Raw genomic sequence first — 72,089 nt, forward strand, 5'->3', positions numbered from 1 at the left:
TAGAATTTCATCTTTTTTATCAAATTATCATCAGTACTGAACGTTTTTTCGAATAATTTTCAGTTTTGTTATTGAATTTTAAAAAATAATCGAATTTTCGATACAAAAAATTTATTATTTTCAAAATTATTTGTCGTGTGTGTTTAGAATCGTCCTATATATATTTAATTTCTCTTAAACATTACGTCTAAAAAACCATTTTTCAAAAAAAGAAATTATTATCTATATATATATATATATATATATATATATATATATATATATATATATATATATATATATATATATATATGTATGTATATAAAATTTTCGAAACAAAAAATTTATTACTTTCAAAATTACTTTCCCAAAATTTTGTCTTATGTATTTAAAATCACCCTATATATATTCAATCTTTATTTTATTTTATAAAAAGAAATTTTTACAAAAAAAAACGAAATTAAGAAAAAAACTCAAAAAATGTATTATAACTTTATGAATCCCCCTGTATATCGCGAAATTTTTATATGTTGATTTAATTTGATTTATTTCTTTCATTTTTATATAACTTCCTGCAAATTTTGTTTTTGATTTAATCAAAAAACTTTTTAGAAACAAATTTTCGATACAAAAAATTTATTATTTTCAAAATTGTTTTCCAAAATTTTGTCGTATATATTTAAAAAACGAAATTAAGAAAAAAACTCAAAAAATGTATTATAACTTTATGAATCCCCCTGTATATCGCGAAATTTTTATATATTGATTTCATTTGATTTGTTTCTTTCGTTTTTCTATAATTTCCTGCAAATTTCATTTTTGTTTTAATCAAAAAACTTTTTTCAAACAAATTTTCGTTATAAAAAATTTATTATTTTCAAAATTACTTTTCCAAAATTTTGTCTTATTTATTTAGAATCGCCCTATAAATATTCAATCTCTATTAAAAGGGCAATATGTGTAAAAAATCATTTTCAAAAAAAGAAATTATCATTTATATAAAAAACGAAATTAAAAAATTTTTCAAAAAAATGTATACTTTACGAATCCCCCTGTATATTATATATCGATTTCATTTACTTTTTCTTTTTTGTGTTTCTATAAATTGCTGTAAATTTCGTTTTTGTTTTAATTTAAAAAATATTTTTTTTACAAAATTTCAAATTACGTAAAAAATACAATTCAAAAAAGTTGCACCATTTTTTATAATAAACAAAAACTTATATAAATCTTATATTTACATAAAACTTCGTTCACTAGTCGCCAATTTGTATAACACTCAGTATGAAAGAGATCTAACTAAAGAATCTTTAAGATTCATAAAAAAATTTTAGTGAAAATTCGAATTTCCACCGATTTCACGCCTAGGCCAATTCCTAGATAAAATTACTCCATTACAAACGATTCCTTCCGCATATTACCCCACATTCCAAATAAAAAAATTATCCAGAAAACGGCCAAATCGTCAAATAATTTAAAGCTTTTCAAATTACCTACATAAATATCCAACAACAACAAATATCATCAAACACCAGCTGCGATTTATTAAATTTGGACACATTGGACAAAATCTAAGACTATGGTCCGTAATCGTGTACCATATCCATCATCCTCTGTCTATTATCTTCCGACCTATACAAGAGGAATCAAAATTAAAACCATTTTTAACGCATCCAATTGATTTTCGAAGATAAAATCGAATTTTATCTTCGAAAAAACTTGAAGTCAAAGAAGCATTAATATATCGAAAGTTCTAAGAAATGAAAATGATTTTTAATGATCTTACATATGTTGTTGTTGATGTTGGAGTTGAAACGAATCCAAATGTTTATTGATTTCTCTATGGACGTGTTCTGGTAGAACCCCAACGCTAGAAAACAAACTTCTAAGCACGTTCAACTCTTCCGTTAACAATTCAATCCTTTTTTGTAGCCTCTCGTTTTCTTTAATCAAAATTTTGACTTTTTCTTCTGTTTCCCTCGTCCGCACTTTCGCTTTTTCCCTACTCTTCCTCACCGCTATATTATTCCTTTCTCTTCTTCGTCTATATTCGTCGCTGTTTTTATCACACGGTTTCATATTTTTTCTTGCTATGTTATGTTGATTCATCAACGCGTTTTTATTCTTCATATTTATGTTTAATTGATGGTGGATGACAGGACTGGGTGTTAACGTCGTAAAATTAGCACCGGGATTTTGGGGGTACGTTCCGGGGATGTAATTATTCGATATTATATTACAGCCCGGTTGTCTTCTATATTCCTGCGGATCAATCGGTTCTTCTTTGATACTAGGCACGTCACTTCCGGCGGAACTATTCGAATCACTGTTAGAGTTTTGATTTGCCGAATAAGTCGCGCCACTATGGACCGGTTGGGGCATGTAAGCTAAAGTCGTACGGGGGTAGTTCGTATTATGTACCCCCATAACTTGTCTAGTTTGTAAATTTTGAATGTGTTTTCCTTGATTGGAAAGTATTTCGGTGAATAAACCATCACTAAATTGGGAATCGTCTATTAAATTTTGTAAATCTAACGATATTTCGGGGGTGTTTAAATCACTTAATTCGTTATGTTGTTGGTATTGTTGTAATTGGTGTTGTTTTAAAATAGCTTGAGTTTGTTTCGAACTACCGTTATTATTATTAAGGGTAGTTAAATTATTATTATTATTGTTCATTATGACTGTTTTTTTAGCATCTTGATTTATGGGGTTGTTTTGTTGATTGTCGTACATTTGAGGTGAATCCATGGTATGTAACTTTCACTCAAATCCACTTTCACCGAAACTTTTGTTGTTTATTTTCACTTTTTCTTCAACATAATCTTCAATTTTATTTGTTTGAAATTGGGTTAACGCGCGACTGTTTCGAACAATTACCCGGGAAGAACTGTCACCGTATCGCAGCTCACTTGGGTACCACACGGACGTGCGCTTGCCCAAGTTTACTTTTAGTATACTGAGTAAACTGAGAGCTGATCGTCGATGGTGAACGTATAATAAACTTTGTGTAGATGGACGGATTCGAGAAACGTGCGCCGACGTACTTTTCGAAAGTGAAATGCGCCGATTTAATTTTGTGGTATATAACAAAACCCCGATTCGACGTAATATTTTGATCGCGTATACGCGATTCTATAAGAAAAAAAAAAAAATTAAACAAACGACAATAAATTTCTAATCGACTACTTTAAACGTTAAAAATTTGTTTGAAAATACAAAATTTCTACTTCACCTGATAACCTTCATAATTACTTTGTGAATATAACCAAAAATTTATCGAATTCTACGATTCGATTTGAACGAATCTCCAAACTACAAAAGAACTGTTTTCTGCAATAATTTGAGGGTTTATTAACTGGAAAATGCCTCTACTCTATTAAATAACGTTAAAAGTCAGAATTCTTAGAAACATAACTATCTGCAAACCAAAAACTGTCCGCAGGGACTTCCGTTTACCTAATTCATAAGTCTCCAATTGGTCGTTGTACGGCTATACACTCCAAAACGCGTTGCATGACCTTTATCTACCTACTTAGAGCTCAAAATTAATTGAAGGTTCAATATTGTACAATGCATAAAGATGCACAATCACTTGCCAATTCAAATCGAATCTACAACATCTTTTCCCGCAATAATTTGAGGGTATATTAAAATGAAAGTGCCTTCTACTCTTTAAAATAACGTTGAAAGCCAAAATTCCTAGAAACATAACTATCTGCAAACCAAAAACTATCCGCAGAGACTTACGTTCACCTAAATCGTAAGTCTCCAATTTCGGAAAGGTCGTTGTACGGCTATACACATAAAAACGCGTAGCAAGACCTTCATCTACCTACTACAAGATCAGAATTAGTTGAAGGCTCAATATTTTACAATGCAAAAAGATGCACAATAACTTCCCAATTCAAATCGAATCTACAACATCTTTTCCCGCAATAATTTGAGGGTATATTAACTGGAAAGTGCCTTCTACTCTGTAAACTAACGTTAAAAGTCAGAATTCTCAGAAACATAACTATCTGCAAACCAAAAACTATCCGCAGGGACTTTCGTTTACCTAAATCGTAAGTCTCCAATTTCGGAAAGGTCGTTGTACGGCTATACACATAAAAACGCGTAGCACGACCTTCATCTACCTACTTTAAGCTCAAAATTAGTTGAAGGCTCAATATTTTACAATGCATAAAGATGCACAATCACTTGCCAATTCAAATCGAATCTAAAACATCTTTTCCCGCAATAATTTGAGGGTATATTAACTGGAAAGTGCCTTCTACTCTGTAAACTAACGTTAAAAGTCAGAATTCTTAGAAACATAACTATCTGCAAACCAAAAACTATCCGCAGGGACTTCCGTTTACCTAAATCGTAAGTCTCCAATTTCGGAAAGGTCGTTGCACGGCTATACACTTAAAAACGCGTTGCACGACCTTTACCCACGTACTCCAAGCTCGAAATTAGTTAAAGGCTCAATATTGTACAATGCAAAAACAAGCACAATCACTTGCCAATTCAAATCGAATCTAAAACATCTTTTCCCGCAATAATTTGAGAGTATATTAACTGGAAATCAAAACAAATCTGCAAACCAAAAACTAACCATATATCTTGTTTAAGTGCTTTAGGAAATTGTTTAAGGGAAGCAATTTTAAGAGAAAATGATGAGGTACAAAGCAATCCATATTGGTTAAATGCTTATACGCACCATAAACTTATAGAAAGAAATGTTGAAATATTTTTTTTGGGTGCGCTTCAACCGCTAAGGGTTATTAGCACTTAAACGCGTTGAAATCATTTTTAAAAGATATCTAGCGATTTAAAACATTCACACTATATATATATATATATATATATATATATATATATATATATATATATATATATATATATATATATATATATATATATATATATATATATTAGATTTAAAAATAGATCGAAAATGAATGAAAAATCATTATTTTTTTAAAAATAATAATAAAATAGATATTACGTATTTCAAAATGTCGATTACAAAATATTGAGCAATAATTACTATTATTTTATTTAATACACTCGATTGACGTTTAATTTTCTTTATACCAAAAATATTGTTTATCATTTTGACGGTTTATAACAAATATGTTTTCAAAATTTTGTTTTGCCCAATAAGAATTATCACATTTTCTATAAATAAAAAAGTTATGATCATCTTCATTTCTTTTAATAAATATTATTTTCTAAATATCTATTTTTTATTATATGCGATATAAGAGGGAAAGCTCTCCCTGTACAATATTCCTAGACCTGTCAAAAGCATTTGACACCGTAAACCATCGTTTATTACTGGAAACATTTAAGGATGCAGGGTTGAAAAACAGTCAGAATGTTACTACAAGGTATGTAAGTTTGATCCGCGTAGTTTCTTCATGTGTTTGTTGAGATTGACCATTTTCTAGCACCTTCTACGACTGGTCTTTGTAATATGGTGTATAAAACTCGAAGACCGAATTTGTTGACCAGTTTCTAATGGATGATGCTGCACACGGTCAATTAGTTGATCCTGGATACAAATCGTGAAGCCTTCGATCTCTCAAAGAAGATTTCCCTTAGTAAACTTTATATTCCAGCTTCTTCAAATTATATTCTGGCGATGTGAGGTTGAGGGATCAATATCAAGCTTCTTCCCACTTCTTTTCGTCCACTTCAGGTTTTCAAAAGGTGTGGCGTAGATCTTGATTGCTTGGACTTCATTAATAACATCTTGTATTATGACCTGTTGAAATCCTAGATTTTTGTAGTTTTCTTCGTTGGGAAGTTGCACATTTCCATTTGGTTGATTCATCGCAAACGGAGTCAAGGAAATAAATCAACTACGAATGGGTATTTCGTCAGTACTGAAGGAGTTTGGACCGATTTTCAGATGGAAATTTGATCGCCATCCATTCATCGTTGTTAAAAGGAAATTTCCAATAGTTGGGTGGACTTGGTGATGTCTTCTTCGCCAACTGCTTCATCTGTAAGTGGTTCACATCTGACTTATTGCAGATTTTCAATATCGTTTTATCAATTAATGTTTATTTTGTCGATGGGTGAGGGGCGGAAGGTTGAGTCGTGGATCACGTTTTAATTTATCTTCAGGGTTTTTTATAGTCCTTGTGGTGGTTGTAGTCGAAGTATATTCAATTCTTCAACTCCACTTCTAATAATACCATTTTTTCGATTATTATCGCAAATTGTCAAAAAAAGGTTATTGCAATAAAAATTAACGTAAAATTGCAAAAAAGCAAAAATGGTTTCGATTCAGCAAACAAGAATCAAGAAAGAAAGTGCTTATAAACCGAAATTGAAATAACCGCGTGCCAAAATATCCTGACAAGTAAAAAAATTATCATAAAAGCTGCGTTGCCAAAACTGATATAGAAATTAGTAAAAAAACTTTTAATTTTTTTGAATTAACAATTTTAATTCAATTATTTAGTTCTACAAGTTCGATTCGAAATAAATGATGTCTTCTAAACAGCTTAGAACAAAAATAAATCAAATGTAGCTTCAACATAAATGATTAGAAAATTTGTGAAATCTATGTCAAAACGAAAAGATTACCTCTTAGAAAATAAAGTAAAAATAAAAGAAATCATTTCAGACTTTAGATCTATGGAAATAGAAAGAGCTGGCAATGTAGAAGATTAGGGCAATCGGGAGGATCTATTCGAAAGAGCTGACAATGTTGAAGATTGATATTAGGGCAATAGGGAGGATCTAATTGAAAAACTAGCAATTTAGAAGATTACGGTGATAGGGAGGATCTATTCGAAAGAGTTGGCAATGTACAAGATTAGGGCAATAGGAAGATCTATTCGAAAGAGCTGGCAATGTAGAAGATTAGGGCAATCGGAAGGATCTATTCGAAAGAGCTGGCAATGTAGAAGATTAGGGCAATCGGGAGGATCTATTCGAAAGAGCTGGCAATGTAGAAGATTAGGGCAATAGGGAGGATCTATTCGAAAGAGCTGACAATGCTGAAGATTGATATTAGGGCAATAGGGAGGATCTAATTGAAAAAGCTGGCAATGTAGAAGATTACGGTGATAGGGAGCATCTATTCGAAAGAGTTGGCAATGTAGAAGATTAGGGCAATCGGGAGGTTATATTCGAAAGAGCTGGCAATGTAGAAGATTGACATTAGGGCGGTAGGGAGGATCTATCTTTGAGAGAAGTAGTTGTTTCAAGTTTATATCGAATTTTCACGTATTTTGAAACGCACTTTATATATTTATCAGTAATCCACTTTAGTATATATCCTCTGAATATAATTTTTAGGAAGTTTTTTTTGTTTTATTTACTTTATAAACAGTATTCAAACAATAAGTTATCTAATCAGGCGCCGGCTACGGTGACGTTGTTTGTATTTCTTAAAAATAATTTTTCAATTATTTTGAATTAAAAAAATTGTTTATTATTAATCTTTCTACCTGTCAGATGATTCATTGAATCAATACAATTATATTAGAACCATCAAAATACGATTTTTATCTGTTTAAGACAAATTAATTATATATCTAGAATTATGATTTATCCGTAGTATCGGCAACGGCGCTTTAAGTGCACTACTGGCCACCCGTAGATTGAAAATGACGTCATCGTTACCTGAAACCAAACATTGTGATTCTGCCGAATCACACGTGCAGGAATGCACACATAAACGTAAAAAATCCTATAAAGTAGGTCAGGTTTTTAATACCTGTAATAATCCCCCAGCACCATCTATCGACTAGAAACTAAAACTTTTATACTAAAACAATATTTTCGAATACCTCAATAGGAATTCTAAAAATATATAACTTATTTAAAAATAAAAATATTTTTATAGATCAAATCTAATCAAGAACCATATCGATTTCGAGAATTTTTATTTTTTTTAATAGCGCCATCTTTAGAATACGATTCGTAGTAAAAATTTTTGAATCTGTAATTGTATTGAAAACTGCGTTTAATGTTGTTATTGATTGTTAGATGGCACTAGTGAATAAAAAAATCTAATGTAAATCAAATATAAAAAAAATTGCTGGTAATTTCTGATATAAAAATATTAAAATATAATTATAAAATGCAGATATGTTATAGTATGAATTAAAAATGATTTTTTGTCAAAAATTAACAAAAATTTCTGTATATACGTTCGACTATGAGGATTTTAATATTTAGAAAATTCTTATCTAATTTTTTACCAACAATTTTCAATCAAATTAGAATCGAAAACGATGATTAACTACTAAAAAAGAAGAATTAGTTAGTAATGATTTTAAATTCTAATAAATTAGAATCGATTTTTTAAGAACTCAATTCCAGGTTTCTAGAAAATCCTCATAAGTTAACGTTATTCCTAATAGATGTCTCGTCACTTCATTTTTACATACGAGCAATCTATGTAACCGTATGGTAGTAAATAACTGATAATCCCATCTCTATATTTACGATAATAAGAAATTTATATATTTGTAATTACAAAAATAAATCAATTTATATTAAAATCTTCAAATTAACTTCTTGATTTCCCTTTTAATTATTTTCTCAACTTCTTAAAAAAAAGATATTGAAGTTTAACCTTCGTCATTGGTTCGTTAACTAGGAGGAAGTTGTTTACTTCGCGTTGTAGTGGACGCCATTTTGATCACCAAATCCTTTTGTTAATAATTTCTATTCAAACCTCGTATGGTGGATAAATATTTGATTATACCTAATAAAGAGAATAAAATACTGAACTTTAGACTTTTCGTTATTGGCACAGGAAAAGAAATATTTCATTACAGCTAAAAATAACTTGGTATCCAGATAACGACACCTCTACGTTCTCTCTAGATATACGACTCCAATCGAGAATTGTGTTGATGATAATATAATATTCCAACTTATAAATAACGTTTCGGACGTGTTTGAAGCAGTTTAGAAGCTGATACATAAAATTATCGGGAATACTACAAACAATAATAAAAAAAAATCATCAACTCTTAGAGATGTTGAAACAAATGTTTGGTTATCTTGTAAGTAGAAAGTTGTTTACATTTTTAAATGATAAATTAATTCAACACGTGGTTTGGTTTATCTATTTAGATGCTTGTATAATACATAGTGGCGAGGTAAGATCGTGATTTTTGTTTGTGATATAATTTTGTTTGAAACACTACAATTTTTTTTATTACGGTAGAAATTGATTTTTAACAAGATTTTTTTCAAAATATAACTTTTGTTCACGAAATTTTAATGGAAATATTCAAAAATTTCAAACTACAATTTAATGACAATTAAATAAAAATTATAATTTAATACAGAAATTCCAGGTGTTAGTATTAATGATTATTTACTTGGTAATTTACGATATAAATAATTATTAATATTAAACAATTTTTTTTTCGTTAATCAAAGATTATAAAGATTAAAAACAGGATGTTAATTTTACCATTGACTTTTATCAAAAGAAATTTTTTATATCGATGTGATAGTATGTTATATGAAAACATTATACAGGGTAATACGTAAATTCGATTATTAAAAATTATATAACATGCTTTCAAATATGTATTATCTATACTATTTCTTGAGATATGCTTGCAAAGACTGCTTCTTCGTTATTAACAGTTAAATATTAAGTAGCAGATCAAAATAATAAAATTTAAACCCTGCAATTTCAAATCAATTCCCTGAAGGTGAATACGTAGGTTTAGCTTGGAAATATATTCGAATTAGTACACTTTGGTATTTAATTTGCCACAATCCCACTTTTTATAGATTATATACAATTGGTATTACTTTAAATCAACAAAGGTATACTGCAAAAGTGTTTTAAGGAAAATATAACCCAAAAAAGTAGTCACCATATTTTTTTGTCTTTTAAAGCATTTTAAATATTTCATTTGTTTAAATTTAGGGACAATCTGTATAGATTTTTCATTAGTTTTTCATATAGTGAATTAGTGGTTTCAAATTGTATATCAAATTTCAAAAAAATCGTTATCATTATAGTTTATTTCCGATAAGATTTATTTTTAATTAATTGATTAAGATATTGAAAAGTTTATTATTTATTATTATTTTCGTGCAATAGTTAAAAAAAAATCACTTTTAAATAGTTTAATAACATATGAATAGAAACTAGCATGTCTATAACCCCAAACGGGCATTATATTACATTTTATAGTCCAGGAAAGGTTTTACGTTCATTTAGAGTTTTTTTTAGATCGTATTTATAAAACATTTCGAAAATTAGTATGATTTTTGCAATAATTGGATCGACGCACTTTTGAAATGAATTAAAAGAAAGATTTTATTATTGGGGGGTTATATTTAGGTTCGGCTGAAGAAAGGAAAGACGTACACTACGATAAATGAATTTTGCTATCTCGAAAATGCTAAACCAATTAAATTTTCCACAGAAAATAATTTTATATTTAATTTCTCTTTAATAAATATAAGAGGTCTGTTTAATTTCTGCTTTTCCTTTAAACCATTGATATTTAAAAACTATTATTTATTATCACGTGACGAGATTGTTGTTTGTGGAAACTTTTTATTGTTAAACAAATGATTCAACCCTCGTATTTGCATGGATATATAGTCCAGGAAATGAATAACAAATATTTCCTATGACTAATTGGGACTTTACGGTTTGTTTTTTTTTGTTACAGATTTGCATGATTCCCGTCATACTAATATGGTTTTTCTTGAAGGAAAACAGATATAAATACTTCTACATACTCCGGAAAACATGGCGGAGGGATTTAAGGTGAATAATATTATTTTTTGATTGGTCTATAAAAACCTGGGGACAATCAGTATAACAATTTCGTATATTTATAGTGTTCAAAAAATTTTTTGGATTTGAAATTATTTTTTTCCAAAAATTTGGGGGTGGTTTCGTGATAATACTTTATACATACAATGTTGCTGATGTTAACAATTTTTTAATGTTTCTTTTAAACAAATTACAATTCTACGTATTGTATGATACAAAACGGTCTCTAATTGACCTTCATTGAATCTTTCTTGATAATTTTGATCTTCGTATAATATTATACGAGGTGTGATCGAAAAATATGGTGAATAAATTTTTATAGCGTCTAATTTTTATCAATTATTATAGAGGTATTTTGATGGTTCTTAAAGCTTTCGCAAGAATAGGTATTAGTGAAATAAAAAAAGAAACGGTACCAAAAATATTTACCAGAATAGCTAATAAAACACCCGATAAAGTAGCGATTTATTTTGAAAATGAAACATGGACTTTTCGTCAGGTGAGTTGTTTCATAATCGTCTTCAACAAAGTGTCGTAGGCTTTCTTAATATCGATAAACGTAAAAATTTTCTATAATTGTGCTGTCATCTGTCAAAAATTTTGGATTTGTCGAATCTTTGTCATAATATTTTTATTGATACGATTGATTTTTTAGTTAGATGATTATAGTAATCGAATAGCGAATTATTTTTTATCGATTGGTTACAAAAAAGGCGATACCGTTGCCCTTTTATTAGAAAATAGGCCTGAATATGCGGCCATATGGATGGGATTGGCAAAATTGGGTGTGATAACAGCCTTAATCAACACGAATTTGGTATCGAAACCTTTGTATCATTGTATATCGGTGGCTAAAGTGAAAGCTTTGATATTTGGTTCGGATTTTAGCAATGGTAAGATTCGTTTTCAATTTTTTCACCAAAAGTTTTTAAAAAAATCAATTAGTATAAAGTGTGTACCAAAAAATGGGGTTAGATCTGGGAAAAATAGTGGTGAAACACTATTAATATACAGGGAGTAGTGAAAAAAGTTGGTAATAGTTCGAGAATACATTGTGAAATTATTAAATGAAATTATCCTATCAAAATTTTATGACGAAAACGGCCACAATTCAATAAAAAAAGTTCGTAGGAGCTAGATCTGGGAAAAATAGTGGTGAAATATTATTAATATACAGGGAGTAGTAAAAAAGGTTGGTAATAGTTCGAGAATACATTGTGAAATTATTAAATGAAATTATCCTATGAAATGATCAAAATTTTATGACGAAAACGGCCACAATTCAATAAAAAAAGTTCGTAGGAGCTAGATCTGGGAAAAATAGTGGTGAAATATTATTAATATACAGGGAGTAGTAAAAAAAGTTGGTAATAGTTCGAGAATACATTGTGAAATTATTAAATGAAATTATCCTATGAAATGATCAAAATTTTATGACGAAAACGGCCACAATTCAATAAAAAAAGTTCGTAGGAGCTAGATCTGGGAAAAATAGTGGTGAAATATTATTAATATACAGGGAGTAGTAAAAAAAGTTGGTAATAGTTCGAGAATACATTGTGAAATTATTAAATGAAATTATCCTATGAAATGATCAAAATTTTATGACGAAAACGGCCACAATTCAATAAAAAAAGTTCGTAGGAGCTAGATCTGGGAAAAATAGTGGTGAAATATTATTAATATACAGGGAGTAGTAAAAAAAGTTGGTAATAGTTCGAGAATACATTGTGAAATTATTAAATGAAATTATCCTATGAAATGATCAAAATTTTATGACGAAAACGGCCACAATTCAATAAAAAAAGTTCGTAGGAGCTAGATCTGGGAAAAATAGTGGTGAAATATTATTAATATACAGGGAGTAGTAAAAAAAGTTGGTAATAGTTCGAGAATACATTGTGAAATTATTAAATGAAATTATCCTATGAAATGATCAAAATTTTATGACGAAAACGGCCACAATTCAATAAAAAAAGTTCGTAGGAGCTAGATCTGGGAAAAATAGTGGTGAAATATTATTAATATACAGGGAGAAGTAAAAAAAGTTGGTAATAGTTCGAGAATACATTGTGAAATTATTAAATGAAATTATCCTATGAAATGATCAAAATTTTATGACGAAAACGGCCACAATTCAATAAAAAAAGTTCGTAGGAGCTAGATCTGGGAAAAATAGTGGTGAAATATTATTAATATACAGGGAGTAGTAAAAAAAGTTGGTAATAGTTCGAGAATACATTGTGAAATTATTAAATGAAATTATCCTATGAAATGATCAAAATTTTATGACGAAAACGGCCACAATTCAATAAAAAAAGTTCGTAGGAGCTAGATCTGGGAAAAATAGTGGTGAAATATTATTAATATACAGGGAGTAGTAAAAAAAGTTGGTAATAGTTCGAGAATACATTGTGAAATTATTAAATGAAATTATCCTATGAAATGATCAAAATTTTATGACGAAAACGGCCACAATTCAATAAAAAAAGTTCGTAGGAGCTAGATCTGGGAAAAATAGTGGTGAAATATTATTAATATACAGGGAGTAGTAAAAAAAGTTGGTAATAGTTCGAGAATACATTGTGAAATTATTAAATGAAATTATCCTATGAAATGATCAAAATTTTATGACGAAAACGGCCACAATTCAATAAAAAAAGTTCGTAGGAGCTAGATCTGGGAAAAATAGTGGTGAAATATTATTAATATACAGGGAGTAGTAAAAAAAGTTGGTAATAGTTCGAGAATACATTGTGAAATTATTAAATGAAATTATCCTATGAAATGATCAAAATTTTATGACGAAAACGGCCACAATTCAATAAAAAAAGTTCGTAGGAGCTAGATCTGGGAAAAATAGTGGTGAAAGACTATTAATATATAGGGTACAGTGAAAAAAGTTGGTAATAATTCGAGAATACATTGTGAAATTATAAAATGAAAAATCCGAAAGCTATATGGAGTTAGATCGGGGAAAAATAGTGGTTTCTATACCGGCTATAATACAGATACATATTGTCACTTAATAATAACAACAATAACAATAATTTTCACAAGCAAAACTATTTTTTTTTCGTTTTTCAGTTGTTTACGATATTTATCCGAATTCCCAGGATGAGATACAGTTGTTCCAATTAAATACATCGAAAAATGATGATGTCCAAATTCGTGACGACAAAATTCTAGATCTGCAACACTGCATATCGGATCAATCGACTTCTTCGCCCGAAATAGAAATTAATCTAACGAATCCTAAGGATAAACTACTTTACATTTATACTTCCGGTACAACGGGACTTCCGAAAGCCGCCAAAATTACAAATGCCAGGTAAATAGATACTGCAATGTTGCCAAAGTTAATTTCTTTCGAAATATATAATCGTATATAGAAATTGCGATGTCGCCAAGCGTAATTTTTCCTTATCTCGCAGAAAAATTGTTGAATTATTACACATAAACTTATAAAAATTGCAATGATGCTAAATGTATATGTTTTTCAAAAAAATTTATAGACTGCAATGTTGTCAATTTGTACTTTTCTCTTGTTAAACAGAGTTATATGAAAATCGCGATGTTGCTAAATGGATTTTGTCCCCAAAGTTAAGAAATCGCATATTTTATACAGGGGATTTACCAAAAGTTGTATTTGTTTTTTTAGATTCAATTTCGCCGTAACTGGTATACATTATTTTGTGTCCTTCGAGGACAATGACGTTTTTTATAATCCTTTACCTTTGTATCACGCGACAGGTGGTATGTTAACGATTGGTCAATGTTTACTTTTTGGTGTGACTGTCGCATTGAGAAAAAAATTTTCCGCTTCCCATTTTTGGACAGATTGCGTCCTGTATAATTGTACGGTGAGTATTTTGAAGACAATCGATTGGTGGTGTAAAGTATACGGGGGTAGAAAGTAATATATTAACCTTTTTCATATTTTTCTGGACCTTTTTTGAATATTATGACTTTAGTGACGTTCTGTATTTTTGTTTAAAAATTACGTAATTTTTTTTTATTTCGGAGACAATTTTTCGAAAGTTTGGTAACTTTTTCAATATTTCAATTGACATTAAGGAAATTATTGAAAATTGGATTAATTTTTTAAACTTTTTGGAAAATTTGAAGAAAATATGGTTAAAGTCTAGAAGTTTCTAAAGCACTACAAGCTCGTAAGAGTTCTGGAACTAAAACTCAAGAAATTCTTGAAAAAATCATGAAATTTTGATACTATCTGGAACGTTTTTTTGAAAATCTGCTCAATTTCTTAATATTTATGAAATTTCTGTATCTTTTTTGTTATTTTCGAGACATTCTAGAATGTAAATGCTTCTGAAAATATATTTTTCCAAAATTTGCTGAAACTCTGGATGTTTTTGAAAAAATTTGAAGATACTTTATTGCTATTTTCCTAGCTTTTTAGGGGATTTTGGAAAATTTTGGTATTTTTGCGATAGTTTTATGAAATTCTGGATGTATTTGGAGAAATTTTGAAAATTTCTATAGTTTTTGTTAACATTGTTGTTGTTGTTGTTAACATTCTGAAAGGTTTTGAATATTTATAGGAAATTTCTTTCACTTCTCGTGACGTTCTAGATGATTCTTGAGAATTTTTTATGAAATTTTTGATGTTTTTCAGAAAAGTTGAACTTATTCTAGAAATTTTTGCAAGGTTTTGAATATATAGAGAGCCTTTTCGTAACGTTTTAAGTAATTCTGATAAGCTGTAGGTAATATTCTAAAAATTTTATGACATCTTTGATCTCTGGAAATATTGTTGGCAACGTTCTGGATATTCATACAAAATTGGAACATTTCTCGTAAAATTTTGGGACTTTTTAGGTGATTTTGAACAGTTTTCGACATATTTTGGGAAAATTTGAAAAGTTTGGGACTTTCGAGATGATTGAGCAGTTTACGAAATATGTTAAGAAAATTTGAACATTTCTCGTAAAATGTTGCGACTTTCTTGGTGATTTGATTTTGAGCAGTTTTAGAAATATTTTGGGAAAATTTGAAAAGTTTGGTATAAAATTCTAGATATTTATGGAACATTTTTTCTAACTACAACTATAAAGTTGTTGGTGTTTCTGGAAAATTTCAATTTTCGTCAAGCTCTAGATGATTCTTGAGCAATTTTTTTAAAGTTTCATAAAATTTTGGATGCTTTTGGAAAATTATGAACAAATTTTGGAGAAGCAACGTTATTTATAGAACTTTAAACAATTTTTGTAACATTCTAAGTGAATTTCGTAAATTTGAGAAACTTTCTGGAATTTTTACAACGCTTTGAATGTTAATAGAAAATTTCTTCTACTTTTCGTGACGTTCTAGATGATTTCGAGCAGATTTTCGAAATATTTTTGAAAAATTTGCACAATTTCTTGATAGTCCGAGAAAATTTTTCGTGTTTCTAGACCAATACAACGCTAACGATCTAGAACTCCGAACGTCTTAATTGAGAGTCTATTTAGGCATTACAGTTTTCTATTACTCTCCGGCAGATGGCGCGTCAAATTGCCTGTTTTTAGACGTTGCCAACGTTGTTCGAATTCGAACTTAATTTTCGGACAAAAGACTAAAATTAACGAAAATTATTGAATATTGTTGTAGATAGCCAATTATATAGGGGAAACTTGTAGATATATATTAGCCGCGAATAAGGGGGAAAACGACGTCAAACACGGAATAAAAAAAATGTTCGGAAACGGTTTAAAGAAAGACGTTTGGATAGATTTCGTTAAAACTTTCAAAATTCCTCAAATCATCGAATTTTACGGTTCCACCGAAGGCAACACCAATTTAAGTAAGTCAAATCTGTTAACCGAAAAAATTTTCCTTCGACATTTTCCTTTCAGTTAATTTAGATAACACACCGGGAGCGGTGGGATTTTTACCGTTTTATTTAGCGCCAATATTTTCCATACTTTTGATAAAATACGACGAAGAAACCAAACAACCGATTCGAAACGAAAACGGACATTGTATAAAATGTGAACCGGGCCAACCCGGCGTTTTGATTGGGAGAATTCACGAAAAAATAAGCACGCACAACTTCGACGGTTACGTCGACGCCAAAGAAACCGTCAAAAAAATATTAAAAGATGTTTTTAGAAAAGGAGATTCGTATTTTAATTCCGGTGATCTAATGGTGCAAGACGAATTCGGTTATTTTTATTTTAAAGACCGAACCGGAGATACATATAGGTGAGAATCGATTTTTATCGTTGTAAGTGCCAGTCCGATCCTGTTCTTTCTTTATATCGCCCTCCTTAACCTTCCGAGTGACATTTTCTAGAAATTTCGAGTTGAATACTTGGTTTAAAATAATTAGCAATATAATAAACGAAAAATTAATTGATACGGTACTGGTCGATTTCTATCTCGAAACGAGACTCAACGATATCGAAATAGTTCGGTCTTGTTTTATGTTATAATAAGACAGGGTCGAACTGGCGTTTCCTGTGTTACATAGATTTACAAAAAACGAACTAATTCACCCCTGCTTTATATTTATTTCGGAGAAGCGATTTCCTGGAGAATCTAGAAATATCTGGAACGTTGTTTAAAATTGTTGGCAACGTTCTGGATATTCATATAAAATTTGAACATTTTTCGTAAAGTTTTTGGACTTTCTAGATGATTTTGGAAAGTTTTCGCAACATTTTTGGAAAATTTGATCATTTCTCGTAAAATTTTGTGACTTTCTAGATGATTTTGGCAAGTTTTCGAAATATTTTGAGAACATTTGAATATTTCTCGTAAAATTTTGGGACTTTCTTGGTGATTTTGAGCAGTTTTCGAAATATTTTGGGAGAATTTGAAAATTTTGGGATTCTCTAGATTATTTTAGACAGTTTACGACATATTTTTGGAAAATTTGATCATTTCTCGTAAAATTTTGTGACTTTCTAGATGATTTTGGCAAGTTTTCGAAATATTTTGAGAACATTTGAATATTTCTCGTAAAATTTTGGGACTTTCTTGGTGATTTTGAGCAGTTTTCGAAATATTTTGGGAGAATTTGAAAATTTTGGGATTCTCTAGATTATTTTAGACAGTTTACGACATATTTTTGGAAAATTTGATCATTTCTCGTAAAATTTTGTGACTTTCTAGATGATTTTGGCAAGTTTTCGAAATATTTTGAGAACATTTGAATATTTCTCGTAAAATTTTGGGACTTTCTTGGTGATTTTGAGCAGTTTTAGAAATATTTTGGGAAAATTTGAATATTTCTCGTAAAATTTTGGGTCTTTCTAGATCATTTTGGGCAGTTTACGAAATATTTTGGAGAAATTGAACATTTCTCGTAAAATTTTGGGACTTTCTACGTGATTTTGAGCAGTTTTCGAAATATTTTGGGAAAATTTGAAAATTTTGGGATTCTCTAGATTATTTTAGACAGTTTACGACATATTTTTGGAAAATTTGAACATTTCTCGTAAAATTTTTAGATGATTTTGAGCAGTTTTCGGTCCTGTCTTATGTTATAATATGACAGGTTCGAACTGGCGATTCTTGTGTTGATCAATTTTACGAAATTCGGCTCCGTGATTATTTCGAATGGTGATATTGTGACTTTTTGAAAAAAATTGTCTACAGCCGAAACGTTGTATCTACAGTAATTGTTCCAACAGCTGCTTCGATTATTTCCTGAATGCCAACTGGTAGCCAAGGTGCATAAAAACGATCCTTGATGAAGCCACGAAAGTAGAAATCACACGGGGTCAAATCTGGTTAATGTAGAGGTCATGTGATCGAATATTCTCGTCCAACAGTCTCTTCACTCATATATAGTATAACATAGTCTTTGCCAACTTGTTTATGACCGCTATTGTTGTAGGATTATGGCAAATCAAACACCAAAGTGTGCTTTTTTTAAATATATATTCAGAGGTTTCTAATAACGACGTATTCATCGTCAGGGACTAAAATTATTGTCAAAGTATAATGTAAAAATATGTTCAAAAGTATAACGATATTTGAAAGAAATTACTTAAAATATTTAATAGGGGGTTGGGGGGTTCCGAAATATTTTCTTTTAAAAATAATTAAATTTCTACGATTCCAAAGAAACAATATTCAAATTGACACGTGACACAAATATAGAGTTTATTGATTCTTGTTGCTATTCAAATTTTTTTTAGTTAGAAATAGAAACTAGAATCAACAAAATGTCATATTTATGTCACGTGTCAATTTAAATATTAATTTTGAATAGCGTGAATTTAATAATTTAAAAAAATAAATTTCAGAGCCTCTCAGTCCCCCATTAATTAATTTTAGTTATTTTTTTAAATATCAATATACTTCTCAACTCTGAAGCAATTACCGCAAACCCACGCAACGGTTTACCCTTTTCGTTAATTTCAAGGCCTTAATCCGCCGATACCACGTAAAGATTCACCTTTTTCGTTGATTCTAAGGCCTCAATTTGTCTATTACACGCAAATATTCACCTTTTTCGTTAATTTCAAGGCTTTAATCCGCCTTTTTCACGCAAAAATTCACCTTTTCCGTTAATTTCAATGCCTTAAACTGCAGATACCACGCAAAGATTCACCTTTTTCGTTGATTCCAAGGCCTCAATTTGTCTATTACACGCAAATATTCACCTTTTTCGTTAATTTCAAGGCTTTAATCCGCCTTTTTCACGCAAAAATTCACCTTTTCCGTTAATTTCAATGCCTTAAACTGCAGATACCACGCAAAGATTCACCTTTTTCGTTGATTCCAAGGCCTCAATCCGCCTTTTCCATGCAACGATTCACCCTTTATCGTCGATTCTAAGACTGCAATCAGCCTGATCATTAGAATTTAACGGAGGGAATGACAGCTGAAGCAAGAAATATATAAAAGGGGTTGAAATAGAAATAGAAGATAATTTACTTACAATCGGGAGCAACGTGGACGACACTAACCTTATCACTGAACGTCTTTGCTCAAGCGAGAACCTGAACGTGGTGATTTTTCAATTAGTTTGGTGTTTGATTTGCCACAATCCGACGTTTAACTAACAAATACGTATATATCTGTTCACATTGTATCCATTTCAGATGGAAAGGAGAAAACGTGGCAACAACGGAAGTTGAATTAGTAATTTCCGATATAATCGGACCAAAAGACGTCGTAGTATATGGTGTAGAGGTAATTTTCGAAAAATATTTTTTTCTAAAATCGATCATTTTAAAAAATAATGTATATTTAGGTACCAAAGAACGAAGGTAAAGCCGGTATGATAGGAATCGCCGATAAAAATCGAACAGTAGATAAAAAAACTTTAGCCGAGGGTTTGAAATCTCAATTACCTGCTTACGCGGTACCTCTATTTTTGAGGATAATGGATTCGGTACCTTTAACGGGTACTTTCAAAATGAAAAAAACCGATTTACAACGAGAAGGTTTCGATATAAACGTTATAAAAGATCCTTTATACGTTTACGATAATAAAAAAGTCGATTACGTACCCATACAAAAATTTTATCTTGACATCATAAACGGTACTGTCAAATTGTGATTTTTTTTGCCACACTGTATATTTAAATAAAATAAATTGTTATGCCAAAAGTTGTTATTAAATATATATATTTTAAAAAAATCAGTTTTTATTGACACATTTTAATAAATTGAACGACAGCTTCAGTGCAAGTACAAAAGTCGAATGTAATCAGCTTATAAATAATAAATTTCTTTTGAAAACAAAATTTTGTACGTAATCCGATGACCTATTGCCCCTTTACATTTGAATTAAATTGAATTTAAGTACGTTCAAAATATAAAAAAAAATTTACCCAACCGGAAGTTGTTTCCATGTGATTTTGTTATACAAGGGGATTAAGAAAAGTAATGTATCGATCGAGCGAAAAGGACGAAAAAGAAGAAGTACTACACTCATTTTTGGACAACTTTGAAGGATTTATGATTACTCAGATTTCATGAAAAAAAAAACTATATTTCCCATTATATATACAGTGTATTTTTAAACTCCACATATAAAATTCAATATGAAACAATATTTAAAAATAAATATCTGGAGCTTGAAAATTGTGTTTACACAAGACAAAAAGACAGAATCATTGATTTTAAAGAAGCCTTTGACAACATCAACTAATCCAAAGAGTCAGCGGCATTTTAAGGCTTGGAAATGTCGAGAAAACTAAGAAACTCGAAGTCTATGGAAGATTCATGAGCTCAAGTTAAATTGGGAAACCAATGAAGTGTTGATGGTCTATCAGCTTTTACTGATAACATGGCAATGATAACAAGAATCAAAATTAAACTGGCGGAGCTGTTTGAAGAAGTAGAAAGCTAAAAATGTGTGAATACAAGTTCGATTCAAGACCTATTATGTAAATTTGAGTTTATGAAAAACTACAAAATTATTTTTGGTCTTTCACGGCGATGAAATATGGAAATATTCAGAAAATTCGAAAAAAAAATCATCAGGAAATATATGGAGGAGAAAGATTATTGAAGAGACAAAATAATTGACATCCTGCGAAATCAAAACATTATTAATTTTGTCAAAGTTCGAATAATCTAATCGTTTGACAGTTGACAGAAGAAACGTTAATTTGACGAGTAGATCATAGATAATAAAACAAGTGAGATATGATAGACAACACGGCGCACACGACAGATGACAGGCATGATCATAGATATCACAGATCAGTTGACGGATGGAAGAAACGACAGTTGACAGATTGAGGAAACGATTGGAAATGATTGGTGGATCATAGATAACACGACACGTGCGATAATTTGTCAGATAGGAAGAACGAAAATTGACGGACGAATATGATCATAGACATCACAGGAAGAAATGACAGGTGCGATCATAGACAACACGAGAGATGGCAGATATGATTATAGATTTGAAAGATAGTAGAAACGACAAATAACACAACACACGAGACAAATGCAAGACATAATCATAAATATCACAGATCGTTTGACAGATGGAGGAAGCGACAATTGACGGATGGATCATAGACATCACAAAACAGTTGACAGATCGAGGAAATGACAGTTGATTGGTGGATCATAGGTAACACGACACGCGCGTTAATTTAACAGATAAGAAGAACGACAATTGAAGGACGAATATGATCATAGACATCACAGATTAGTTGACAGATGGATAAAATGACAGGTGCGATCATAGACAACACGAGAGATGAGATGATTATAGATTTGACAGATAGCAGAAACGACAAATAACAGATAGTGGGTGGTATAAAATATTGTATGTAAATATTAACATTTTACCATGTTTATATATATTTTTTAATATTCTATTCGCCATGAGTGTGAATTTTGTAAAATTAATGCAAATATATCAATTATTTTTGACAAATTTCAAACAAAAATTTATTTTTTTTTAATACATTTCCATATTTTTGAGAAATTTTTAAAATTGTTCTTTTCCAAATGGCATTTTTCAATTAGTTCCTAACCCCTAATTGAAATCGACATATAAATAATTTGAAAAACTCATTTTGAGATTATATTTCATCAAATTTTTTATTTGTGTATTTTTGATAATCCTCATAATAATAATACAAACTTCAAATTTTCCTTTTTTTGAAATTTCTGTCACATTTTAAAGTAGTTTTTTAATTTTTTCCCACCTCTAATGAAATTTTTTCCATTTACAAAGCTTTTTCTTAAAAAAATCTAATAAAATAAATTACTTTTTACGAATTTTTTCACGTAAAATGAATACGTCCCTGAAGTCTGAGTTACCAAGAGATATTAAATTTATAACACGTTTTAAATACCGACGAGAATTTTATTATCAACGTATTCAACGCTTCAACGATAACCTTTAACTTTAACAACAAAAAAAAATATTTTTATCTGCGTGTATATTAAATTCCTCCTCTTACACCTATATTTCATTATTTACTACGTAGTAACTTTCAAACTATAGTTGAAATTATATTTTTCCTGGTCTATAATAAATTATCAACTGAACTGTAAGTCGTAGTAGCCGGTTGAACTCGAAGCGCTTTCTTTTCATGGCCAACATTCGAACGCTAAAAATTGTTCACTGATTTCTTCGATTTACGTCCAATATAAGTGATTGGTGTCAAATATGCAAGTAAGCATCCTTTAAATATCAATTTTACATTTTTTCTTGTATAATTATATATAATTGCATGTGATGTGAACGAAACTTCATTATATAAAAAAATACAAATGCTGTAAAACGATTTGTGTTGTGTTAAATCTAGAACGTACCAATCATTATTTTGTGTATTAAAGTGCGTTCGTTTATACATGTACTAAAGTCCTTTCATTCATAAATTGATGAAATTCGATCATTTTACCAAGTCAAATGCGTTAAAGTCCATTCATACTTGTTTTAAAGTCTAAAAATACATATAGTAACAAAATTTGATCATTTTCAATACTAAAGTCCGTTCGTACGTTCTTTAAAATCTGTTTAAATATGTACTAAAGTCCTTTCATTCATAAATTGATGAAATTCGATCATTTTATCAAATCAAGTACGTTAAAGTCCATTAATACTTGTGTTAAAGTCTAATAATACATATAGTAACAAAATTTTATTATTTTAAGTATTAAAGTCCGTTCATACGTGCCTTAAAATCTGTTTATACATGTACTAAAGTCCAACAAGCGCCATCTATCACATAAAACTTCAAGTTTGTAATGAAAATGTTAACGATGTTTCTTTTTCCATAGTTTTGGTTATTAGTATTTATTTTTGTAATAACATGGTATATAACAAAAAAAAGAAAATGGATTTATATTATTTATAAAACGTGGAAACGTGATATTAAGTAAGTAAAAATTATTTTTTTTTATTTAAAATAAAAAAAATTGTACTTCTACAACTTCGTCTAATATAAAAAGTCTGTATTATCATGAAAATAATTTGTTAATATTAAATGCATGTTTGTAATAATTAATTGATAGTAGATTTATATACAGAGCACGTCTAAATCATGAAAAAATTCATTATTTCAAATAAAATTAATGAAATAAGTCGATTTTTATCCTAGTTTAAAAAAACATGTTGACCTATTTCAATTTTTTCTATAATTACAAAATAATGAATTTTTCTCATAATTTAACGACACCCTGTAGAACTAAATATTGAATAATATACTAACCATCATTTTATAAAGCTATACGCCCCCTATAAAAAAATCTACCCCAAATTAACGATCATTTAATTTGCAGTTTCACCACCACAAAATTTTCTTTATTAAAAAAATACAGGACCGTCTGAAGTCAATTTTGAGTTAAAAAAATCCTAAATTCGAATCATCACCATTTATCAGTTGTTTAATTACGACACAATCATAATTATATTTACGAGGGGCTTCTAAAAAGTTCGGTAAACACACTTTCTAAAACTACCAACAAAAATCTATTTGTATGATTTTATATAGCGATCAACATTATTTTGACGTCTAACTTTTTCTTTAAACATAACAGACATTTAAAATTTATGTGGTATTTGTCTATAAAAAATTTATGACACTAAAACTTCTAGGTAAAATATTTAAAGCCTTACCTGGGTGCTGAAACTACCTCGTTGCTTAAACTCGATATTTATTCACAAAAGGACACCCCGTATAGCTTCATACCATGATGGGTGGGAACTAGATGATACTAATTTTGATAAAAAAATTTCGAACATACAGGGTGAATCGTTATTTTAAATAGGAATTTCGAATTTATTTATAAAAAATATTTTCAGGTTAATTATTATTGGTTTAAAAACTTTTTTTTGTATAATTCCTTTCGAGAGGAAACAGCAAACGGTGATTAAATTATTCAAGAAAACAGTCGAGAAAAATCCAGATAAAATCGCTTTTCATTTCGAAGATGAAGCTTGGACTTTCAAACAGGTTTAATATAATAATTATTTTTAATACTACAGTCTTTGATCGAGTTTTTTCAGGTAGATAACTTTTCTAATAAAGTAGGAAATTATTTTTTATCTATTGGTTTTAAAAAAGGCGAAACTGTAGCACTTTTACTTGAAAACAGACCAGAATTCGTTGCAATTTGGTTAGGACTAGGGAAAATAGGGATCGTTACAGCCCTTATCAATACCAATTTACGAACGAAATCTTTGGAAAATTGTATTTCAATCGTAGGAGCTGAAGCGTTAATTTTCGGATCGGATTTCGTAAAAGGTGATTTGAATCAATCGAAAAAAAGATTTTTTTTCACACATTCGAACCTAATTTACCATTTTCTTCATACTTAAACACTCTTATAGCTGTCACTGATATCCATCCTAATTTGGAAGGCATTCGATTATTTCAATTCGATACTATCGATTCTCCAAATCAAGTTCAGAACGCAATCGATTTGAAAAACGTTCTAACTGACTTTTCGAACGATTTGGATGACAGATTCTTGCAAGGACAAAGTGTCAAGGATATTCTTTTATACGTTTATACGTCAGGAACGACAGGCTTACCGAAAGCGGCTAAAATTACACATAGCAGGTAATATAATATTATAATCTTTTCATACGTTCGAACTTGGATTATAGTCTGTTCATACGTTTGTTTATACACATACTAAAGTCCTTTTATACATATAATGATAAAATACTACCATTTTACCAAGTTAAGTACGTTAAAGTCCATTCATACTTGTGTTAAAGTCTAATACATATAGTAACAAAATTTGATCATTTTGAATATTAAAGTCCGTTCGTACGTGCTTTAAAATCTGTTTAAACATGTACTAAAGTCCTTTCATTCATAAATTGATGAAATTCGATCATTTTACCAAGTCAAGTGCGTTAAAGTCCATTTATACTTGTGTTAAAGTCTAATAATACTTATAGTAACAAAATTTGATCATTTTCAATATTAAAGTCCTTTCGTACGTTCTTTAAAATCTGTTTAAACATGTACTAAAGTCCTTTTATACATAAATTCATGAAATTCGATCATTTTACCAAGTCAAGTGCGTTAAAGTCCATTCATACTTGTGTTAAAGTCTAATACATATAGTAACAAAATTTGATCATTTTGAATATTAAAGTCCGTTCGTACGTGCTTTAAAATCTGTTTAAACATGTACTAAAGTCCTTTCATTCATAAATTGATGAAATTCGATCATTTTACCAAGTCAAGTGCGTTAAAGTCCATTTATACTTGTGTTAAAGTCTAATAATACTTATAGTAACAAAATTTGATCATTTTCAATATTAAAGTCCTTTCGTACGTTCTTTAAAATCTGTTTAAACATGTACTAAAGTCCTTTTATACATAAATTCATGAAATTCGATCATTTTACCAAGTCAAGTGCGTTAAAGTCCATTCATACTTGTGTTAAAGTCTAATACATATAGTAACAAAATTTGATCATTTTGAATATTAAAGTCCGTTCGTACGTGCTTTAAAATCTGTTTAAACATGTACTAAAGTCCTTTCATTCATAAATTGATGAAATTCGATCATTTTACCAAGTCAAGTGCGTTAAAGTCCATTTATACTTGTGTTAAAGTCTAATACTTATAGTAACAAAATTTGATCATTTTCAATATTAAAGTCCTTTCGTACGTTCTTTAAAATCTGTTTAAACATGTACTAAAGTCCTTTTATACATAAATTGATGAAATTCGATCATTTTACCAAGTCAAGTGCGTTAAAGTCCATTCATACTTGTGTTAAAGTCTAATACATATAGTAACAAAATTTGATCATTTTGAATATTAAAGTCCGTTCGTACGTGCTTTAAAATCTGTTTAAACATGTACTAAAGTCCTTTCATTCATAAATTGATGAAATTCGATCATTTTACCAAGTCAAGTGCGTTAAAGTCCATTTATACTTGTGTTAAAGTCTAATAATACTTATAGTAACAAAATTTGATCATTTTCAATATTAAAGTCCTTTCGTACGTTCTTTAAAATCTGTTTAAACATGTACTAAAGTCCTTTTATACATAAATTGATGAAATTCGATCATTTTACCAAGTCAAGTGCGTTAAAGTCCATTTATACTTGTGTTAAAGTCTAATAATACTTATAGTAACAAAATTTGATCATTTTCAATATTAAAGTCCTTTCGTACGTTCTTTAAAATCTGTTTAAACATGTACTAAAGTCCTTTTATACATAAATTGATGAAATTCGATCATTTTACCAAGTCAAGTGCGTTAAAGTCCATTCATACTTGTGTTAAAGTCTTATACATATAGTAACAAAATTTGATCATTTTGAATATTAAAGTCCGTTCGTACGTGCTTTAAAATCTGTTTAAACATGTACTAAAGTCCTTTCATTCATAAATTGATGAAATTCGATCATTTTACCAAGTCAAGTGCGTTAAAGTCCATTTATACTTGTGTTAAAGTCTAATAATACTTATAGTAACAAAATTTGATCATTTTGAATATTAAAGTCCGTTCGTACGTGCTTTAAAATCTGTTTAAACATGTACTAAAGTCCTTTCATTCATAAATTGATGAAATTCGATCATTTTACCAAGTCAAGTGCGTTAAAGTCCATTTATACTTGTGTTAAAGTCTAATAATACTTATAGTAACAAAATTTGATCATTTTCAATATTAAAGTCCTTTCGTACGTTCTTTAAAATCTGTTTAAACATGTACTAAAGTCCTTTTATACATAAATTCATGAAATTCGATCATTTTACCAAGTCAAGTGCGTTAAAGTCCATTTATACTTGTGTTAAAGTCTAATAATACTTATAGTAACAAAATTTAATCATTTGCAATATTAAAGGCCGATCGTACGTGCTTTAAAATCTGTTTAAACATGTACTAAAGTCCTTTTATACATAAATTGATGAAATTCGATCATTTTATGCATCATAGTCCATTCATCTATGAGTTGAACTTATTTATATTTATAATAATAAAATTCGAGTATAATATTTAATAAATTCCGTTTATATGTGTAATAAAGTCCATTTATACGTTTCATTAAAGTCCATTCATACATATAGCAACAAAATTTAATCATCTTATGTAATAAAGTCCTTTCATACTTGTGTTATAGTCCGTTCATACGTATAATATAGAAATTACGTACAAAATCTATAATTTAATATTTTTAGATTTATTTTTATGGCTTGTTCAATTTATAACGTGATGGAATTGACAGAAAACGACATTTTTTACAATCCTCTTCCGTTGTATCACTCGTCTGGGGGCGTAATGTCCTTGGGCTTGTGTTTAATCTTCGGTTTAACAATGGTAGTACGTAAAAAATTTTCCGCATCGAATTTTTGGAAGGACTGCATCAAATACAATTGTACGGTACGAATATTTTAAAATTTTTTTCAAGTTATAAAAAAAACTCATTTCGAAATTTTTTCTATTCAGGCTAGTAATTATATAGGAGAAACTTGCAGATACATTTTGGAAGCGCACAAAGGACAAAAAATACTCGATCATAAAGTGAAAAAAATGTACGGGAACGGTCTGAAAAAGGACATCTGGGAAAAATTTTTAAAAGCTTTCAATAATCCTCGCATGTACGAAGGATACGGATCCACCGAAGGCAACGTTAACATGAGTCAGTCGATTAATTTAATATACGAGGAATATTTAATAATACGTTAAAATCTTTTAGTAAATCTCGAAGGTAAAATCGGAGCCGTAGGATTCATCCCTATTATCCTGAATCCGATATCGCCTATAATATTAATAAAATACGACGAAGAAACTTATGAACCAATCAGAGATCGAAATGGATTTTGTATTAAATGTAAAGACAACGAACCGGGGCTTCTGATTGGTCGTATCAACAAACAACTTTCTACTTGTCGTTTCGAGGGTTACGCAAATCAAAAAGAAACGAACAAAAAAATTTTAACCAACGTTTTTAAAAACGGCGATAAATATTTCAATTCCGGAGATCTATTTACTAAAGACGAATGTAATTATCTCTATTTTAAAGACAGAGTTGGTGATACTTACAGGTAAGTCGTCATCCTGGTTGTCCTGACATTGATAATCGTATGAATTGGTGAAATTATCGATTTTTAGTTCCTGAAGACGGTAACGTGGTTGTAGAAACGCGTATCAGTCTGTGTAATTGGTATAAGTGATTAAAATAAGCAGTGCGTTCGATAAAAATGTAATAATAGTCCGGGAAAGTTAAGAAATCGTCATAAATATCGATTATTTCCCTAAATTTTCTATACTCCAGTCAAATTAGTTTGAAAAAAGATCATTTTCGTATATACTGTAAAAAATGATGTTTATAACTTTTGGTAGAATTGTTTTTTCTTATTTAACGAGAAAATTAATGCTTAGGTGTATAGTAGAAGTTGTAGGTGATGAAAAAACTACAGGCTATTCATTAAGTTCCGTACTACGTCTTTTCGATTAGTTTCCCTGGTTTTTTCGAACACTTCCGCTATACAAATGCTTCTTTCTAACATGAATAACCATGTATTTATCATTTAAGTTGTCTTCTTCTTTCTGGGTCCTTCATAATTGCATTCTTAACAAATCTACTGTCTTGTTCCAGAATTTTTCGCCTCTTTTTCACCCCTATTAGTTCAAAACTACGAAACAATTAGTTAAAAACAAGATCATCGCCTGTTGCCTCAAACTTTAATTCATCTAATGATGCTTTGATCCTTAAAAAATGTTGATTATCATCATAGCAAGTCAGCGGTAATGCGAAACAGTTAGAGGACGTTTTATCACCTTCGGCTTCTTCCTGGATCTCATTTAGCAGAATGACTTGGAGCTATACGTATCAGGATTCGTTTCGCATGTTTATGAGGATTTTTAAATCTCCTATATGGCCAATAAATATGATAATATTATCTGTAGTAAGTATCCATAGGTTTTTTGATTCATTTAAGACTTCGTTGATTATTCGCTCAGGTTCTTTGTATCTGTTATCATTTTTTCATGCTTCCCTCGTATCAACAGCATTTATAAATAAACCTGATTGGCTCTGACGTAATTTGTGTATCAATTTTCGTCTGTTAAAATGCCTTGTTGCGTTTGTTTGTATTTGAATAAGTAAATTCAAAATGACTTAGGATGAAAAGTTGATGGATTTTTCATTTTATTTTCAAGATGGAAAGGAGAAAATGTAGCTACGACAGAAGTAGAATGCATAGTTTCAGAAATCTTGGGTCCTAAAGATATAGTTGTCTATGGGGTCGAGGTAAGAAAATCCATATTTGGTATTCAATATTCCCACATTTTTGCAACTTCCTGTATATTTTTTATTAAATTTTGCACGAATCTTCTCCTTAACTTACCTTTTTTCCACTCTATACAAAAAAATTCCAAATATCTTCATTTTTTTTTGAGATACCCGACCATGAAGGCAAAGCTGGTATGATCGGCATAGTGGATAATGATAATTCCGTGAATAGCAAAGTTTTAGCAGAAGGTTTGAAATCGCATTTACCAGGTTACGCCATACCGCTGTTTCTTAGAAAATTGTCTGCCATGCCCTTAACGACCACTTTCAAAATTCAAAAAAACCAATTACAAAAAGAGGGTTTTGATATTAATGTCGTACAAGATGCGATATACATGTATGATAGTAAAGCCGTTGATTACGTGCCTATTGAAGAAGTCTACGACGATCTTATTAATGGGAAAATGAAGCTGTGAAAATATTATTTTTTTCGTATACTGTACATTGTAATATAAATATTAATAAACCTTTTTTATTTTTCAATTTTTTAAACCCATCAAAACTACCCTCTAAACTTATTTTGAAACGTTCGGATTCGATATAAGGACTGAGATCGACTATACTAAATTATACTAAAGTCGATTGTGTCCTACTTTTGAATGAATTTTAGTCATTTCGTGATGTAGATTTGATTATTTTATGAGATTTTCTTCATTGTAAGTAAGATTTCTGTGTACAAGGTGAGTGATAACAAAAATAACAATATTAAACAATTTTTCCTCCAAATTATCGAGCTGACTGTAGAGCTGGTCCTCCTCTGCCTTTCATTTACCAGGGAAATTACATTGGCAGACAAAAAAACGTGTTTACTGAAATGTAAAGTTAAATAAGATCCTATAGCAAAATGAATTCATCTAAATTAGAAAAAAACAATTTTTGTTCCAAATTATCGAGCTGACTGTAGAGCTGGTCCTCCTCTGCCTTTTAATTACCAGGGAAATTACACTGGCAAATAAAAAAAAACTTGTTTACTTAAATATGAAGCTGAATAACATCCTGTAGCGAAATGAACTCAACTAAATTAGAAAAAACGATTTTTGTTCCAAATTATCGAGCTGACTGTAGAGCTGGTCCTCCTCTGCCTTTTAATTACCAGGGAAATTACACTGGCAAATAAAAAAAAACTTGTTTACTTAAATATAAAGTTGGATAACATCCTGTAGCGAAATGAACTCAACTAAATTAGAAAAAACGATTTTTGTTCCAAATTATCGAGCTGACTGTAGAGCTGGTCCTCCTCTGCCTTTTAATTACCAGGGAAATTACACTGGCAAATAAAAAAAAACTTGTTTACTTAAATATGAAGCTGAATAACATCCTGTAGCGAAATGAACTCATCTAAATTAGAAAAAACGATTTTTGTTCCAAATTATCGAGCTGACTGTAGAGCTGGTCCTCCTCTGCCTTTTAATTACCAGGGAAATTACACTGGCAGACAAAAAAAACTTGTTTACTTAAATATGAAGCTGAATAACATCCTGTAGCGAAATGAACTCAACTAAATTAGAAAAAACGATTTTTGTTCCAAATTATCGAGCTGACTGTAGAGCTGGTCCTCCTCTGCCTTTTAATTACCAGAGAAATTACACTGGCAAATAAAAAAAACTTGTTTACTTAAATATGAAGCTGAATAACATCGTGTAGCGAAATGAACTCATCTAAATTAGAAAAAACGATTTTTGTTCCAAATTATCGAGCTGACTGTAGAGCTGGTCCTCCTCTGCCTTTTATTTACCAGGGAAATTACACTGGCAGACAAAAAAAACTTGTTTACTTAAATATAAAGTTGGATAACATCCTGTAGCGAAATGAACTCAACTAAATTAGAAAAAACGATTTTTGTTCCAAATTATCGAGCTGACTGTAGAGCTGGTCCTCCTCTGCCTTTTATTTACCAGGGAAATTACACTGGCAGACAAAAAAAACTTGTTTACTTAAATATAAAGTTGGATAACATCCTGTAGCGAAATGAACTCAACTAAATTGGAAAAAACGATTTTTGTTCCAAATTATCGAGCTGACTGTAGAGCTGGTCCTCCTCTGCCTTTTAATTACCAGGGAAATTACACTGGCAGACAAAAAAAACTTGTTTACTTAAATATGAAGCTGAATAACATCCTGTAGCAAAATGAACTGATCTAAATTAGAAAAAAACAATTTTTGTTCCAAATTATCGATCTGTCTGTAGAGCTGATTCTCCTCTGCCTTTTAATTACCAGGGAAATTACACTGGCAAACAAAAAAAAAACTTGTTTACTTAAATATGAAGCTGAATAACATCCTGTAGCGAAATGAACTCATCTAAATTAGAAAAAAACGATTTTTGTTCCAAATTATCGAGCTGACTGTAGAGCTGGTCCTCCTCTGCCTTTTAATTACCAGGGAAATTACACTGGCAAATAAAAAAAAACTTGTTTACTTAAATAGGAAGCTGAATAACATCCTGTAGCGAAATGAACTCAACTAAATTAGAAAAAACGATTTTTGTTCCAAATTATCGAGCTGACTGTAGAGCTGGTCCTCCTCTGCCTTTTAATTACCAGGGAAATTACACTGGCAAATAAAAAAAAACTTGTTTACTTAAATATGAAGCTGAATAACATCCTGTAACGAAATGAACTCAACTAAATTAGAAAAAACGATTTTTGTTCCAAATTATCGAGCTGACTGTAGAGCTGGTCCTCCTCTGCCTTTTATTTACCAGGGAAATTACACTGGCAGACAAAAAAAACTTGTTTACTTAAATATAAAGTTGGATAACATCCTGTAGCGAAATGAACTCAACTAAATTAGAAAAAACGATTTTTGTTCCAAATTATCGAGCTGACTGTAGAGCTGGTCCTCCTCTGCCTTTTAATTACCAGGGAAATTACACTGGCAAACAAAAAAAAACTTGTTTACTTAAATATGAAGCTAAATAACATCCTGTTGCGAAATGAAGTCATCTAAATTAGAAAAAACGATTTTTGTTCCAAACTATCGAGCTGACTGTAGAGCTGGTCCTCCTCTGCCTTTTAATTACCAGGGAAATTACACTGGCAAACAAAAAAAACTTGTTTACTTAAATATGAAGCTGAATAACATCCTGTTGCGAAATGAAGTCATCTAAATTAGAAAAAACGATTTTTGTTCCAAATTATCGAGCTGACTGTAGAGCTGGTCCTCCTCTGCCTTTTAATTACCAGGGAAATTACACTGGCAAACAAAAAAAAACTTGTTTACTTAAATATGAAGCTGAATAACATCCTGTAGCGAAATGAACTCATCTAAATTAGAAAAAATGATTTTTGTTCCAAATTATCGAGCTGACTGTAGAGCTGGTCCTCCTCTGCCTTTTAATTACCAGGGAAATTACACTGGCAAACAAAAAAAAACTTGTTTACTTAAATATAAAGTTGGATAACATCCTGTAGCGAAATGAACTCAACTAAATTAGAAAAAACGATTTTTGTTCCAAATTATCGAGCTGACTGTAGAGCTGGTCCTCCTCTGCCTTTTAATTACCAGGGAAATTACACTGGCAAACAAAAAAAAACTTGTTTACTCAAATATGAAGCTAAATAACATCCTGTTGCGAAATGAAGTCATCTAAATTAGAAAAAACGATTTTTGTTCCAAATTATCGAGCTGACTGTAGAGCTGGTCCTCCTCTGCCTTTTAATTACCAGGGAAATTACACTGGCAAACAAAAAAAACTTGTTTACTTAAATATGAAGCTGAATAACATCCTGTTGCGAAATGAAGTCATCTAAATTAGAAAAAACGATTTTTGTTCCAAATTATCGAGCTGACTGTAGAGCTGGTCCTCCTCTGCCTTTTAATTACCAGGGAAATTACACTGGCAAACAAAAAAAAACTTGTTTACTTAAATATGAAGCTGAATAACATCCTGTAGCGAAATGAAGTCATCTAAATTAGAAAAAACGATTTTTGTTCCAAATTATCGAGCTGACTGTAGAGCTGGTCCTCCTCTGCCTTTTAATTACCAGGGAAATTACACTGGCAAACAAAAAAAAACTTGTTTACTTAAATATAAAGTTGGATAACATCCTGTAGCGAAATGAACTCATCTAAATTAGAAAAAACGATTTTTGTTCCAAATTATCGAGCTGACTGTAGAGCTGGTCCTCCTCTGCCTTTTAATTACCAGGGAAATTACACTGGCAAACAAAAAAAAACTTGTTTACTTAAATATAAAGTTGGATAACATCCTGTAGCGAAATGAACTCAACTAAATTAGAAAAAACGATTTTTGTTCCAAATTATCGAGCTGACTGTAGAGCTGGTCCTCCTCTGCCTTTTATTTACCAGGGAAATTACACTGGCAGACAAAAAAAACTTGTTTACTTAAATATAAAGTTGGATAACATCCTGTAGCGAAATGAACTCAACTAAATTAGAAAAAACGATTTTTGTTCCAAATTATCGAGCTGACTGTAGAGCTGGTCCTCCTCTGCTTTTTATTTACCAGGGAAATTACACTGGCAGACAAAAAAACTTGTTTACTTAAATATAAAGTTGGATAACATCCTGTAGCGAAATGAACTCAACTAAATTAGAAAAAACGATTTTTGTTCCAAATTATCGAGCTGACTGTAGAGCTGGTCCTCCTCTGCCTTTTAATTACCAGGGAAATTACACTGGCAAATAAAAAAAAACTTGTTTACTTAAATATGAAGCTGAATAACATCCTGTAGCGAAATGAACTCATCTAAATTAGAAAAAACGATTTTTGTTCCAAATTATCGAGCTGACTGTAGAGCTGGTCCTCCTCTGCTTTTTATTTACCAGGGAAATTACACTGGCAGACAAAAAAACTTGTTTACTTAAATATAAAGTTGGATAACATCCTGTAGCGAAATGAACTCAACTAAATTAGAAAAAACGATTTTTGTTCCAAATTATCGAGCTGACTGTAGAGCTGGTCCTCCTCTGCCTTTTAATTACCAGGGAAATTACACTGGCAGACAAAAAAAACTTGTTTACTTAAATATGAAGCTAAATAACATCCTGTTGCGAAATGAAGTCATCTAAATTAGAAAAAACGATTTTTGTTCCAAATTATCGAGCTGACTGTAGAGCTGGTCCTCCTCTGCCTTTTAATTACCAGGGAAATTACACTGGCAAACAAAAAAAACTTGTTTACTTAAATATGAAGCTGAATAACATCCTGTTGCGAAATGAAGTCATCTAAATTAGAAAAAACGATTTTTGTTCCAAATTATCGAGCTGACTGTAGAGCTGGTCCTCCTCTGCCTTTTAATTACCAGGGAAATTACACTGGCAAACAAAAAAAAACTTGTTTACTTAAATATGAAGCTGAATAACATCCTGTAGCGAAATGAAGTCATCTAAATTAGAAAAAACGATTTTTGTTCCAAATTATCGAGCTGACTGTAGAGCTGGTCCTCCTCTGCCTTTTAATTACCAGGGAAATTACACTGGCAAACAAAAAAAAACTTGTTTACTTAAATATAAAGTTGGATAACATCCTGTAGCGAAATGAACTCATCTAAATTAGAAAAAACGATTTTTGTTCCAAATTATCGAGCTGACTGTAGAGCTGGTCCTCCTCTGCCTTTTAATTACCAGGGAAATTACACTGGCAAATAAAAAAAAACTTGTTTACTTAAATATGAAGCTGAATAACATCCTGTAGCGAAATGAACTCATCTAAATTAGAAAAAACGATTTTTGTTCCAAATTATCGAGCTGACTGTAGAGCTGGTCCTCCTCTGCTTTTTATTTACCAGGGAAATTACACTGGCAGACAAAAAAACTTGTTTACTTAAATATAAAGTTGGATAACATCCTGTAGCGAAATGAACTCAACTAAATTAGAAAAAACGATTTTTGTTCCAAATTATCGAGCTGACTGTAGAGCTGGTCCTCCTCTGCCTTTTAATTACCAGGGAAATTACACTGGCAGACAAAAAAACTTGTTTACTTAAATATGAAGCTGAATAACATCCTGTAGCAAAATGAACTGATCTAAATTAGAAAAAACGATTTTTGTTCCAAATTATCGAGCTGACTGTAGAGCTGGTCCTCCTCTGCCTTTTAATTACCAGGGAAATTACACTGGCAAATAAAAAAAAACTTGTTTACTTAAATATGAAGCTGAATAACATCCTGTAGCGAAATGAACTCATCTAAATTAGAAAAAACGATTTTTGTTCCAAATTATCGAGCTGACTGTAGAGCTGGTCCTCCTCTGCTTTTTATTTACCAGGGAAATTACACTGGCAGACAAAAAAACTTGTTTACTTAAATATAAAGTTGGATAACATCCTGTAGCGAAATGAACTCAACTAAATTAGAAAAAACGATTTTTGTTCCAAATTATCGAGCTGACTGTAGAGCTGGTCCTCCTCTGCCTTTTAATTACCAGGGAAATTACACTGGCAAATAAAAAAAAACTTGTTTACTTAAATATGAAGCTGAATAACATCCTGTAGCGAAATGAACTCATCTAAATTAGAAAAAACGATTTTTGTTCCAAATTATCGAGCTGACTGTAGAGCTGGTCCTCCTCTGCCTTTTATTTACCAGGGAAATTACACTGGCAGACAAAAAAAACTTGTTTACTTAAATATAAAGTTGGATAACATCCTGTAGCGAAATGAACTCAACTAAATTAGAAAAAACGATTTTTGTTCCAAATTATCGAGCTGACTGTAGAGCTGGTCCTCCTCTGCCTTTTATTTACCAGGGAAATTACACTGGCAGACAAAAAAAACTTGTTTACTTAAATATAAAGTTGGATAACATCCTGTAGCGAAATGAACTCAACTAAATTAGAAAAAACTATTTTTGTTCCAAATTATCGAGCTGACTGTAGAGCTGGTCCTCCTCTGCCTTTTATTTACCAGGGAAATTACACTGGCAGACAAAAAAAACTTGTTTACTTAAATATAAAGTTGGATAACATCCTGTAGCGAAATGAACTCAACTAAATTAGAAAAAACGATTTTTGTTCCAAATTATCGAGCTGACTGTAGAGCTGGTCCTCCTCTGCCTTTTAATTACCAGGGAAATTACACTGGCAAACAAAAAAAAACTTGTTTACTTAAATATGAAGCTAAATAACATCCTGTTGCGAAATGAAGTCATCTAAATTAGAAAAAACGATTTTTGTTCCAAATTATCGAGCTGACTGTAGAGCTGGTCCTCCTCTGCCTTTTAATTACCAGGGAAATTACACTGGCAAATAAAAAAAAACTTGTTTACTTAAATATGAAGCTGAATAACATCCTGTAGCGAAATGAACTCAACTAAATTAGAAAAAACGATTTTTGTTCCAAATTATCGAGCTGACTGTAGAGCTGGTCCTCCTCTGCCTTTTATTTACCAGGGAAATTACACTGGCAGACAAAAAAAACTTGTTTACTTAAATATAAAGTTGGATAACATCCTGTAGCGAAATGAACTCAACTAAATTAGAAAAAACGATTTTTGTTCCAAATTATCGAGCTGACTGTAGAGCTGGTCCTCCTCTGCCTTTTAATTACCAGGGAAATTACACTGGCAAACAAAAAAAAACTTGTTTACTTAAATATGAAGCTAAATAACATCCTGTTGCGAAATGAAGTCATCTAAATTAGAAAAAACGATTTTTGTTCCAAATTATCGAGCTGACTGTAGAGCTGGTCCTCCTCTGCCTTTTATTTACCAGGGAAATTACACTGGCAGACAAAAAAAACTTGTTTACTTAAATATAAAGTTGGATAACATCCTGTTGCGAAATGAACTCAACTAAATTAGAAAAAACGATTTTTGTTCCAAATTATCGAGCTGACTGTAGAGCTGGTCCTCCTCTGCCTTTTAATTACCAGGGAAATTACACTGGCAAACAAAAAAAAACTTGTTTACTTAAATATGAAGCTAAATAACATCCTGTTGCGAAATGAAGTCATCTAAATTAGAAAAAACGATTTTTGTTCCAAATTATCGAGCTGACTGTAGAGCTGGTCCTCCTCTGCCTTTTATTTACCAGGGAAATTACACTGGCAGACAAAAAAAACTTGTTTACTTAAATATAAAGTTGGATAACATCCTGTTGCGAAATGAACTCAACTAAATTAGAAAAAACGATTTTTGTTCCAAATTATCGAGCTGACTGTAGAGCTGGTCCTCCTCTGCCTTTTAATTACCAGGGAAATTACACTGGCAAACAAAAAAAAACTTGTTTACTTAAATATGAAGCTAAATAACATCCTGTTGCGAAATGAAGTCATCTAAATTAGAAAAAACGATTTTTGTTCCAAATTATCGAGCTGACTGTAGAGCTGGTCCTCCTCTGCCTTTTATTTACCAGGGAAATTACACTGGCAGACAAAAAAAACTTGTTTACTTAAATATAAAGTTGGATAACATCCTGTAGCGAAATGAACTCAACTAAATTAGAAAAAACGATTTTTGTTCCAAATTATCGAGCTGACTGTAGAGCTGGTCCTCCTCTGCCTTTTAATTACCAGGGAAATTACACTGGCAAACAAAAAAAAACTTGTTTACTTAAATATGAAGCTAAATAACATCCTGTTGCGAAATGAAGTCATCTAAATTAGAAAAAACGATTTTTGTTCCAAATTATCGAGCTGACTGTAGAGCTGGTCCTCCTCTGCCTTTTAATTACCAGGGAAATTACACTGGCAGACACCATAAGTGTCTCTACGTGTATAATAAAAACTAAAGAATAATTTTCAAAATATTTTAATTTAGAAAAAAAATTCTACAAAAGTGTATATTAGAGCAAAAATAAACTGAAACTAATTATACCCTAAACTAACGAAAAATATTATTTTTTTTTCAAATTATGTTGACTTCATTCGACAGTAAAATTCTTCTTGAAATATGCGGCCACGAAGCTATCACGAAAGATTCAATTTCGCATTCATTTTCTCCCCTTAAAATTCTGAAATAACCGTTTTCACCCCAATTCGTACCCCAACTATTAGCCACTTTCTGAAATTAAATATCAAAATTAAAATTTTCGTTTGTCTATGGAATTTTTTATAGAAGACTTACCCAGTATTTAATTGTTCCTCTATACGTATTCTCTTCACCCCAACCGACAATCCTCACAGAATGATAACCTTGCTTGTGATTTAAAGCCAAATCAGTATGCTTGTAAATCCCCCCGGTATAAACAAATAAATCATGGTAGACCTTGATGGTAGCTACGAACAAACACGCATAAATAAATTAATTACACCGGCCTTAAAATTTGTCATTTCGAATCGATCTTGGCACAAATATGTGAAAAAATATCAAATGTTATAAATCATCAATTTGTTTTTAACTTACGTAAATTGAAAAAATCTAAAAAAATTACGGTATAACCTAAAAAATTATAGAGTTTATTTGGAATCATGAAAGTCAATTTTTTCTTTATCGTTCCTGACTGACATAATGTTTAAAATATTATTATTAAATACAAATAAGCGCATTGTTAAAAAATCGAGCTTTCACTTGTGGTCAAGTCCAACAAAAGAAACGCGAGAAAACGATGTGTATGGTTCAACAATTAGAAGAAGAACAGCCAGTTACTGACCCCAAATTAACTCCATACCATCTAAGATTTGTCAGAAACAAAAAGCAGTTGGTGATTGCATGGTAACCAGAGGACTAGTCTACTGAAGACCTAGAACAAGACCCGCGTAGCGTTTGTTGAAAGAAAACGTGTCTTAGAAGAAGTATATTGATGGTTTGAGCGAGCATTCAAAGAAGCCAAGTGCCTGTCGGCGAAAGACGAAGAGGATCTTCGAATATTGAAGAGGAAGATCTTGAGATAGATACTAGAACTTATTAAACCCAATGGAGAATACCAAATGAATCAGGATATGAATAAAGGGTCATATGGTGACAGTGATGAATATCCAAAGGTTTAAATGGAAATATACGAAGAGATCTGAAAGATAACAGAGTGGAAACTCGTTTTAGGACAAACAAGAAGTTGATTTGAAGTCAATAACAAGTAATGCAGGATATTGCACTGTGGTGAGTGGCTAGAGACAAATGAAGAAGATGTAACAACTCAAAGCAAAAGATCAGCATTCAATCTAAAGCTTTTCAAAATTTTTTATTTTTTGGAAAAAAATCTAGTCTCCAGATCTCCAGACTTTACGTTTTTGATTTTTTTGTAAAACAAATGATTCATCAAAATTTATTTCTGATTTCGTCGTGATTGGTTATTTGCAGGGAAAACTTTAGTTTTTGCGTGAATTTTTCATAAAAATTGCAGGAAAAACTAATGGTTTCAGTAATCTTCGTGAATTGTTCATGAAAATATCAGTGGAAACTTTGATTTTGTTGTGTTTGCGAATTTTTCATGAAAATTCCATGAAAAGTGCAAGAAAAACTTCGATTTCGTCGTGATTGGTTATTTGGAGGGAAAACTTTAGTTTTTGCGTGAATTTTTCATAAAATTTCTGGAAAAACTTTGATTTTGTCATGATTTGTAGGTTATTCATGAAAAGTGCAAGAAAAATTCACGATTTCGATAGGGTTTGGAAATTGTCCATGAAAATTTGCATGAAAAGTGCAAGAAAAACTTCGATTTCGTCGTGATTGGTTATTTGCAGGGAAAACTTTAGTTTTTGCGTGAATTTTTCATAAAAATTGCAGGAAAAACTAATAGTTTCAGTAATCTTCGTGAATTGTTCATGAAAATATCAGTGGAAACTTTGATTTTGTTGTGTTTGCGAATTTTTCATGAAAATTCCATGAAAAGTGCAAGAAAAACTTCGATTTCGTCGTGATTGGTTATTTGGAGGGAAAACTTTAGTTTTTGCGTGAATTTTTCATAAAATTTCTGGAAAAACTTTGATTTTGTCATGATTTGTAGGTTATTCATGAAAAGTGCAAGAAAAATTCACGATTTCGATAGGGTTTGGAAATTGTCCATGAAAATTTGCATGAAAAGTGCAAGAAAAACTTCGATTTCGTCGTGATTGGTTATTTGCAGGGAAAACTTTAGTTTTTGTGTGAATTTTTCATAAAAATTGCAGGAAAAACTAATGGTTTCAGTAATCTTCGTGAATTGTTCATGAAAATATCAGTGGAAACTTTGATTTTGTTGTGTTTGCGAATTTTTCATGAAAATTCCATGAAAAGTGCAAGAAAACTTCGATTTCGTCGTGATTGGTTATTTGGAGGGAAAACTTTAGTTTTTGCGTGAATTTTTCATAAAATTTCTGGAAAAACTTTGATTTCTTGAAGATTTGAGAGTTATCCTTGGAGAGTGCAGGAAAAACTTTGATTTCTTCATGATTTGTAAGTTGTTCATGAAAAGTGCAAGAAAAACTTACGATTTCGATAGGTTTTGTGAATTGTTCATGAAAATTGCATGAAAAACTTCGATTTCGTCTTGATTGGTTATTTGCAGAAAAAACTTTAGTTTTTGCGTGACTTTTTCGTTAAAATTGCATGAAAAACTTCGATTTCGTCTTGATTGGTTATTTGCAGAAAAAACTTTAGTTTTTGCGTGACTTTTTCGTGAAAATTGCATGAAAAACTTCGATTTCGTCTTGATTGGTTATTTGCAGAAAAAACTTTAGTTTTTGCGTGAATTTTTTATAAAAATTGCAGGAAAAACTAATGATTTCGGTAATCTTCGTGAATTGTTCATGAAAATATCAGTGAAAACTTTGATTTTGTTGTGTTTGCGAATTTTTCATGAAAATTGCATGAAAATCTCCGATTTCGTCTTGATTGTTTATTTGCAGGAAAAACTGTAGTTTTTGCGTGAATTTTTTATAAAAATTGCAGGAAAAACTAATGATTTCGGTAATCTTCGTGAATTGTTCATGAAAATATCAGTGAAAACTTTGATTTTGTTGTGTTTGCGAATTTTTCATGAAAATTGCATGAAAATCTCCGATTTCGTATTGATTGTTTATTTGCAGGAAAAACTGTAGTTTTTGCGTGAATTTTTTATAAAAATTGCAGGAAAAACTAATGATTTCGGTAATCTTTGTGATTTGTTCATGAAAACATCAGTAAAAACTTTGATTTCGTTGTGTTTGCGAGTTTTTCATGAATATTGCATAAAAACTGTGATTTTTCTGTGTTTTGTGAATTTTTCATAGGAAATTCAAGGAAAACTAATAATTTAGTTGTTCTTTGTAAATGATTATCATAAAAAATGCAGTAAAAACATCTAATTTCGTCGTGATTGGTTAATTGCAGGAAAAACCTTAGTTATTGATTTTTTTGTAAAACAAACGGTTCATCAAAACTTTATTCCGAATGAAAAGTGGAAAAAAATGACTGGAGAACACGCACTAACACATTTTGAACTAAAAAATTGAAAATTGGTGGAGTTTTTTTACTTATAAAAACTATAAGAAAAATTCACCTTGTACAGGTCCGGATTTGGTGATTTCGTACATGATATCCGTTTCATTTCCAAGCCTATAAGCCGGACCAACGGTATATCTTCCTCTTCTATCAGAATAAACTGGAGGTCTACAACCCGCAGCTTCCAAAGTCCCTCTTCTCTTAATGGTACATCTCTCATTTCTGGCTACATATGGAAAACAATCTTCATCCACAAGACTAAATAGAAGATGAGTTAGACCAGTTGGATACTTGCTAAATCGATGTAGAATCGATGTGAAAGCTTCTACTTACCCATAAGCTTTAGTGAAAGACCACGCTCTATCCAAATGACCTCCGCTACAACTCTGTTGACCTTGAGTATCGCAAGATATCAAATTTTGAGCGCTGAGCTGAACCGCTTCCTTACCTTTCGAAACAATCCCATACCTTTTTAATACATATATAAATATCATAACGAAAATTTATTAAAATGTTTTGTTTTACCTATCGGAAGCTACTGCAGCAGTTGAAATAGCCCACGAGGATCCGCACCATCCTTGGTCTTGTATTCCAGTGATCAAACCAGGCCAGACCAGATTCGAATCGAATTCTCTAGGTAGAGAATTCGGATCGTAGATTCTCTGAACTGGGTTCATGGTCATAACGAAACGTTGTGGTGGAAGCGTCCCTAATCTGTCGATTGATATATTCCATATTAGATTTTTTCCAATAAAACACAACGATGAAACTGTTAATTACATTTTTTTTGGTCCTACCTGTATTGAACGCCTTCGTCTAAAGTGTGACCCCAAAATTGGGAATAATTCGTAGCGGTCCATCCGAAGTTTTCCGGATCTCTGTTGATCGTTTCAATTATATTAGAATCTATGATACAGACGTTTTGTTCGCACATCAAATCACCGCGTTCGCAAACACTGCAATTATGTAAAAAAAAAAGAAAATGGAAAAAACTTCGATTAATGGAATGCAGTTAATAAATCTCACCATTTATTACAATTATCTTGAACAGTATCGTTTTGACGAAGGGCTCTATCTTTGTATTTGCAACTGGTTAACGGAGGCGGTGCTGGTTCGGGGAACGGTATACCTCTACAATGAGACCAATAGTCCGGGCAACAATCGTTTACTCTTGTGGAATTGCAGAATTCATCGCAGTAACATAAAGTTCCTGAAACAAATTTCTATTAAATGGCTTATTGTCTTCATTTATTTGTTGATCTGTACGTTGTCTTGATGAAAATTGTAGAAACTGTAGATGCTATTTCATGGAAATGAGAAGAAGAAATTACGGTTTTAATGTGCTTTGTGAGTTTTTTCAGGAAAACAGCTGAAAAAACATATAATTTCGTTGTGACTTTTTCATGAAAATTGCATAAAAACTGTGGAAATGGCTGAAAACAAATATAATTTCGTTGTGCTATGTGACTTTTTCATGGAAATTGCATGATGAAAAACTGATTTTTTGGTGCTTTGTGAATTTTCCCATGGAAATTGCATGAAAACTGAGATTTTTTTGGTGCTTTGTGGATTTTTTCATGGAAATTATAGGAAAAAATCTAATTTCATTGTGAATTTTAACGTATTTTGTGAGTTTTCAAGAAAATTGCATAAAAAACTTATGATTTTGTTGTGTTTTTTGAATGATCTTCATGGAAATTGCATGAAAAACTGCAATTTATTGGTGCTTTATGAACTTTTTCATGGAAATTATAGGAAAAACTTCGATTTCATTGTGAATGTCTCATGAATATTGCAGGATTCACTTAGGATTTCATTGTGCTTTGAGAGTTTTTTCAGGAAAATAGCTGAAAATACATAAAATATCGTTGTGATTTGGGATTGTTCCAAGGAAACTGCAGGAGAATTAATTATTTTGTTGTGCTTTGTGACTTTTTCGTGAAAATTGCATGAAAACTTGTGTTTTTTTTATGGTTTGTGAACTTTTCCATGGAAATTTTTTATAAAAATCGCAGTAAAAACTTTATGTTTTATGAGTTATCCTAATGTTTTGAGAGTTATCCTTGGAAAGTGCAGTGTGTTTTGTGATTTTGTGAATTTTTTCATTAAAATTGCAAAGAAAAGTCTTGATTTTTTATTGCTCTGTGATATTCTCATAGAAATTGCAAGGAAGGCTCATGATTTAGTTGTGCTAATTTCATCATGATTACTTAATAGTAGAAAAAACCTTAATTTTTGCGTGAATTTTTTATTAAAATTGCAGGAAAAACTTTGATTTCGTCATGATTTGTAAGTTGTTCATGAAAAGTGCAAAAAAACTTCTGATTTCGAAAGGCTTTGTGAATTGTTCATGAAAATTGCATGAAAAACTTCGATTTCGTCGTGATTCGTTATTTGCAGGAAAAACTTTAGTTTTTGCGAGAATTTTTTATTAAAATTGCAGGAATAACTTTGATTTCGTCATGATTTGTAAGTTGTTCATGAAATGTGCAAGAAAAACTTCTGATTTCGATAGGCTTTGTGAATTGTTCATGGAAATTGCATGAAAATTACATGAAAAACTTCTATTTCGTCGTGATTCGTAATTTGCAGGAGAAACTTTAGTTTTTGCGTGAATTTTTTATAAAAATTGCAGGAAAAACTTTGATTTCGTCAGGATTTGTAAGTTGTTCATGAAAAGTGCAGGGAAAAGTTCGATTTCGTCGAGGTTTATAAATTTCTCATGCAGTAATTTGTAGGAAAAGCTTTTATACCATTCTGAAAAAAAATTTATTAAAAATGCAGACGAAAATGTTGACTTCGTCGTTATTTGAAAATTGTTCATGGTAATGGCAGAAAACCCCACATTCCTTTCATCACGCAGTGATTTCTTTCAAAATTCATTTTCTCCATATGCAATTTTCTTCAGTGTAAATTTTCCATGAAAATTGCAGGGAAATTTGATGATTTCGTGAATTTTCTCATAGAAATTTCGAAAAAACTCAATATTTCGATAATGTTTATGATTGTTTCGTGAATATTGCACGGAAAACTGACAATTTCATTAGATTGCGTGAATTTTCCATGAAAATTGTACGAAAAACTTTGATCCGATTGTACTTTGCACCGTAAGTCAATTCAAAATCGAGTTTGACATTATAAAAATTCGTTTTATGTGAATTTTCCATAAAACTGACAGTGAAAAATTGTGATTTTCATTTACCTATGATCGGTACCGAGCACGAATCTCTTCTACTTGAGCAGCATCCAATATTTTCGCAGTACGGTCCGCGAAGATCAGCGAAATCGTCATCTCTTAGAGAATTTCCAAGTATAAGTATCGGCATGCTGGTTAAAACGCAGCCCAGTAACAACTTCGAAATCATCTGAAACGAAACGGCATAATTTTCAAAAAAAAAAAAAATGACAAACTGGTTTTCGAAAAGCCCAAATGCGACAATGGTACCAGAAGACGAGATTTACATTGAATAAAAGTATCGAAGAAATTGAATACGTAAATTTTCGAAACGTCGCTTGCATCCTTAATTTTAATTTCTTTATAATATTTGCGCATAAGTTAGGGATGATGTCATCCAATATTAGCATCATTAATATTCTGTGAGATCTTTTACTTTATATGTACTTGAATTAAACATAAATGAAATCATTTTTAAAATCGTATTTTATCATCATCGTCGTTCTTTTTGTAATTAAATTAACACCATGATTTTATGCGACCCTGACTATGATAAGAAACTTTGGTACAAAACAAAAAATTATTATTCGTTCCAAAATCGATTTTCCTTAAATTAAAAAATATGGAAAAATTGTGATTTTCGTAAATTTTTTCATAGAAATTTCGAGGAAAACTGATGCCGCCGTGCTGTGTCAGTATTTCATGAAAATTTGAAACACTCAAATTTCATATTACCTTGTTTTCATCATGAAAATTACAAAGAAAACTTATGATTGCGTTGTGCTTGGTAATTTTTCTTTGAAAACTTGTATTTCGTTGTGATTTGTGTGCTTTTGCTTAAAAATTACAAGAAAAACTTTGTTTTCGTTGTGATTTTTGTGTTTTTCATGAAAATTGCACGATTTAGTTTTGATTTGTGTGTTTTTCATGAAAATTGCAAGAAAAGCTACGTTTTCGTTGTGATTTGTGTGTTTTTCATGAAAATTGCAAGAAAAACTTCGTTTTCGTAATGTTATTATTTGTGTATTTTTCATGAAAATTATAAGAAAAACTTCGTTTTCGTTGTTATTATTTATGTTTTTTTCATGAAAATTGCATGATTTTGTTGTGATTTGTGTGTTTTTCATGAAAATTGCAAGAAAAACTTTGTTTTCGTTATGTTATTATTTGTGTGTTTTTCATGAAAATTATAAGAAAAACTTCGTTTTCGTTGTTATTATTTATGTTTTTTTCATGAAAATTGCATGATTTTGTTGTGATTTGTGTGTTTTTCATGAAAATGACTAGAAAAACTTGGATTTTGTTGTGCTTTGTGCGTTTTTCATGAAAATTACAAGAAAAACTTCGTTTTCGTTGTGATTTGTGTGTTTTTCATGAAAATTACAAGAAAAACTTTGTTTTCGTTGTGATTTGTGTGTTTTTCATGAAAATTGCACGATTTAGTTTTGATTTGTGTGTTTTTCATGAAAATTGCAAGAAAAGCTACGTTTTCGTTGTGATTTGTGTGTTTTTCATGAAAATTGCAAGAAAAACTTCGTTTTCGTAATGTTATTATTTGTGTATTTTTCATGAAAATTATAAGAAAAACTTCGTTTTCGTTGTTATTATTTATGTTTTTTTCATGAAAATTGCATGATTTTGTTGTGATTTGTGTGTTTTTCATGAAAATTGCAAGAAAAACTTTGTTTTCGTTATGTTATTATTTGTGTGTTTTTCATGAAAATTATAAGAAAAACTTCGTTTTCGTTGTTATTATTTATGTTTTTTTCATGAAAATTGCATGATTTTGTTGTGATTTGTGTGTTTTTCATGAAAATGACTAGAAAAACTTGGATTTTGTTGTGCTTTGTGCGTTTTTCATGAAAATTACAAGAAAAACTTCGTTTTCGTTGTGATTTGTGTGTTTTTCATGAAAATTACAAGAAAAACTTCGTTTTCGTTGTGATTTGTGTGTTTTTTTTCATGAAAATTACAAGAAATATTTCGTTTTTGTTGTGCTTTGTATGGGTTTTCATGAAAATTACGAAAAAACTTCGTTTTCGTTGTGATTTGTGTGTTTTTCATGAAAATTGCAAGAAAAACTTCGTTTTCGTTATGTTATTATTTGTGTGTTTTTTATGAAAATTATAAGAAAAACTTCGTTTTCGTTGTGATTTGTGTGTTTTTCATGAAAATTGCAAGAAAAACTTCGTTTTCGTTGTGATTTGTGTGTTTTTTTTCATGAAAATTACAAGAAATATTTCGTTTTTGTTGTGCTTTGTATGGGTTTTCATGAAAATTACGAAAAAACTTCGTTTTCGTTGTGATTTGTGTGTTTTTAATGAAAATTGCAAGAAAAACTTCGTTTTCGTAATGTTATTATTTGTGTGTTTTTCATGAAAATTATAAGAAAAACTTCGTTTTCGTTATCTTATTATTTATGTTTTTTTCATGAAAATTGCATGATTTTGTTGTGATTTGTGTGTTTTTTTTTCCTGAAAATTACAAGAAAAATTTCGTTTTCGTTGTGATTTGTGTGCTTTTCATGAAAATTACGAAAAAAACTTCGTTTTCGTTGTGATTTGTGTGTTTTTTTTTCATGAAAATTACGAAAAAATTTCGTTTTCGTTGTGATTTGTGTGTTTTTTTTCATGAAAATTACGAAAAAATTTCGTTTTCGTTGTGATTTGTGTGCTTTTCATGAAAATTACGAAAAAAACTTCGTTTTCGTTGTGATTTGTGTGTTTTTCATGAAAATTGCAAGAAAAACTTCGTTTTCGTAATGTTATTATTTGTGTATTTTTCATGAAAATTGCATGATTTTGTTGTGATTTGTGTGTTTTTTTTTCCTGAAAATTACAAGAAAAATTTCGTTTTCGTTGTGATTTGTGTGCTTTTCATGAAAATTACGAAAAAAACTTCGTTTTCGTTGTGATTTGTGTGTTTTTTTTTCATGAAAATTACGAAAAAATTTCGTTTTCGTTGTGATTTGTGTGTTTTTTTTCATGAAAATTACGAAAAAATTTCGTTTTCGTTGTGATTTGTGTGCTTTTCATGAAAATTACGAAAAAAACTTCGTTTTCGTTGTGATTTGTGTGTTTTTCATGAAAATTGCAAGAAAAACTTCGTTTTCGTTATGTTATTATTTGTGTTTTTTTCATGAAAATTGCACGATTTTGTTGTGATTTGTGTGTTTTTCATGAAATTTACTAGAAAAACTTGGATTTTGTTGTGCTTTGTGTGTTTTTCATGAAAATTATAAGAAAAACTTAGATTTCGTTGTTTTGTGAATTTTTCCCTACAATTTGATAGGAAAATCGTGATTTAGTATGATTTATGGATTTGTCATTAAAATTTCAGAAGAAATTGATGATTTCGTTGTGATTCGTGAATTTTTTCATGAAAATTGGATGTAAAACTCATGCTTTCCTTGTGATTATGAATTTTTCCATGAAAAAAGGGAAAAACTCATAATTTCGCTGCACTTTGTAAATTTTTCTATGAAATTTGTATGGTAAATGATAATGCTGTTCTGATTTATGAGCTTTTTCATGAAAAATACAAGAAACATTCATGATTTAGTTCTGCTTTGTTAGTTTTTTCATGAACATTAAAGAGAAAATTTATTATTTCATTATGATTCGTAAATTTTTTCGCTATATTTTGTGAGTTTTCCTTAAAAACTACAGGAGAAACTCCGATTTCCTCGTGTTTTGTGAATTTTTTCATGAAATATACAGGTAAAAACATGATTTGCGAGTTTTTCCATGAAAATCATGAGAAAAACTCATGTGTTGTTAGTTTTTTAATAAAAATTGTAGAGAAAACTTCGATTTTGTCAAGATTTGTACATTTTTTATAAAAATTAAAAAAATAATCGTTTCAAAATTGATTTTCCCCATATATTATTTTGTTTACTGCAAATTTTTCATGAAAATAGCAGAGAGGAATTGTGATTTTCTGTCCTACACACAATTTTTCATTCAAATTTCATAATATAGATCGAAAGTTATTATACAGTATGTGCAGTAAATTACGTACATTAATTTTATCAAATTCTAGTCGAACAAACACAAAAACGAGAAAAAAAACAATTACTTATTATAAATGAACTAAACCGTCGTTTGGGACAACCTGTTTATTAATTACAACAATAACCTCGGCTGTTTGTTGAAATATAAATAAATTATATTAATTTCCATGTAATCGGCACAAAGATCGAAGAAAACGTATCGAAATACTATAAATATTCAAAGTTTTTTTATTTTTTTCAAAAATATTTGTCGTGTTATTTAGACGAATACCATGACATAATCCCATTTCGCATTTAAAGGCCATTAATAGATAAAATAAGAATAAAACATGCTAATGAATAAACGATCATTTACATAACTTAGTTAAAAGCATCAACTTATTTGTTTTTTTATGTGATAAAATTTTTTTAGAAGGATCTTGTATTTGTATATATTATATTTTTTATATTTCCAATAATTTTCAGTAAAATATGCTATGAAAATTCAATTCCCATTTGACTAAAAATCAATGTAAATGGCTATAAAGCAAGAGAAAATTATTGAAAATGTAGAAAGTAGTTTTTGTAGCTGAAAAATGATCTGAATTATGAAAACTTGTATAAAATTGTTGTTAAACGATGCAAAACGGCTGAAAGATTTACTTGAATCACTTAAAAACAGAAAAAAATTATCAAATCGTTGAAAACTAATAGATAATGGCTGAAAAACGTAATAAAATGATTAAAATTATCATAAAATAGTCGAAAATTGCTGAAACTGTGAAAAAAAATATCTAAAAATGATTTTTGTATGTCAAAAACATAATAAAATGATTCCATCTGAAGGAAACTATAGAAAATGGCTGAAAATATGAGAAATGATTACAAAAAATGATTGAAAATGTATAAAAAGAGTCATTTTTGTAGCTGAAAAATTATAAGAATTATCAAAACATAATGAAAAATAGAATAAAATTGTTGATAAACGATGCAAAACGGCCGAAAGAATCACTTAAATCACTTAAAAACAGAAAAAAAGGATCAAAATCGTTGAAAACTAAAAGATAATGGCTGAAAATATGGAAGCAAATCACTTTGGTGGCTGAAAAACAGAAAAAAATATTTAAAAAATTAAAATTATCATAAAATAAAAAAATTATCATGAAATAGTCGAAAATAGCTTAAATTGTGAAAAAAAAGTTTATAAAAATTATTTTTGTAGCTTAAAAACATTATAAAATGATTCCATCTGAAGGAAACAATAGAAAATGGCTGAAAATATGAGAAAGGATTATAAAAAATTGCAAAAACGACATTTGGAAAATGAAAAACTAAAGAAAATCAATTAAACTCTAAAAAAACCAAAGGAAAAGGGCTGAATGACTATAAAATTATTTAAATCATAAAAAACACTATAAAATGGGTAAAAGGAGATAAAGATTCACAAAAATACCTTTTATAGAATAAAAAAAAAACAAAAGGAACTCACTCAAAATGTGAAAAAACCAAAGGAAAAGAACTAAATGTCACTAAAAGTAATTTTTTTGTCACCAACTTATGGGAAAATGATTTAAAGTATAAAAAACACTAAAAAATGGCTAAAATGAGATAAAGATTCACAAAAATACCTTTTATGGAATAAAAAACAAAGGGAAATGACTCAAAATGTAAAAAAAAAACAAAGGAAATCACTTAAAATGTGAAAAAAACCAAAAGAAAAGGGTTAAATGTCACTAGAAATAATTTTTTCGGTCGCAAAATTATGGGAAAATTATTTAAAGTATAAAAAACACTAGAAAATGGCTAAAATGAGATAAAGATTTACAAAAATACCTTTTATGGAATAAAAAACAAAGGGAAATGACTCAAAATGTAAAAAAAAACAAAGGAAATCACTTAAAATGTGAAAAAACCAAAAGAAAAGGGTTAAATGTCACTAGAAATAATTTTTTCGGTCGCAAAATTATGGGAAAATTATTTAAAGTATAAAAAACACTAGAAAATGGCTAAAATGAGATAAAGATTTACAAAAATACCTTTTATGGAATAAAAAACAAAGGGAAATGACTCAAAATGTAAAAAAAAACAAAGGAAATCACTTAAAATGTGAAAAAAAACCAAAAGAAAAGGGTTAAATGTCACTAGAAATAATTTTTTCGGTCGCAAAATTATGGAAAAATTATTTAAAGTATAAAAAACACTAGAAAATGGCTAAAATGAGATAAAGATTTACAAAAATACCTTTTATGGAATAAAAAACAAAGGGAAATGACTCAAAATGTAAAAAAAAAACAAAGGAAATCACTTAAAATGTGAAAAAACCAAAAGAAAAGGGTTAAATGTCACTAGAAATAATTTTTTCGGTCGCAAAATTATGGGAAAATTATTTAAAGTATAAAAAACACTAGAAAATGGCTAAAATGAGATAAAGATTTACAAAAATACCTTTTATGGAATAAAAAACAAAGGGAAATGACTCAAAATGTAAAAAAAAACAAAGGAAATCACTTAAAATGTGAAAAAACCAAAAGAAAAGGGTTAAATGTCACTAGAAATAATTTTTTCGGTCGCAAAATTATGGGAAAATTATTTAAAGTATAAAAAACACTAGAAAATGGCTAAAATGAGATAAAGATTTACAAAAATACCTTTTATGGAATAAAAAACAAAGGGAAATGACTCAAAATGTAAAAAAAAAACAAAGGAAATCACTTAAAATGTGAAAAAAACCAAAAGAAAAGGGTTAAATGTCACTAGAAATAATTTTTTCGGTCGCAAAATTATGGAAAAATTATTTAAAGTATAAAAAACACTAGAAAATGGCTAAAATGAGATAAAGATTTACAAAAATACCTTTTATGGAATAAAAAACAAAGGGAAATGACTCAAAATGTAAAAAAAAAAACAAAGGAAATCACTTAAAATGTGAAAAAACCAAAAGAAAAGGGTTAAATGTCACTAGAAATAATTTTTTCGGTCGCAAAATTATGGGAAAATTATTTGAAGTATAAAAAACACTAGAAAATGGCTAAAATGAGATAAAGATTTACAAAAATACCTTTTATGGGATAGAAAACAATCACTCAAAATGTGAAAAAACCAAAGAAAAAGGGCTAAATGTCACTAAAAATAACTTATGTGATCCAAAAAATATTGAAAAATGATTTAAAGTATAAAAAACACTAGAAAATGTCTGAAAAAATCACAAAAATATCTTTTATGGGATATAAAACTAAAGGAAATCACTTTAAAATGAAGAAAAAGCAGATTGACTAAAATTTTATAAAACATCATTAAAAATAACTAACTCAAAAAATGATCAAAAATCGTAAAAAAATAAGTAAAAGTAAAAAAAGTATAAAATGTGTACAAATCTAATACACCCTTACAAAAATCGAAAAATAGTTTTGGCGAAATAAAATGTAATAATTTCTAACGAGGTAACAGCCTTATATATAACATCAACAAATGCTGGTTCAATATTTTTAAAAATATCTAAAAATTTCTTTCAATCACTAATTTCCTCAAACCATAAAATTGTAGTCTGTCCAAGTTAAGTTTCATCTCCATTAATGTCTACTAAAAATATATAAAGTCGAGATTTTAATTTAAAACATTTCATTTGAAAGACACGCTAACCATTTGCTTTGTTTGCATATAATCCATAATTAAAAATTTAAATAAAAAATCTATTAGAAATTTAAATGAAGTTCTTTCAATTGTACATTCACGATATCAACTGACCTTGTGACAAATTTGTATTTCCATTTTATACGTTCTCAAAATACGAAAAACATACAGGGAATTGATTCTTGGTTTGACCTGATCAAATGCTCTGGTCCCATAGATGGATAATCTCAGTAGACTGTTTTTCTTTGCTGGTTTGCAATGATGGGGTTTTCTTTGGATTACCAGCTGACCATAAGCCAAGACACTTAATTGTCATTATCGTCCTTATTTCTGTTCTACAGGAAAATAAGGATTTTAAATCTAGAAATTCTTAATAGCTCCAAACATTTTATGAATCGTAGTCTTTCTTTCTTTCATCCCTTTACTGTATTGCTGCTCGAAGACTTTCTTGAAAATGGTTTCATCTTTAAATCGATTGAACGAATCGCATGTTGCCTCAATGGACATCTGAAGACGCTGGACTTAGCAGATAATGCAGATTCTGTTGCATAGAGGACTAAACCTCTATCCACATTCTCTCCAAGTGTAAAACACCAAGAAACTCCAGAGCTGGGAGTGTACGGAATAGAAAACGAAGATCTTTTGCATCTAAAGTCATCCCACATTCTAAATTGGGCTTCTCAACATCGCAGCAAGAAAAGGGGATCCAATAGATCCTTTGGGACGTCCTATATATACGTACAAACATGGAAAAATACCATTTTGTTATTTTTGACACAGAATTTTCATTTTTCCGTTAAAATTTCGTTGTATTAGGACTCTTTTTGAGGCGTTGTAGCCTTACCAAACATCTAAAGACGTTGGACTTAGCAGATAATGCAGATTCTGTTGCATAGAGGACTAAACCTCTATCCACATTCTCTTCAAGTGTGAAACACCAAGAAACTCCAGAACTGGGAGAGTATGGAACAGAAAACGAAGATCTTTTGCATCTAAAGTCATCCCACATTCTAAATTGGGCTTCTCAACATCGCAGCAAGAAAAGGGGATCCAATAGATCCTTTGGGACGTCCTATATATACGTACAAACATGGAAAAATACCATTTTGTTATTTTTGACACAGAATTTTCATTTTTCCGTTAAAATTTCGTTGTATTAGGACTCTTTTTGAGGCGTTGTAGCCTTACCAAACATCTAAAGACGTTGGACTTAGCAGATAATGCAGATTCTGTTGCATAGAGGACTAAACCTCTATCCACATTCTCTTCAAGTGTGAAACACCAAGAAACTCCAGAACTGGGAGAGTATGGAATAGAAAACGAAGAACTTTTGTATCTAAAGTCATCCCATATTCTAAATTGGGTTCCTCAACATCGCAGCAAGGAAAGGGGATCCAATAGATCCTTTGGGACGTCCTATATATACATAAATACATGACAGAAAGGTTTTTTTTCGGAAATCTATATTATAGAGCATAAAAAATCGAAATCTACAATTTTTTTGCTTAAGAAATTTTACGAGGGAGCATTAAAAATTGATTTCGATTTATCTGTTATCGATTTTTTTTTTAACTACGGGATGTTTAATAAATTTTCAGTGAACGTTTTTGGTCTTAATATATCTTTTTATGTCCCACCCGTATCAAATTATTGTAAATGTCGGTAAATCGCATGAAATTTTAATTGGGAAAAAGTCACTTTTTAAGACTTTGCGCTTTAAATATATTTTTAAATCATTTTTGTCTAAATTCAAATACGTATTAAATATGAAGACAACGAATTAAAATTTTCCAAATTCCTTCAAAAATTATTGATAAAACCTTCATGAATAGCAATTGTTTTTTCAAAAAATTACCAAATATACCCGGAAAACGAATTTTGTTAATAAAAATATGTGTCTGAGGGTAATTTAAAAAAATTAAAAAAATTTCTATAAACGAATATAAATTTTTTAATTAATAATTAATTATTGCTTTAAAAATTATTTTTAAAAAAAATTTTTTTTTCAATAATAATTGAAAACAAAACAATATCTTGATAAGATTTGATTGAATATTGAAATTACCTTTCCGTTTTTCGAATCACCACTCGTATCACCGACCACTGCGTTGTGCTTTGAAACACAGTTTGATGGCAAACTAACTAAGACGTGATGCCCACTCTTCACTATGCCACTAGCCCAACTTATATCTCTTTATCTTTTTATTGAAAACCGATGATCAAGGTCGCACACAGTTTATTTTTCAGGGATTAAAGGGTTCAATTTCATAATATTTTCACCGAATTTGAAAGTTATTTTAAAAGAAAATATTTGGTAAATCTCTAATAACGTTTAATCGAATTATATACAGAATACAACTGGTTAAATTTAAGTTTAAGTTTAAACGTTGGTATTCGTAAAAGTATTTAGAAATATTAAGCGCCGGTTACACTGTCAGTTTTGCCGTCAGTACGAAAATGCAAACTAAATATTGTCCTGTAGACACCAGAACTGTTGTAGTTGCTTTTTACATATGAAAGGATTTTGAATTATGAAGGTTTTACAACAATTTTCCAAAATTAACCTAAAAATTTCAGGATTTATCAATATAACTATATTCACAAAGGTATTGAACCAAAATCCGATCCACTATGAAAAATTTAAACGTTACATTACGATTCTGGCATTCGTAAAACTATTTAGGAATATTAAGGGCCGGTTACACTGTCAGTTTTACCGTCAGTACGAAAATACAAACTAAATATTGTCCTGCAGACACCAGAACTGTTGTAGCTGCTTTTTACATATGAAAGGATTTTGAATTATGAAGGTTTTACAACAATTTTCCAAAATTAACCTAAAAATTTTAGGATTTATCAATATAACTATATTCACAAAGGTATTGAACCAAAATCCGATCCACTATGAAAAATTTAAACGTTACATTACGATTCTGGCATTCGTAAAACTATTTAGGAATATTAAGGGCCGGTTACACTGTCAGTTTTGCCGTCAGTACGAAAATGCAAACTAAATATTTTCCTGTAGACACCAGAACTGTTGTAGTTGCTTTTTACATATGAAAGGATTTTGAATTATGAAGGTTTTACAACAATTTTCCAAAATTAACCTAAAAATTTTAGGATTTATCAATATAACTATATTCACAAAGGTATTGAACCAAAATCCGATCCACTATGAAAAATTTAAACGTTACATTACGATTCTGGCATTCGTAAAACTATTTAGGAATATTAAGGGCCGGTTACACTGTCAGTTTTGCCGTCAGTACGAAAATACAAACTAAATATTGTCCTGCAGACACCAGAACTGTTGTAGCTGCTTTTTACATATAAAAGAATTTTGAGTTACGAGGGTTTTACAACAATTTTCCAAAATTAACCTAAAAATTTTAGGATTTATCAATATAACTATATTCACAAAGGTATTGAACCAAAATCCGATCCACTATGAAAAATTTAAACGTTACATTACGATTCTGGCATTCGTAAAACTATTTAGGAATATTAAGGGCCGGTTACACTGTCAGTTTTGCCGTCAGTACGAAAATGCAAACTAAATATTTTCCTGTAGACACCAGAACTGTTGTAGTTGCTTTTTACATATGAAAGGATTTTGAATTATGAAGGTTTTACAACAATTTTCCAAAATTAACCTAAAAATTTTAGGATTTATCAATATAACTATATTCACAAAGGTATTGAACCAAAATCCGATCCACTATGAAAAATTTAAACGTTACATTACGATTCTGGCATTCGTAAAACTATTTAGGAATATTAAGGGCCGGTTACACTGTCAGTTTTGCCGTCAGTACGAAAATACAAACTAAATATTGTCCTGCAGACACCAGAACTGTTGTAGCTGCTTTTTACATATAAAAGAATTTTGAGTTACGAGGGTTTTACAACAATTTTCCAAAATTAACCTAAAAATTTTAGGATTTATCAATATAACTATATTCACAAAGGTATTGAACCAAAATCCGATCCACTATGAAAAATTTAAACGTTACATTACGATTCTGGCATTCGTAAAACTATTTAGGAATATTAAGGGCCGGTTACACTGTCAGTTTTGCCGTCAGTACGAAAATGCAAACTAAATATTTTCCTGTAGACACCAGAACTGTTGTAGTTGCTTTTTACATATGAAAGGATTTTGAATTATGAAGGTTTTACAACAATTTTCCAAAATTAACCTAAAAATTTTAGGATTTATCAATATAACTATATTCACAAAGGTATTGAACCAAAATCCGATCCACTATGAAAAATTTAAACGTTACATTACGATTCTGGCATTCGTAAAACTATTTAGGAATATTAAGGGCCGGTTACACTGTCAGTTTTACCGTCAGTACGAAAATACAAACTAAATATTGTCCTGCAGACACCAGAACTGTTGTAGCTGCTTTTTACATATAAAAGAATTTTGAGTTACGAGGGTTTTACAACAACTTTCCAAACTCAATTTAAAAATTTCGAGATTTATCAATATAATTATCTTCAAAAAGGTATTAAACCAAAATATGACCCGCTAAGAGAAAAATCATCCCTTGTGGATTATCATTGGACCAAATACGATCCATTGGGATGACAATGTGCCTCGTAATATAAGAAATATCCGTGAGATGTCGATAGTGACAAATAAATGAACTTGGAGGGGGTTGAAACAGATTTTCTTCAGATCAATTTTGCTGCAATTGGATATTTCACAATAACTTAATAATTTATTCATCAAAATATGTTATGTTCCATCAAGGTTATTCTTTTGTGATTGTTCATTCTTCTCGTTGTTCTATTTTCGTTTTTTCCATTTCCTTTTCTTGATTTATGTTTCTAGCTTCCCTTCTTTATTTGTATTCATTCTACTTTCATTTTCTTTGTTTTTTTTTCACTATTATTTTTTTGAACTTCATCATTTTCATACTTTTATGCTGGTTCTGAATTTTTCATGATTTTATTCCATATTTCATATAATTAGTGATTTACAGAATTCGTTATTTAAATTTTGATTATTAATACTTGATAGTAAAATTTCTTATAAAACCATTTTATTGATTCCAGGTATTTGTTTCCCTTTTCTCTCAGATCACACAGTTTCATCCCCATTCTTTGTTTAGTTTCCAACTGTTACTAAAAGTGAAAACAGAAGATCGCTGCTAAGATGAGATCCAACTTCCTAAAAAAATTAAAGGTTAGTGATATTTTTATCTATAAACAGTTTTTTTTGGACAAACCTCGTATGTGACTGCCAAATTTTAATATCTGATGGTTGCAATTGAGGTTTTTGACTATACAAAACTTTTTGTAAAGTAAAACTTCAAAATTACGTGGATAAAGGCCGTTTCATGGAACGTGAGTCCATCATTTGATACCCAAGACAAAATAACAATAAAAAAAAATGAACTAACGAGGGAGGACTAGGTCCAAAGAAGACAAAGACCGTTCCAGCTGCAGGGAAGGTCATGGCGTCGTTTTTTTGGGAAAATATTCATAGGATATCTTGAAAAATTATCATTGGCGAATATGATGCACGAAATCAAGCAAAAACGGTCAAGAAGAAAGTGACAATGCAAAATTGATGAATTGTAGTTTGACCGCACCGTATTCGCCAGATTTAGCCCTGTCGGATCATTTTCTGTTCCCAGATTTAAAAATATGGATCGATGGTTAGATATTATCCAACAAAGAACACATTTAATGGGTTATTTTCCAAAATTTTCGTGTTTTTTTTTTGTTGGTTCATGTACTTTTGGGATCATCCCCGTATACAAAGTAATTCGAAAATAATTTTATTAGTTTCGTCGATACTATTTGTGGATATATTTCATAAAGATATTTTTTGTCAGTTGTCCTAAATTGTCTAAAGCAAATATGTACAAAATTATCATAAAATAAATAGAAAAAAATGCTAATAAAGACCATTTTGGGAGGTTTCTTCATCAAATCGTTGTTATAAAGTTAAATCGTTACATCAGAGGAAGGTTCCATTCGAAATTGGATTCCATACATGTCAAATCCTTTTGACAATACGATCATTGAAAAAATAATCGAGATAACGGATATTTAAGTAAACATATAATAAATATAATCTTTTTTTAATACAAATATTGACATCACGGTACATTTGGACGAAAAAATCATATTTACATTCGATATTTTCAGTAAGTAAACAAAAAATTATGGCCTAAATATTTCTATTTACTCATATAAATTATTCAATTCGTTTCCTTATTTTTCGAATTCACCGTATATAAATCAAAACATTTATTACCTCACTATTTATTTATCTGTATTTTTAGTTTACCTCGTATGAATCGTAAAATATATCTCGTCACTTATTTTATTTTAATAAAACGAAAACTAAACTGAAAAATAATTATTTCTAATTAAATCTGTATTAAAATTAAATTTGGCAACATCGTTATAATAATTTTTCTTATAACAATTCTTCAAAACAACTTAACCTATAAACAATCAGTGGAATAATTTAGAACGTTATCATTTTGTCAAATGTCACTTGTCACAATTCGTATAAAAGAATTTACTGTTTTTTTTTTATTCAACTCGTATATATAAGAAAATATACTTTTTATTTATATATTTTGATTAATTTTAAACAAAAACTTTCTTAAATATTCATTTCTGAAACGTTTTTTATGTAGTAAGATCTTGTTAACAGATCATATGCATTTAACCTCAATGCAATAAATAGAGATTTACCTTTCCGTTTCCGCATCCCCCCGCTCCCTTAAAATAAGCGGTTTTATGAATACCGCCCATAGTAAATACATAAAACAACAAAACTAGATTTGAAAATGAGTGAACATATAGGTCAGTATTTACTGATACAGTGGCGGGGTATTTCTGTTATTTTTACTTAAACATTTATTTGTACAATGTTGAATACGAGGATGGTACCAAAAGTACCTGGTTTCGAGTTTGAAGACGCATATCAACAGTAAAATATTAGGTAACACAGTTTAGACGAGACCGTACGATCTGCGAACACCAGCAACGCAGTGGTTGACCGATTGGGTCCAAAAATGTTGAAAAAAATCCACAAAGCGATACTGGATGATGAATCGAGCTAGCAGACATTTCACAAAATGCGATACATCGCATATTAACTGAAAATTTGGACATAAGAAAGCTATGCGCAAAATGGGAGCTGCGTTTGCTCACAATTGAATAAAAACAGCATCTGGTACATGTTTGGCCGAATTTTTGGGCCGTTTTATAACCATGGGTACATCATTTCATACCCGAAACAAAAAAACAATGGACTGAAGAGAGAGGACCAGGTCCAAAGAAGGCAAAGACCATTCCAACTGCAGGTAAGGTCATGACGTCGGTTTTATGAGATAATTTTCATTGACTATTTTGAAAAAGGAACAACTATCAAAGATTGAGCGAAGAAATCAAGCAAAAACGGCCCCATTTGGCTAATAAGAAAATGACAATGCACCAGCTCACACATCCGTAAAAGTTATTTTTGGGACCATCCTCGTATATTTGAATCGTTATCACGTTAAAATATGATCTTATTTTGTTTATGGAAGACAAATAAAGATAAATAATATATTTTTTTATCGTTCTCATACTCTATTTATTAATTTCAACAAAGGAATAACTGTTAATATCATATCTTGTTATTAATTGCGAGAAAAGGCATTCACACTTAATCTATATTTAAAATTATATCGTTTCGAAGAATTATTTAACACGTAGCGACCTCTACGTAAGTTAGTGCGAGCTAATTATTTATAGCAAACAATCGAATTTTATTTTAAACTCAAAAAAATGTTGTGTTAGTGTTTTTATGATCATCCAAATTAGATTTTGCAAATTGAATAAAGTGTTTACCTCTATCGGTTTAGTTTATCTATGAATGAAGTGACAGATACTGTCATATTGATGTATAAAGACTGTCACTTGTCATAATACATTATTATTGTGTAAGTATTTTTATAAATATGGAGGGATGATATACAATAAATATTCTGTAGGATACAGGCATGTTGTTTTAACAAAATTGGTATTTTGATATTAGATTAGATGTAATGTAGATCGTCTATTATACGAATCGTCAGATGTAGTACGAATGTTCGATAAAAACGACTGAACAAATTAGGTATACAGTTCTAAGTAAACCAAAACGTCTTCGATGTCGAATTTCATTTAATAAACACATACTTTTGAACCAAATACAAATAGTATATATAGTTTCTTAGAAATAATTAATGTAAAATGTAAAATTCAATAATTCTTTGAAAATTTTACGAATGATTAAATTTCCGAAGTGTTTTTTTCGTTTTTTAAAAGAAAATTTACCATGGTGATGTATCAAAAAGTAGATATTTCAATGATATTGATATTTCATTGATCAAATAATATATTTTTTTAAAAAGATGATATTCTAAAGGGGGAATTTTTGATTGAAAATTAGGATGTTTTTCCCATATTAACTCAAAAATATGTTTAAACAAAGCAAAAAAAAATAAGTTTTCACCAAACTTCGTGAAAAAATGTAGATAGTTTTTAAGTAGATAAAGGAAATGTTTGCATAGAAAAAAAGTTTTGTTAGCGTTGGCCCTGATATAGGAGCTGTTTCTCTGCAGGACTGGGATTGTAGTGGTATATTTTGTTTTCTATTTTTTGTTTCGTTTATTTTTAATTTGAATAAGTAGTGAGTGGGTACACCAGGTTACAAGGAAACCTGCAACACCTAAGAAGAGTTTTTCTTGCATGGAATATTAATCGGAGACGATCTATAGCGAATACTACATTGAGTTGTTGGATCGTCTCGGCTTCATACGTCGAATGTTTCACCAAAACAATGCACTGATTAACAAGTCGATGACAACGATAGTTAAATTAAACTAATAGCTTCCTCATACACCGTATAGTCCAGATCTGGTTCCCAGTGACTACTGATGTCAAAAAAATGCTCACCGGTGAGAACTTCAGCTCAAATGCTGAAACTGAAGATTATTTTGACACAAAAGATAGAAGTTAGAGAAGCCTTTTCCCTTCAAAATCAAACCACATTATTTCCAATTTCCCACGTAGGGGAAAAATGAAATATTAATATTCAAAATTGAAAAAAAAACAGTTTGTTTTAACAAAAAATAAGGTTTAAATTCAAGATGAGTCCCATAAAAAAATTAATGTTTTTTAAAAACGATATTAATATCATATTAAACATTTTAAAACAATAAATTCCGAAAGTTCATCAACTCTATTTTACAGCGACGTCTGTGTTTGAATGCAGTAAGCAAATACAGATTCCTGTAATGTCGTTTTTTTCTGAACAGATTTCTGTAATCCCAATTTAATTGATGTATTTATTTTGTTGTGTATAAAGAATTATATTTATTGAAATAGCCCAGCTCGTTTTTAGATATAAAAATCAAATTTTTTTAAATTCAATTGTTTATTTGGTTTTATAGTTATCTCAGATTTCTAATTTCGTCGATTTAGCATAATTGGAAACGTCGGCGCATGTCCGTTTGATCTGTTGTTTAATAATATGGCAACTCGAGTGTCGAAGCACATTTCTCATGTAAAGTTGCGGTTTTTTGTTAGTCTTTATTTATAACATTGAATCAGTGCCCTAAAGTTGTATCTTGTAACGTTTTACAAATAAGTAAGTTGCGTTTAACTATTTGCTTTTATAATATATTTCAATTTAATTGAAGTTTGTTTTAAAACGAAAAGGATAATGATGTAAACTGAAACCATATGATAAATAGGGATCTCGATCTCAAATAAGACCTTTGGAGGTTTCTTTAGTTATAAGTCGAAAGTAGTTAACGAGATCACGTTGAATTTTATTATTGAATTGTTTATTTTAACGCCATGTCGTAAACCACGTTTTTATCTAAATATAAATTATTTAGTTTTACGAATTCATCCACTGTCTTAAAGGGTGAGAAAAAACTACTTTAGACATTTAATTTTATAGTGAACATGTGACAAAATATATATTTACAACAGTAGGTGATTATTTTATCTTTTTAATTCGTTAAGATTACGATCGTCAGCGCAATTATCCATTAAAAACGCTTGGTATGATAAAAAACAATAAAATACTTAAGGCATTATACTTATGCTTAATATTTTGTTGCTTTATTGATAAAGGATTTGAAAAAATTAACGTTAACTTTGTTTAACAGCAATTTCGACATCCCTCGTAAGTTTTTACCTGCGTTCTTAGTTGAAAAGACTTTTTAAAAAAATGTTCTCAAACAGGATTTCTAAATTTTCAAGGACAATTCATAGGCGTGGACTAAAATTTGATATTCTATCTTTCACATCAGGCTATTAGTGTAAAAAGTTAGTTTATATCGAGTTGTGTAAGTTATTTTCATATGAATTGCGTTTTTCAGTTTGATGTAGAAAATGACGAATTTCTAGTAGAATTAGAAATTATTTCTACTTTTATTAATAAAAAAATAATGTTTCTATCTTTTTGAAATCATGATTTTTTTTACTGTAAACAAATGAACCAAAGTCTCATGTAGATAAAAATATATCAAAAACAAGCACGTCTTAGATTAATTTAGAAGATTCGTTATTTCGATAATTTCAACTGTCAGCCTTGCGAAAATCCATAGAGTTCAAATTACAAATAGATAGAACGGTTTGTAGTACTTGAAGACAGAAATAGAGTTTACCACTGTCTAAAAACACTTGTTATCTTTCTTCTTTGCCGTTCCCACCTCTAGAAACTTTCACGTCATCACGATCCAAATAAAATAGATCAGAGAGAGATAAAAATTGGTTAATATTGAGGTTCTTTCTCTCTCTTGTCTTTGAAAACTGACTTTGTTCAAAATCAAGATTTGATTTGTCCCCCAAAACTGTTTTTTTGAAAAACAGAACGTCATTTGTCTTTGGAAACAGTCTTTTTTCAAAATCAGGCTGTCATTTGCCATTGAAAATTGTCTTTTTCTAAAATCAGATTGTGATTTGTCCCCCAAAAGTATTTTTTTCAAAATCAGACTGTAATTTGTCTTTGAAAATTGTCTTTTTCCAAAATCAAGATTTGATTTGTCTCCTAAAACTGTTTTTTTGAAAAACAGAACGTCATTTGTCTTTGGAAACTGTCTTTTTTCAAAATCAGGCTGTCATTTGTCATTGAAAATTGTCTTTTTCTAAAATCAGATTGTGATTTGTCCCCCAAAAGTATTTTTTTCAAAATCAGACTGTAATTTGTCTTTGAAAATTGTCTTTTTCCAAAATCAAGATTTGATTTGTCCCCCAAAACTGTTTTTTTGAAAAACAGAACGTCATTTGTCTTTGGAAACTGTCTTTTTTCAAAATCAGGCTGTCATTTGTCATTGAAAATTGTCTTTTTCTAAAATCAGATTGTGATTTGTCCCCCAAAAGTATTTTTTTCAAAATCAGACTGTAATTTGTCTTTGAAAATTGTCTTTTTCCAAAATCAAGATTTGATTTGTCCCCCAAAACTGTTTTTTTGAAAAACAGAACGTCATTTGTCTTTGGAAACTGTCTTTTTTCGAAATCAGACTGTCATTTGTTTTGGTAGCGGTCTTTTTTCAAACTCAGACTGTCATTTTTCAAAATCAAATCTTTATTTACCTTCGCGTTCTATTGGCAGTTATAAGTGAGGTTATAATTGGAATTTGTGAAAATTAATAATTGACGACTATCTAATTTATGTTGTATCCATTTTCAGAAGATCAAAATGTCGTTGACTGCGGTAAACGGTAAGTTATATTCCAAATAATCGTATCATTTATCAATTTATAAATATTATCTTTATTTTTATAGTAAAAATCAATTGAAAATTGAAGGATTTATATCATATAATCATTTATAACTCGATTATATAAAATAGTTTATTTATGGATTAAATCGCTTCGAAACGAAATGATCAAATTATAGTCCATTTGTTAATTTTTGTGAGAACCATTTATTGTTATTTCTTTCATTCCTCACTGTATAAAAGGACTATAATATTGTGGTTTGTGTTGAATATGAACTGATATCACAAAATAAAATGTCGTATATTTCCATTTTGATAAGATTTTTCATATCATTTACGGAAAGCGCTGGTTGTAATTGTGAAATGAAAATTTCATTACAAATTGAGATCGTTTTATATTGTTAGGTATTTAAAAGGTCGCGACCTTGAACTATAAATCCTTACGTAGCGAAAAGCTATAAATTAGTTCGGACGTCACTAAATGTCGTACCTGTCACAAAATATCGATTTTTATAACCTTTAGTCCATTCGAACGATACATTTACGTAGATTTTGTACAAATAAATGAAAAATCATTTTTGAGTTAATGAGGGACATTTTGAATTGGAATTATTATTTAGGGCAATCATAAATACAAATTTGAAACTTTAAAAAAAAATTCGATTTTGATAATTATTTTTTTTTTCATAATACGATGACTGGTTTAGTTAGTGAATAATTTTATGGATTTTTTAGCAATTTTTAGATCGAGCATGATACAAAATTTTGAAAAAGTTCGAATTATAACTTTTTTCAAAATCAGACTGTCATTTGTTTTAGAAACTGTCTTTTATAAAAATAAAATCTTCATTTGCTTTCGAAAGCTGCTTTTTCAAAATAAAATTTTTTCTTTGCCTTTCAAAACGGTTTTCTTGATTAATAAAACGTCATTTGCCCCCAAAAACTGTTTTTTTTCTGAAAAACAGTATGTCATCTGTCTCTGGAAACTGTTTTTTTTTTAAATCAAATTTTCTTCAGCCTTCCAAAACAGTTTTCTTGATTAATAGAACGTCATTCGTCTTTGGAAAATTTTTTTCCTACGAACACTGCTTTTTTGAAAACTAGAACGTCATTTGTCTTTGGAAACTGTTTTTTCCAAAATCAAACTGTTATTTGTCTTTGGAAACTGCAATTTTTCAAAAACAAATCTTCATTTACCTTCGAAAACTATTTTTTAAAAACCGAACGTCATCGGTGTGTAGGAACTGCCTTTTTTCAAACTCAGATCGTCATTTGTCTTTGGAAACTGTCTTTGCTCAAACTCCGACTGTCAGTTGTATTGGACACTGTATTTTTTAAAACTCAGAGTGTCATTTGTCTTTGGAAACTGTCTTTTCTTAAACTCCGACTGTTATTTGTCTTTGGAAACTGTCATTTTTTAAACTCAGACTGTTACTTGTCTTTAGAAACTGTCTTTTTTTCAACTTAGACTGTTATTTGTCTTTGGAAACTGTTTTTTTCCAAACTCAGACTGTTACTTGTCTTTGGAAACTGTCTTTTTTTCAACTTAGACTGTCATTTGTCTTTGGAAACTGTTTTTTTTTCAAACTCAGACTATTACTTGTCTTTAGAAACTGTCTTTTTTTCAACTTAGACTGTTATTTGTCTTTGGAAACTGTCTTTTTTAAAACTCAGACTGTCATTTGTCTTTGGAAACGTTATTTTTCCAAAATCAGATTGTCATTTGGATTGGATATGGTGGCAGTTCACTAATAGAGCTGATACCAGAGAATCTATAACATTCATTGATCCGATACCAAATTGTTCACTCTCGGCCATCAAAATCTCTCGATCTATCCCCAGTTGAACATATCTGGGACGTAATTGATCGCAAACTGTTAAATTTTCAGTGTCCTAAATCTTATAAACAATTTAGTCGCCGCTTCCAATCTTGAACAATTTATAAAAAAAATTATCAAAATCAAACCTTTTTTGTAAATTCCAATAATATGATAGAAAAAGAAATCACGGTTCGACGTTGCCAAATCTATTAAAAATTTCGAAATTATCTAAAAAATTACATTTCGATAAAGAAATAACAATTTAAATCTCGCAATCATTAACCGCGTTTGCTGATTCGTAACCTAAAAAGCCTTGAATATTATGAATATTACAATGAGAAAACAAAATCTTCAAGGTTGTATTCATCTGTTTAAAAAACTAGTCCGATGACGAATTGATTAATACCAATTGTTATATAAAATTTTTTGTTTGTCCAGTAACGATAACACGTGTTATACACACTCAATTTATATACATATTCATATATAGAGCGGAAGACAAAATAAAATCATCGATACTATACCGGGTGGCCTACTAAGAATCGCTTTCGTTTGAAAAGGAAACTGAATGAATGCGAATCGTCTCTGTCTCTTTAAGAAACATCATTTATCTTTGGGAACTGTCTTTTTCGAAATCAAGTTTCGATTGCCCGATGCCCCCGAAAACTGTTTTTTTTTTTTGAAAAACAAAACGTCATTTGTCTTTGCAAAATGTTTTTAATTTCAAAATAATATTTTTTTGCCTTTGAACACTGCTTTTTTGAGAAGTTATTTGTCTCTGGAAACTCTTTTATCAAAATAAAATGTTCATTTGCTTTCGAAAGCTGTTTTTTTTTAAATAAAATATTTTTTTGCCGTATTACGTAATAATAATACGTAATTTTCCCTTAAAACCAAACCGTCATGGGTCTTTTGGGGCTATTTTGACAATTATTTGTCTTTAGGGACTGTCTTTTGATAAACAACATGTCATATGTCTTTGGAAACTGTTTTTTGGAAGCTTTGGAAACTCAGAATGTTATTTGTCTTTGGAGACTGTCTTTTTTTCAAAATCAGACTCTCATTTGTTTTGGAAGCGGTCTTTTTTGAAACTCAGACTGTTATTTGTCTTTGGAATCAATCATTTTTCAAAATCAAATCTTTATTTACCTTCGAAAAATGTTTTTTTAAAAAACAGAATGGTATTTGTTTTTGGAAAATACGTTTTTTCAAAATCAAGTATTCATTAACCTTCTAAAAACTATTTTTTTGAAAAACAGAACGTCATTTGTCTTTGGAAACTGTATTTTTTCAAAATCAGACTGTCATTTGTCTCTGGAAACTGTCTTTTTTCAAAATCAAACTGCCTTTTATCAAAATAAAATCTTCATTTGCTTTCGAAAGCTGTTTTTTTTAAATAAAATCTTTTTGCCTTCAGATAAAGTTTTTTAAAAAGTAGAACGTCATTTGTCTTTGGACATTGTCTTTTTTCAAAATAGACTGTCATTTGTCTTTGGAAACTGTCTTTTTACATAAAAGAATATGTTATGTTTTCAGAATACGTAATTTTCTCTTAAAACCAAACTGTCATGGGTCTTTTGGGGCTATTTTGACCATTATTTGATTTTGGGGACTGTCTTTGAAAAACTACAATATATATGTCGTTGGAAACTGTCTTTTTCCGTCATGGCCTTTTGTAATAGTTTTGAGCTGTTTTCTATAGAATTTGGGTTCGAGTTAGAGCTTTTAATTAATAATAAACAATCGTGGCACCAACCTTGAAAATAAAATTTGCTTGAAATGCAAGTTACGGTAAATGATTTGCCAAAAACCTTTCTATAGAATTCAATATTTTCAGGATAATGTTGACGTAACTTTTCTTTGATTTTTTAACATAAAATTATATTTTTTTTTCTTCTTCGTATGTACCCAAACAGTTTTTTTCTGACCAAAACAATCGTTTCAGAATTTGCGCGGTTTTTTCCCCTACAGTTCATACAATTTAGATATTTATTTCAGGTACCCCTAAACAACCCCAAAGAAATGGAGAGTCGCAAGAGATCGAGGAAGAAGAAGAAGAAGACACTATACATTTGGAATATTTTGATGAGGCCCTTCAAGTCCATTTGCTGAAATCGTTGAACATGATGAGAAAAAACCGCCATTTCTGTGATGTTATACTATACGTATGTGCCTGACTGTGTCAAACGGCATATTTTTCAAGATTCAAATAATCACAAAGGAAATTAATTGTTTTTACGGGGGTAGAGGGGAAATATTCATCTCTAATTATGGAGTTTGCTAATTATTTTTTACAGTGTAATCGATGATTTTGACATAGTGATTATTTGAACCTGTAAAAATTGTTTTTGCAAACAGTCAGTTACACTACTGGACAGCTCTAATATCATCAAATTTGAAATTAATTTGACCAGTAGTGAGTAGATTTTAAGTCAGTAATATCAAAAAAAAACATAGTCGGTAGAATTAATTTGATCGCATGAAAATAACAAAAACAAAATTTAAAAAAAAAATAGTTGCAGTTTATTCGGGACCGTACGAAATAAAAAATTAGGTAAAAATACTTTTGATATGTCGTTCTTATTCCAGAAAGCCTTTAATTTTCTTTGTTTTAGAAAGATACGTGAAGTTAGGTGACGGTAATTTTTTTTTATTTTACCTTTCGCTTTTAAAAAAAAATTTACTGAAAAAGGAACGCCAAACATTTCGCTAGATGACTAAAAATAATTTATTCAACAGTCTATATTAGCGTTGCCATCACTTATTTTTTATGATAGAACCTTCTGACCTCAAATTTTTTATAAAACAAAATATTGAATCTCTACTCCAATCTCCCCCATTTTTATACAAAATTTCTCCCCTTACAAGCTTCTAAATAACACCCCCAAGCTGCAGATTCACATCCGAAATAATTATATGGTGGAAAATCTACAGGGCTGCTCAAAATATTCTCTTTTCCTGCGGAATTTTTCTCGCACCCCTCGTATATAACGTCAAAAACGTCAAATCTGGTAGCCTAGGATTCTTCAATTGTCCTATTGTTTCTTAGCACATTTTTTTCAAAAATCTATAAAATTTTGGATGAATTTCAAAGTTTTGAAAATTCGTTTATAAAAATTTCGAAAATTTGACGTTTAAACTATTGAAAAAATCAATAACGTCAACTGTTATTTCACAATAATCCTTTTATATCATACGAGGTGTGTAAAAAAATTGATACAATCGATCTGTCAACTACGAAAAGGATTCTAATCAATTACAATCTTTTGAAAATACGAAAATGACGTTATTTCAAGATATGTTTCGATTTCGAGAAAAGGAAAACATAAAAAACAGGATTCTTCTATTGTCCTTTTGTTTTTTAGCTTAATTTTCACGAAAATCTTGTATAAAGTGCAAAGTTTTGAAAATTCGTTTTTATAATTCACGATATCGCCAGATCCTTTTTAGAATTTTCAGTCTGATTATTTTTCGCAGAGACCTCGTATATTAATTGATTCCTGGTATAAAAAAATTTCGAAAATTTGACGTTTAAACTATTCAAAAAGTCAATAAAGTCAAATTCTATAGCCTGGGTGGCCACTCGATTATTCAGCCTCGCTGTAGTCTTCAAGAATTTGCTTCTGGAAACTGTTATTTCGTAATAATCCTTTTTTATCATACGAGGGGTATAAAAAATTTATACAATCGATCTGTCATCTACCAAATGACTTCTAATCGGTTACAATCTTTTGAAAATACGAAAATGACTTTATATCAAGATATATTGCAATTTCGAGATTAGAAAAACCCAAAAAACATGATTCTCCGATTGTCCTTTTGTTTTTTAGCCCAATTTTCACGAAAATCTTGTATAAAGTGCAACGTTTTTCAAACCTCGTATATAAATTGATTCTTGATATATAAAAATTTGAGGTTTAAACTATTGAAAAAGTCAATAACGTCAAATCCGGTTGCCTAGTAGCCTATTAGATAATTTTTCCCCTTTTTTTATTTATTCTAATACGAGGGGAGTTTCAAAAGTGTATTAATTTTTTTTTCGATTGATATTACAATCTAGCTTATAATGAACAGTTCCTTTTACGGTATATCATTTTCCAATAGCCAATACATTTTTTTTACATTGTCTTTTTTATTTCTCCGTATAGGTTGGTAATACTGAATTACACGCTCATCGGTCCGTGCTGGCCAGCGTTTCCCCATACCTGTTCGAATTGTTCTCGGCTGATCAAGAACAAAAACGAACCGAAAACGTGATCACCTACAAATTAAACGGAGGTTTCAATACGAGTGCTTTACAAATTTTAATTGATTACGCCTACACCGGTAAATTACAAGTGACTTACAAAAATGTGAGTGTGGATTTTTTGTTTTCCAAAATTATCTTATTGAAATTTTATATATTTTTTTTGTTTTTGGAAAGGTTAAAGCCGTTTTCTTATGCGCGAATAACTTGAAAATGGAAAGAGTTACGAAAATTTGCGGACAACATCTCATGAAACACCTTTCCGTTGAGAATTGTATCGAAATTAGATCTTTACCGGGTATAGCGAGAAATAAAGAATTCATTCAACAAGTTGATACGTATATTGCGAAAGAGGTAAATATATTTTGATATGTATCAATTTTTTCTTTAAAAAAATATTCTTAGGTTTATTCCCTCATTTACCCCATACACATTAAATCAACACAATTTGGTCCTTCGAGCCGGGTATAAATCGATAAATAATCTGGATGTATAGCCAAAAAGGCAAATTCTTCATTATTAAAACCAACTAACACTTTCTGGTCCTTCTAGTCTTCCATACATCATTTTTACCCGGCTCCAAGGACCAGATACCTCATTAAATAAACACGTCGTTAGGTCCTTCGAGCCGGATATCAACCAGCAATCTATTGAACTAATGTTTGATTTAAAATATTAAATTTTGATAACAAAGCGTCACAAACCGCAAAAAACTAGTAGTAATTATGTTACTAACCTCCAAATACGTATAGAAATATACATTATATCAGTTGACAAGTTCTAAAACTGAATTTTTACAAAAAATTGGATCCGAAAAGACAAATTTTTCATTATTAAAAGAAACTAACACTTTCTGGTCCTTCTAGTCTTCCATACATCATTTTTACCCGGCTCCAAGGACCAGATACCTCATTAAATAAACACGTCGCTAGGTCCTTCAAGCCGGATATCAACCAGCAATCTATGGAACTAATGTTTGATTTAAAATATTTAATTTTGATAACGAAGAGTTACAAACCGCAAAAAACTAGTAGTAATTATGTTTCTAACCTCCAAATACGTATAGAAATATACATTATATCAGTTGACAAGCTCTAAAATTGAATTTTTACAAAAAGTTGGATCCGAAAAGACAAATTTTTCATTATTATAACCAACTAACACTTTCTGGTCCTTCTAGCCTTTCATACATCGTTTTTACCCGGCTCCAAGGACCAGATACCTCATTAG

At 30.0% G+C, this 72,089-nt stretch overlaps 5 protein-coding genes across 7 annotated transcripts in view; 3 read left to right on the plus strand and 2 right to left on the minus strand.

Moving 5' to 3' along the window:
- Window positions 1–381: 381 nt before the first annotated feature.
- On the minus strand, window positions 382–3,017 carry LOC130894850 (CCAAT/enhancer-binding protein). Its single transcript, XM_057801864.1, has 2 exons — window positions 1,766–3,017; window positions 382–1,611 (listed from the first exon to the last, which is right to left on the minus strand). The coding sequence occupies exons 1-2, from the start codon at window positions 2,728–2,730 to the stop codon at window positions 1,557–1,559; spliced, it is 1,020 nt and encodes a 339-aa protein (XP_057657847.1). The 5' UTR covers window positions 2,731–3,017; the 3' UTR covers window positions 382–1,556.
- A 5,777-nt stretch (window positions 3,018–8,794) lies between these two features.
- Window positions 8,795–20,460, plus strand: LOC130894851 (long-chain fatty acid transport protein 4-like). Of its 2 annotated transcripts, none has more exons than XM_057801866.1 (10): window positions 8,795–9,005; window positions 10,647–10,744; window positions 11,102–11,252; window positions 11,409–11,646; window positions 13,841–14,084; window positions 14,415–14,616; window positions 16,367–16,559; window positions 16,612–16,960; window positions 19,813–19,903; window positions 19,965–20,460. In XM_057801866.1, exons 1-10 carry the CDS (start codon window positions 8,979–8,981, stop codon window positions 20,271–20,273), a joined length of 1,902 nt encoding a protein of 633 aa, XP_057657849.1. In that variant the 5' UTR covers window positions 8,795–8,978; the 3' UTR covers window positions 20,274–20,460. The 2 variants fall into 2 exon arrangements, with proteins under 2 accessions (XP_057657849.1, XP_057657848.1); XM_057801865.1 differs by having other exon boundaries at window positions 8,814–9,101.
- A 2,075-nt stretch (window positions 20,461–22,535) lies between these two features.
- Window positions 22,536–30,440, plus strand: LOC130894853 (long-chain fatty acid transport protein 1-like). 2 transcript variants are annotated; one of them, XM_057801867.1, is made up of 10 exons: window positions 22,536–22,859; window positions 23,468–23,565; window positions 24,492–24,642; window positions 24,696–24,933; window positions 25,020–25,251; window positions 27,841–28,042; window positions 28,109–28,301; window positions 28,359–28,707; window positions 29,825–29,915; window positions 30,065–30,440. In XM_057801867.1, the coding sequence occupies exons 1-10, from the start codon at window positions 22,854–22,856 to the stop codon at window positions 30,371–30,373; spliced, it is 1,869 nt and encodes a 622-aa protein (XP_057657850.1). In that variant the 5' UTR covers window positions 22,536–22,853; the 3' UTR covers window positions 30,374–30,440. The 2 variants fall into 2 exon arrangements, with proteins under 2 accessions (XP_057657850.1, XP_057657851.1); XM_057801868.1 differs by having other exon boundaries at window positions 22,555–22,859; window positions 29,262–30,440.
- Window positions 30,441–38,653: 8,213 nt separating this feature from the next.
- Window positions 38,654–55,395, minus strand: LOC130894854 (tubulointerstitial nephritis antigen-like). The gene is made up of 9 exons (XM_057801870.1): window positions 55,119–55,395; window positions 45,460–45,622; window positions 43,284–43,467; window positions 43,055–43,213; window positions 42,783–42,971; window positions 42,591–42,725; window positions 42,316–42,515; window positions 38,985–39,136; window positions 38,654–38,921 (listed from the first exon to the last, which is right to left on the minus strand). The coding sequence occupies exons 2-9, from the start codon at window positions 45,620–45,622 to the stop codon at window positions 38,766–38,768; spliced, it is 1,338 nt and encodes a 445-aa protein (XP_057657853.1). The 5' UTR covers window positions 55,119–55,395; the 3' UTR covers window positions 38,654–38,765.
- Window positions 55,396–62,523: 7,128 nt separating this feature from the next.
- The window catches only part of LOC130894855 (influenza virus NS1A-binding protein-like), a 15,791-nt gene continuing 6,225 nt past the window's right edge, over window positions 62,524–72,089 (plus strand). Inside the window, exons 1-5 of the mRNA XM_057801871.1 lie at window positions 62,524–62,708; window positions 64,764–64,794; window positions 68,612–68,778; window positions 70,762–70,965; window positions 71,037–71,213. Coding sequence (XP_057657854.1) covers window positions 64,773–64,794; window positions 68,612–68,778; window positions 70,762–70,965; window positions 71,037–71,213 — 570 coding nt within the window. The 5' untranslated portion in view covers window positions 62,524–62,708; window positions 64,764–64,772. The remainder of the gene's footprint in view (window positions 62,709–64,763; window positions 64,795–68,611; window positions 68,779–70,761; window positions 70,966–71,036; window positions 71,214–72,089) is intronic.

The sequence above is a fragment of the Diorhabda carinulata genome, chromosome 6 (assembly GCF_026250575.1).
Source record: "Diorhabda carinulata isolate Delta chromosome 6, icDioCari1.1, whole genome shotgun sequence".
Lineage (NCBI taxonomy): Eukaryota > Metazoa > Arthropoda > Insecta > Coleoptera > Chrysomelidae > Diorhabda > Diorhabda carinulata.

What these genes read in the sequence shown, in the direction of transcription:
- LOC130894853 (XM_057801867.1), top strand. An exon ending in GCATCAAATACAATTGTACG is followed by an intron (nt 28,043 to 28,108) that starts GTACGAATATTT and finishes TTTTCTATTCAG; the next exon opens with GCTAGTAATTATATAGGAGA. An exon ending in TAGTTGTCTATGGGGTCGAG is followed by an intron (nt 29,916 to 30,064) that starts GTAAGAAAATCC and finishes TTTTTTTTTGAG; the next exon opens with ATACCCGACCATGAAGGCAA.
- LOC130894850 (XM_057801864.1), bottom strand. Translation starts at nt 2,730, where the DNA reads ATGGATTCACCTCAAATGTACGACAATCAACAAAACAACCCCATAAAT. An exon ending in CAACATCAACAACAACATAT is followed by an intron (nt 1,612 to 1,765) that starts GTAAGATCATTA and finishes CCTCTTGTATAG; the next exon opens with GTCGGAAGATAATAGACAGA.
- LOC130894854 (XM_057801870.1), bottom strand. Translation starts at nt 45,622, where the DNA reads ATGATTTCGAAGTTGTTACTGGGCTGCGTTTTAACCAGCATGCCGATA. An exon ending in CAAATCCGGACCTGTACAAG is followed by an intron (nt 39,137 to 42,315) that starts GTGAATTTTTCT and finishes GTTTGTTCGTAG; the next exon opens with CTACCATCAAGGTCTACCAT. An exon ending in GAGGAACAATTAAATACTGG is followed by an intron (nt 38,922 to 38,984) that starts GTAAGTCTTCTA and finishes ATTTAATTTCAG; the next exon opens with AAAGTGGCTAATAGTTGGGG.
- LOC130894851 (XM_057801865.1), top strand. Translation starts at nt 8,979, where the DNA reads ATGTTGAAACAAATGTTTGGTTATCTTGTAAGTAGAAAGTTGTTTACA. An exon ending in ACATGGCGGAGGGATTTAAG is followed by an intron (nt 10,745 to 11,101) that starts GTGAATAATATT and finishes CAATTATTATAG; the next exon opens with AGGTATTTTGATGGTTCTTA. An exon ending in CGAACCGGAGATACATATAG is followed by an intron (nt 16,961 to 19,812) that starts GTGAGAATCGAT and finishes TATCCATTTCAG; the next exon opens with ATGGAAAGGAGAAAACGTGG.